The 62,180-nt window shown below is 45.0% G+C and overlaps 1 protein-coding gene across 1 annotated transcript; it reads right to left on the reverse strand.

The window, feature by feature from the left end:
* Positions 1-1,012: 1,012 nt before the first annotated feature.
* Positions 1,013-46,225, reverse strand: SLC15A1 (solute carrier family 15 member 1). Its single transcript, XM_047720277.1, has 23 exons — positions 46,086-46,225; positions 34,340-34,356; positions 33,840-33,921; positions 33,600-33,741; positions 32,569-32,688; positions 27,881-27,980; positions 27,566-27,656; positions 25,627-25,710; positions 24,527-24,609; positions 21,463-21,549; positions 20,821-20,910; positions 18,647-18,691; positions 18,461-18,493; positions 18,287-18,375; positions 17,749-17,830; positions 15,871-15,990; positions 14,735-14,881; positions 13,652-13,701; positions 5,082-5,189; positions 4,849-4,960; positions 4,051-4,194; positions 2,843-2,950; positions 1,013-1,937 (listed from the first exon to the last, which is right to left on the reverse strand). The coding sequence occupies exons 1-23, from the start codon at positions 46,204-46,206 to the stop codon at positions 1,749-1,751; spliced, it is 2,244 nt and encodes a 747-aa protein (XP_047576233.1). The 5' UTR covers positions 46,207-46,225; the 3' UTR covers positions 1,013-1,748.
* Between the last annotated feature and the right edge of the window lie 15,955 nt (positions 46,226-62,180).

Raw genomic sequence — 62,180 nt, forward strand, 5'->3', positions numbered from 1 at the left:
CAAGACTCGCCCCGTGTCATGCAGCCGCTGCGCGGACACGTAGGATGAGAATATCTCTAGAGGATCCAGGATCCGTTCTCTTGCAGTGACAGGCAAGAGCAGACACGGCCAGCGAGAGCTCCGCACTGGAGCCCTGGTCTGCCTTCAGCTCAGGTCATGATCCCAGCGTCCTGGGATCGAGCCCCGCATCGGGCTCCCTGCTCAGCAAGAAGCCTGCTTTTCCATCTCCCACTCCCCGCTTGTGTTCTCTCTCTCTCGCTGTGTCTCTGTCAAATAAATAAATAAATAAATAAATAAATAAATAAATAAATAAAGTCTTGTAAGCCTCAGTGAAGGAAGGAGGGCTTGATCCGAAGGGTAGGAAAGGCCTTCAGCAGGGTTTGACTCACATCGTGTTTCTCACTCTGGGTTTGGAGCCTCCCCTTCAGTCCACGTCCACAGTGCAATGAAGAGTTTGTGCATGAAGCATCTTGGAAGTCCACCACGGGCCCTTCCTCTGGATGGATCACATGAGCAAGTTCCGGTGTTCAGAGCTGTGCGAAAGTTTGAGAACCGCTGCTTGTTTTTGTCAGAGGGACAAAGTAGAACTACTCTGGGTCTGATACCTGAAAGAAGTACTGATAGGACGAATCAAGCATGAATAATTTACACTATTTTATAAGAATTTTTGTTTGATGGGTGCCCGGGTGGCTCAGTTGGTTAAATATCCGACTCTTAATTTCAGCTCAGGTCATGATCTCAGGGTCATGGGATCGATCCCTGCATCAGGCTCTGCACTCAGCACAGAATCTGCTTGAGATTCTCTCTCTCTGCCGCTCCACGTGAGCCCCCCCCACAAAAGAAATAAATGTTTTTTTAAAAAGGAATTTTTTTTGAGCAGAAAAAATGGTTGTATTGAGAAAAACACTTCAAGGTGGGACAAACATATGCACATACACAATTCTAAGTAATTGAAGAGAATCTTGGGTATCTATTTCCCCAGGGAAAAAAGAGGACCAGGAAGAAACAAACCTTGATATTTCACGTTCCTGGAATTTATTGTATGTGGACATTGCTTTTGTTCATACTGTTTTCCAACTTCTGATGCCATTTTATCGAGTGCACACAACTTTTAGAATCGGGACACAGATTTCTTATCCTACCCCCAAAACTTACAGACTCCTATTCGTAAGAACAGGAATGTATTTCATCTTTGAAACTCCAAAAAATCATTACTGGCCATTACTTGAGTGGTCTTTTGAGTCACACAAAATTTAAGAAGAGGTAGGGCATGGGAAAAAAAAACAAAAAAACAAAAGGTAACGTTATCCATTAATACTAGCTGGTGCTTATCACATGCCATTCTAAAGCATGTAAATTCACTTTTCACACCGGCTCCTGCCTCACTTAACAGTGTTTCCAAAGAGAGTTAGAATGCAAACAATATACAACTTTGCCACTCTTTCAGAAAATGACTAGTTAGTCCAAAACAACTTCATTTATGTGGTAGAAAAGGAGTTAAAGGCAGGGTATGGATTCACCATCGTAGAAATGAGTGTGTATGTGTGTGTGCGTACATGCTTTAAATGTGACTTTTCTTAAAAGAAAAAGACTTCTTCCCGAGGTTTAGGTTCATTGCTGGCTGCTTGGAAAAGAGCTTTCTTGGTTCACAATTCCAAAGTCTTCCCCATCAGAGTGTCCTGCCACCAGGGGACAGAAGTCAGGGCATGTTCTGGACCCCAGTCCATCCTCCACTTGCTTCCTGACATTCACATCTGTGTCTGTGAGACGGGAGGTATTGTGGAATATATATTCATCTTCACGTTCTTTTTCTCATCCTCATTATCAACCTGGGCTTCAATCTCCGCTGGATTGACGTAAGTATAGAACCGGGCCATGATGGCAAATATCACGCAGACCACCAGGAGCAACGCCGCGAATAGAACGTACTCAGCCCACTTGGAAGGAATTAGAGTTGGAGCAAGAAAAAAACAAAAACAACACAGGTTATGGTACAGTGTGCTTTGGAAGTACATTTTCTTGCTATGTCTAGGTAGGAGGTGCTCTGCAATTGAACTGTGATGGAGAATTGGTAGGTGACTACCATAGATACGGAATGGCCGGCTTTTCTTGAATGCCCAAGTACAAAGATAACATTTTTTTGGAACCGCATGGGAGGGCAGAAACCAAGACTCTGGGAGGATGAGAGAAAATTTCTGAAAAACCCATGTTAAGGGACAGAGCTGTCCTCTAGAAGGATGGGGACCAACAGAGCAGCACACAGTACTCTTGAGCAAAAAATAACATGCAGAGAAGTGTTCTAAGACCCCCACATTACGAGCTCACAGCAGGGGTGCGTGCTCTGATGGGACTTGGAGGGGGAAGTGAACAAACTGATAGGGTAAGGGACGACCCCCTTACAAAACAAATACTGAAATGCTAAAGGAGAGGGTTTCAGTTTCAGAGACGCTCTCATTTTATACTAGCTGGAAAAATTACAACTACCCTCAGAAGGGTTCTAACTTTAGGTAACATGAAACTTTCTGGAAAACATGTCTGGCTTGGGGCCATTATGCAACATTCACAGAAGCTAGGAAAGATCTTTCCTTTGATAGTAAACCATATAAGGTTATAGGTATGTTAAGGCAAATCTTGGTATTTTGTCTGTCACTATCTAACTATACACAACTAAGTAGAAATACAAAGAATTGGCACACATTTGGCCAAAAACGCATTTGGCCATCACCCTCTCTGGCTGGTTTTATTCAACCATTAGCTTAGATGACCATGTGTATACAGAGGTGGTGAGGGAGAGTCGTCATGATGACCACAGACACACACAGTCTCTTTCCCCACCCCGTACCTGTTCGCTGAACTGGCCTGCTCCTGCTACGATAAGCACAATTATGTTGCCCACAGCCACTGTCAACAGCCATCCTGCTTGAAGCACTGACTTCATGTTGGAGGGGGCCTGGGGAAACAACACATAGTCAGTCTCTAAATGGCAACGGCACAGCTGGAGAATACAACTTACCGATGCATTCAGTTGGGCAGTCCGCCCTAAAAATGCGCATCAAAAGTGGGTTTCGCATTAATATGTGGGCTCACATATAAAAAGGCTTATCACTTGGATAACAAGACACCCCAAACACTCATGTACGAAATACAAGAATTCCTTGTTTCCCACTCTCCACATCCTCACAACGTTGTTGTCCTGAGTTAAATGGGCAAATCTATAGATGAATCAATTCTATGTCTACAGAAGAGTTTCCAAGCAGAGCCATCCATCCCATTCTCTTTCCCCTAAATGGAGGCTACTCTCTGGGCCAGGAGCTTGCTCTGCTGTGAGCTTCCCTGTCACGTCATGACACCCCTCTTGTCACCTATGATATGTCATTTTACTCGATTGTGAGGTCATCACAGAAAGGGACTGTCCAACTCATATTTATGATCTTTACCGCAAGACTTAAAGGTGCTAGGCGTTGTAGGGTCACAATGACCTTAACTGTATTTTGATGAAATTGTTGAGAAACTAGCTTCTGATCAGCAGAATTTACCTCATGAGTCTCATCTTGAACAGTTGAAAGCAACATCTTTTAACTTTTAAAAGCTAGTCTTTAACCAGCATGTTTACTGGTAGCTATGAAGAAATCTCACCTGAGCCTTAACGATTATGAGGACACAACGCAGAAATGAACACCATAATGAACAGCTGATATCATTTAGTTGTTTCAGAACATAGACTCTGCTTCCTATCGTGGCCCTGGTCACGATCATTAATACAGCTTTCCCCTCTCAGGGCTGTAAATCTCCGGTATAGGATGTGGGAATGCAGAGTCATATGATACATGCACCCAAGAAGTTAAACAGAGTCATATTATTACTTGATAAAAACATGACTTGGGGGATCTCAAACACCTTGTTTGATGGAAGATACCATAATGCTTTCTAGCATTATGCTTCCCTCCTCCCCCCAGAATCTTTTAAACTGTAAATATATTGCTTATTGAAGTTAGGTCCCAACAGGGGTGGGGGGTAGGGGAAGGGTGGTAGAAACAATGACCAAGAGACCTGAGAATATGAGAACTCCAGTCCCGTGACAGAGAAAACCACCTCGCCGCAGGTGAGGAGGAAATACTGTGGGATCTGCAGAGCCATGTTAACTGTGTTGGGTGAAATATCTTCAAAGATGTGCAGTTCAGGGCAGCCGGTATCCTAAACCAATAAGGCAGAAGAGAGAAGATATTAAAATGGAGAATTGCTTCTAGAATAAAAACTGCTCAAACAGGCAAATGGAGCTTGGACTTCTAGAACCATGTCATACGATTTGTCAAATAAATACACTTTTAATTTACTTATCTATTTATTTATTTAACCTCTTAATTTTATCTTTTTCAGTTTTCCAACATTCACTCTTTATGCACCACACCCAGCGTTCTATGCAATACGAGCCCTTATACCCTTTTTAATTACGCAACAGTGCCTTTTGTCCACATGATGAAATGGCCTTGGTTTTGAAAATCTGTTCACTAGCGTTTTTCTCTTAAATCAGAGAGTAGAGTGGAAGTCAGGGTTTGTTTAAAACATTGCCATCTCTTTGAACTCAAAGTTTGTAAGTCCATGTAAATAGTCTAGGAAGAGGCATCAGATGCTGGTCAACGTGGGCTTTTAGTCAGCCTCAGTTGTCTGTTTATTTTTATTCTAAAAATAACAGCACACTGAAGTCAATAGTAAGTTAAAGAACTAGTGGCCAACTGAATGAATTCGAAGCCCGTTTAAAACACAGATGCTAATGTTCCTCCATTTCAGTCATGACCAGGTCCTAAATGTTTGAGTAGAACTTCTGATTTAACAGAATGACTCACTGACCGTCCTTCCAATGACATAGGTGAACGCACTACCAAATTCAAGGTTGGATGATTGGAAATTTCTTTTACACTGTTGCGGAATCTGTTGGGTTGAGCTTATTGTGAAGTGTTTTCTGTGGGAAGAAAGAATGATATAGGTTAACTTTCCTGGTATTAACAGCTTCAATGTAGTGTTTAAGGAAAAATACTTGAAATCCTTGAACTTGGGAGCACAGTGTCCAGGGAGGTACTTACACGCCCGAAGGAAAAAACTGATACTCGCTGGCATTGTGACTGGTGACATTCACATAAACCTTGTCGCCCATGGTGATGTTGAAGCTCTCATCAAAACTGTTTATAAATCTGAAACAGAAAACCATCCGTCTTGTGACTGGACCAAGGGGTACTTTATTTAGGTCACAGTATATGCCCCTGAACTTGGACTGTGATCTCTTTTGGAAGGGACTTAAGATGTTTATGGAAGAATTCTAGACTTATAAAGGCAGAAGGAAGCCACCCCAGGTTTGTCATTGTTCACACACTCATGAGAACACACCCACAAGAGCTGACCACAGTCTTCTGCTGGACCTATTCTGAGCGCCTGGTAACTAGGAGCTAGTTCAATGGTGTGTTGGGATATTAGCCTGGATGGAAACAGGAACTGGTTCCCCCTTTAAGAAGGCAACGCTTTGTGTCCCTTGCTCAGAAGCTTTAGAACTAAAGGATCGAAGTAGAAGTTGCTTAGTACCCGAACAGTCTCCGTCCGGGCTTCTTTCTGGGGGTTGGGGATGGAAGGCCATTTTCTGTCCTTTACCTCTAGGAGCCTGAGCAGGGAAGGACCCCAAAGAGTGGAGAGGAACAAAAGGGTCGGTCTGGCAACCAGAAACACTTTTGGGGAGCTCACCTCCAAGAGGGAGTTCTGTGTCTGCAGGACCTGGAGCGATGGTGACCGGCGCTCTTCTAGAGCTCAGATGGGAGTGTAGCACCCACAGCCTTGGTGCCAGGTCTCAAGGCTTCCAGGGGCTGCAAAGTCCTCTATGCCTAAGTGGCTTGCCTTCAAAGGACCATAAAGATGGCGACAGTGTGGACAGAAGATTGGATCCCTTCCTTTAGTGTTCCAGGCTCTAGGAGACCCTGACGCTCTTACGGCACACCAGCCAGAAGGGTGCTGCCCCCAATGCGACTAGTGGATTTTTCCTGGACAGCTGAGGGAAAGCTTTCAGCAGATTATCCAATTTAAAGGATGGGCAGTCATAAGACTGTACACCCAAGGACTGCAGACAACAATTTAACCCGTACATTCCTAAAACATGTGGCCACATTTCATCGGCTTTGTGGCGACAAGTAATATTGGTCAAATTCTAGGTACTGGGACAACATTTCTCCGAATTAAGCTCAGGCCCTAAAGTCCCTGGGCGTTTGACCTGGTGTAGTGTGACAGGTGCCTCACGGAGAATGGACTCCTGACCCAGGCCAGCAGGAGCTGCATAGTTGGGTGGACATCTCCAAGTGAAATGGCTGGCTCGTAGGGTACCTCTCTGTTTAACATTTTGAGGAACAGTTTTTCAAATTGTCTGCATCATTTTATCATTCTATATTCCCACCAGCAGTGTAGAAGTCTTCTGATTTGCCCACATCCCCACCACACTTGAAATCCTTGAACTTAGGTTTCAAGTTATTACCGGTTTTTTGGTTGCTTTTGTTTTGGTTTTTGGTTAGAGCCTGGTGAGTGTGAAGTGGTACCTCAGTGTGGTTTTGATTCTCATTTCCCCAATAATTAATGATGTTGCGCATCTTTCCTAGACTTTTTGACTTTTTCTGTGTTTTCTTTGGAGACATCTCTCTCTTTCTCTCTCTCTCTCTCTTTTTTTTTTTTTTTTTTTTTTTTTTTACAGATTTCATTCATTTATTTGACACAGAGAGAGAGCACAAGAAGGGGGGAGCAGGAAATGGAAAAGCAGACTCCCTGCCGATGCGGGGCTCGATCCCAGGACCCTGAGATCATGACCTGAGCTGAAGGCAGATGTTTAACACACTGAGCCACCCAGGCGCCTGAGAAATGTCTCTTTGTTTCTTTGCTTTGCCCATTTAAAATATTGGGTTATTTGTCTTTTTACTTTTGAGCAGGAAGAGTTCTTTCTGTATTCAGAATCTCTTATCAATTATATGATTGCAAATATTTTCTCTCATTCTGTGAGCTGTCTTTTCATTGTCATGATGGTATCACTTGTAGCACGAAAGCTCTCCATGTGACAAAGTCCAAGTGACTATTTTTTTTTGGGTTCGTATCCAAGAAACTGCTGTCTAACCCCAGGTCACAAAGATTTATTGTTATTTTTCCTTTATAAATTTTATTGTTTTAGCTATATTGGGTTTATGATCCACTGCGTACTTTTTTGTGTGTGGTCTCAGGTAGGGTCTGACATCAGTCTTCTGCATGTGGGTATCTGGTTGTCTCAGTACCAAAATGATTTTAATAAACCCACAACTACCTTTAAATGAAGATTTCTCTTTAATCTACTTATGACCATACTCCCTCCTTGAAGGATCTTTTTCAGTATGACAGTCATGGAAACCAAGGCTTGAAATGAACCGAACTTAAAACTAAGCCTATGCCTAGATTTTTCTAAATCTGAAATTGAGCTTTTTAGAAATTAATGAAGCATATATAATCACGTCATCTACATTAATGATTTTTGTACCACCAGTGAATAAAAATACTTGTAAAATTTTAAAATTTTTTCTCATTCTCTTAATATATTTTTAAATTACTTATAATGCTCAAATTAATTTGGTATAATAATTATATGTAATTTTTAACAGATACCATGTTCATGCATTATAGGTGTATGCTTAAATATTTTTTTGGATGTGGTAAAAGCTTTATAAAGATTTTTTAGTTTATTTATTTGAGAGAGAGAAAGTGAGAGAGAGCATGAGGGGGAGAAGGTCCGAGGGAGAAGCAGACTCCTCGTGGAACTGGGAGCCTAATGCGGGACTCGAGCCCGGGACTCTGAGATCATGATCTGAGCCGAAAGCAATTGTTCAACTAACTGAGCCACCCAGGCACCCCATGATAAAAGCTTTAAAGGCCACCTCTCTAGAGAAACTTTGTACATGGGGACAAAAAAAAAAATATATATATATATGTATATATATATATATGAATGGGAATTGGAGTACTGTTTGGAAAAATGGAAGCAACCTAAATTTCCTTGAACAATGGGTAAATAAATTGTGGTATGTACATGCAATGGAATATTATATAGTGGTTTGTGTGAGTGGATAAGGGATACTTATAGAAATATGGATAAGTATTAAAATATTTTATACTATACTTTATAATATATAATATTGCAGAACACACACAGGACCATAATATATTAAGTTTAAAAACATGCTCAAGAACATTGTTTGTAAATATAATCATATATAGCAATATGTAATGTTAAAAAATTCATGAGAAAGATCAATATCAAATTCTCAACCAATTTTGACGCCAGTATTGTCATTTTTTTTTTTTTTGAGAGAGAGAGAGTGAGCAAGCATGTGTAATTGGAGGGAGGGGCAAATGGAGAGTGGGGAGAGAGAAACTTTAGTAGGTTCCATGCTCAACATGGAGCACAGTGCAGGCCTTGATCTTATGTCTCTGATATCATGACCTGAGCTGAAATCAAGAGTCTGATACTTAACCAACTGAGCCACCCAGATGCCCCTGTCGCTTTACTTAAAGGACCCTGTTGAAGGTAGTCCACAGAAGTCTTGCAACTTAGATACCACATAATTAAAATGATTCCACTTTGTTTAACATTCTCTCTACTCTTTCTTTAATTCATATATTATTCCAAAATCCAACCTCCTGACTTTCTCAAAGTTGTTCTATTTATCAGTTAGTTTCTGACATTGGTTTTTCAGAACTTCCCTATTTTATGGATTGTCTCTTGGACATTGCTGAAATAATCAATCTTTGATCCACGGAAGATATGATGATGCCAATTAAAAGAAAAAAGTTTCTGGCTTATCTTTTACTACATGAGTGGGTTGGTGGGGTAAAATGTTGCTGATTTGATGTGTCCTTTCCCAAGATCTCAACAAAGAAAATTTTAAAGAAGAATGAAGCTTTAGCATAGCACGAGAACAAGAAAGGGTACCACAATTTAGACTGTTCGAAGTTTCCAAAGTTTTGGAGACATTTCTGAAGAAATCAAAACGATGGTTCTGAGCCACGGAGGACATCCCAGAGGTACTTCCAGCTCAGAGACTCAGATGCAAAGATTAGGAAAGGGCCAGATGACCAGCATCAGAGGATTTCCTTCCAGGTCTGCTAGGACAGCTGTACGTATATGCATGTGTGCAGGACAGAAGAACAATCCAGAAGACACAAAGAAGATGTCATGGGCTGAATTGTATCTCCACCCCTCCCCCAATTCATATGTTGAAATTCTAACCCTTAGGACCTCAGAATGTGACTCTATTTGGAGGTAGGGTCTTTATTCTTTTTTCAAAATTTTATTTATTTGAGAGAGAGAATGTGTGTGCATGCGTGTGTGAGACAGGGGAGGGGTAGAGGGAGAGGGAAAAGCAGACTTTGCACTGAGCACAGAGCCTGACGTGGGGCTTGATGTCAGGATCCCAAGATCATGACCTGAGCCAAAGGCAGATGCTTAACTGACTGAGCCACCCAGGAGCCCCTGGAGGCAGGGCCTTTCAAGAGGTAATATGAAGTCATGAGGGATCCAAGATCACTTGTGTTCTTAGAAGAAGAGATGATCAGGACACAGACACACAGAAGAAAGACCATGTAAAGACAGAGAAGGCAACTCTCTCTAAGGCAAGCGGAGAGGCCTCAGACAAAACTAATCTAGCCACTGCCTTGTTGTTGGACTTCAAGCCTCCAGAATCATGAGGAAATAATTTTCTGTTGTTTAAGCCTTCCAGCCTGTGGTACCTTGTGATGGCAGCCTTAGCAAACTCATACAGAAGAGAACAAAGAAAATGAGAAGGAACCAAAAATCAAAAGAACATACACAGTGCTGGCTACTATTCACATGTAGTTTTACTACAGAGATATGTGAGAACATCAAGGAGAAAGAAGATCCCCAAAGCTTGGTGAGGGGGAAATTAAATCAACTACAGAGAGTGGCAGATGGTGTGTGTGTGTGTGTGTGTGTGTGTGTGTGTGTGTGTGTGTGTGTTTGAGCACAATTGGGTTTTGGATGCCAATAGAGACAAGCCTCCAGGACTCTGGGAAGAAAATGGCGGCCAACCTATGACTAAGCAGGAGAACAGAAAGGCATTTTTGGGCAAGCAAGGACTTGCAAATTGCCTCACAGATTTTCTCGGTCAGATATCTGAGCACAAATTTGCAGCCAAACAAGAAAGGTGACCCAGAATTCATGAAAGAAAGACACTAACCTGGACAAATGGTAAAAATTCTGTGAGGACAGTGGCATCACAGGACTACAGAGCAAAATACCCTCGTTACATCAAAGGGCATGCTGAAGAGTTGGTTCTCAAAGAGGAAGGTGAATTCCCTGGGTCCATTCTCTGGATCACCCAGGAGGTAAAGGCTCATATGCTTTTGTCAACAAGAGGCCAAGTGAGTCACAGGAAAACCCAAAAGCTGTGCAAGAAAACCTTGGTTTAAAGATGTAGAACTATGGAACAATTCAGGGTATGTAATAGGCTATTCCAATTAACCTTGACATTCAGAACATTTCCATTTAAGGATATATTTTCAAGGATATAAAGTTACATTTCCTTCCCTTTCAGGCTTTTAGTGCATTGTGACTAATATTTTGATATTCAACTTGTAAGTCCTGTCTATTAATCATTTGTAGAATTGACCTAGCACATGGAGAACACACGAAGATAAACATTACAAATGTTAACAATGTGAAACGAGCCAGAGGTAAAGAGAGATGAAAAGTTAATTCCATTTCTTCACAATTTCCATTAGTAAGTTAATATTCATCCTCCTAATCATACACTTTCCCTCCACTAGTTCATGTTTCACCGGTAACTGGTAAAAGCTGAAATCTGAAATTGTTAATGAGTGTCACAGGGAAACAGAGATTGGCTGTAAGAGTTGAGGCCAATAGGAGCCCTATCCTCGTTTCTCCCCCAATTTATTCAGATTTTCTAATCTTACTTAAAAAGTGTATTTTCAGGTTTGCCTGAGTGGTTCAGTTGGTGAAGTATCTGCCTTCAGCTCAAGTCCTGATCCCAGAGTCCCAAGATTGGGACCGAGCCCTGCATCGGGCTTCCTGCTCAGCAGGGAGTCTATTTCTCCCTCTAACCCTACCCCCCTCATGCTCTCTCTCACATAAATAAATAAAATCTTTGTTAAAAAGCATATTTACAGTAAATTGGCTTTTTGGTGTACAGTTCTATGAATTTGAACACATGTCTGGATTCAGAGAAGCACCATCACTGCCAAGATATGGACCAGTTCCATCAGCCCCTGCGTCTCCCTCATGCAGACCCACAGCCAAACCTCTCCTCCACTCCTAACCCAAGGCAACCACTGATCTGTTCCCACATTCTTATCTTTTGTTGGTGGGGGGGCATTTCCAGAATGTCACATAAATGGAATTACACAGTAGCTATGTAAGTTTTGAGACAGGCTTCTTTCATGGCAAATACGTTTGAAATTAATTTATATTGCCTGTATCACTAGTTCCTTTTTCCTAAGGACTGTTCTGTTGTATGGATGTAGTATAGTCTATAGTCAATTGTCTGTTGATCCATCACCCACTCAAGGTCATTGGGTGACTTCCAATCTTTGGCAATTACGAATAGAATTTCTATGAACATTTATGTTTAGGTTCTTATGTTGACATAAGTTTGCATTTCTCTAGGATAAATACCTGAGAACTGGATAGCTGGGTTGTGTGGTAAATATACCCTTAACTTTATAAGAAACTGCCTCACTGTTTTTCAGAATGGCTGTACCATTTTGCACTCCCGTTAGCTAGAGCATGGGAGTTCTGGTTGCCCTGTCTCCTCCCCAGTATTTGGTATTGTCAGTTTAAAAAAATGATTAAATCCATCTAATAAGTATGTCATGCAACTCACTGTGGTTTTAATTTATATTTTTTAATGGCCAATGATGTCAAGCCTGTTTTCATGTGCTTCTTTGCCATCTGTATATCTTTGGTGAAATGTCTAAATCTTTTGCTCTTTTTAAACTCGGTTATTTCCTTACTATTATGTTTCGAGAGTATTTTATATATTCTGGATGCAGATACTTAGTCAGATATGTGATTTGTAAATATTTTATACCAGCATGTAGCTTACCTTTTTCATTCTCTTAACAGTGAGATTTGCAGAATAAATGTTTTCAGTTTGAATGAAATCGAATTCACCTACATCTACATATCTATATGTATATATTAAAATGACACATTACTCAGCCACTAAAAAGAAGGCAAACTTGCCATTGTGACAACATAGATGAACCTAGAAACAGTAAGTGAAAACGAGCCGGACAAAGACAAATAGTGCATGGTATCGCGTACATATGGATTCTAAAAAACAGTTGGATTCATAGAAAAAGAGTAGACTGGTGATTGCCAGGACCCGTGGGGTGGGAAGCAGGGAAACGTTGTGTGAAAGGTACAAATTTAGTTCCATGATGAGTAAGTTCTAATGTACAATGTGGTGATTGTACGTCATACTACATTGTATACTTCAAATGTGCTAAGCAGTTAGATCTTAAGCATTCTTTTTTTTTTTTTTTAGGTCTTAAGCATTCTTATCACACACACATACACACACATACACAGTTCACTATAAGGTGATTGTGTTAGTTTGACTCTGGTAAATATTTCACAGTGGATACATACATTGAATCATAATGTCCACTTCAAATATAATTGATTTTGTCATTTATACCTCAGTAAAACTGGAAAAAATCATGGAAAAATAACACTATGATTTTGAAAATAATTGCACTAACCCTATGGGTCCATCTGGGGAGAACTGACATTGTCACTGTATTAAGCCTTCTAATCAACGAAGCCAGCATATCTCTCCATTGATTTCACTCGTCATTAATTTCTTCCATAAGCCTTTTGTAGTTTTAGTTCTCAAATCTCATATATGTTTTTATTAGCTTTGTACCTAGTAGTTTGTCTTTTTTGGGAGCTATTGTATAGTTTTAATTTTTTAGTTTCCAAACATTCATTGCTGGCATATAGAAATATGATTTTTGTTGTTGATCTTATATTTTGTAACATTTCTACACTCATATCTAAACTCACTTATTGAGTCTATGAACTTTTTTGGTAGAGTCTTTGGGACCTCCTGTGCAGGTCCTTATGTCATCTGTAAGTAGGAATAGTTTTTATTTCTTTCCTTCCAGTTAAGATGCTTTACTTCTTTTTCCAGTCTCATTGCACTGGTGCCCAGAAGGATGTTGAAAAGGAGTGGAGGGTGTGGACAATCTTATGGGAAGAGCATTGAGACTTTCTTCATTCATTATAATGGTAGCTTGGGTTTTTTAGACATCCTTTTTCAGAGTCAGGAAGTTCCCTTCAATTACTAGTTTGCTGAGGGCTCTTTTTAAATCATGAATGGACACTGAATTTTATCAAATGCTTTTCCTGCATCTATGGATATGATGATACGGATTTGTCTCTTTAATTTATTAAGATGATAGATGATATCGATTGATATTTTTAAGAACGTTGAACCGCCTTACATTGTTGGGGTAAATTCCTATACTCTCATTTTACAGCCTTGTCACAGTCGGACTTTATTATGGGAAGGTATTACTTCCATAAGAAGCTGATAAGACTTGAGTTTTAAAGAAAAGTACATACCTGATGCCATTTTCTCCTTTTTCTGGCTTCTGGTTAAGGCCATCCTTTACCTGAGAAAGAAAGCATTTTCAAATCTAATCCATTAGAATAAATTTAGATGACCATTTCAGCACTTGAGAAGGAGAGCGATGTTGACATTTATCCTAGGAGCTATGGGCGTATGATAACATTTGCAGAGCTCCGTCCTTCAGTCCCCATTCTCCTGGAGATGAAATGAGTCTCTACAATTTTTGATGTTTGCTTTCTAGTGCTTCCACAGAACATGACTATCCAAGAATTGAGAACAAATTACTCAAGAGCTCCCTAATAAAATACACGACCAAGAAGTCAATTCCATACGGCAGTTTTCTAGAAGGTCACAGAAGGTCACCTCACAGAACACCTCCCACTCCTCCACTCAGTTCCACTCTACTTCCACAGTTTCCTAATATGCTCCATGGCCCATCTAGATGCTGATATTTTGTCATGAAACATCTCATACGTATTTTTATTGCTTTTGCCTGATATTTTCACTATATTCTTTTCAGAGACTGTTTTAATTTTCCAATTACCCAGTGTGATTTTTTTAACGAATACAATTTAAGATGTATGTAAAATTTTATCTCAAGAAGTTGCTAAGAATGCACCTATGTACTCTGTGTGACTTGCATGTTCTCACACACACCCTCCACCGTGCCCCCAGATTCTTTTTTTTGGAGGGAGGGTGTGGGGGCCAGGCATAGGAAGAATCTTAAGCAGGCTCCACACCCAGCACGGAGTCCGATGCAGGGCTCGATCTCACAACCCTGAGATCACGACCTGAGCTGGAATCAAGAGTCAGACACTTTAATTGACTGAGCCACCCAGGCACCTCCCCTACAAAAGTTCTTTTTAAATTTTTAAATTAATTTTCAAATGAATATTAACCCTTCCCATCCACCAATATTTTCTTCTAAGTCAAATGACTTGTATCTTCAAAGAAGGAAGAACTTGAGGACTAACTCTCACAATACTACCTGGGCTAAAGCAATGCACACAACTGAAAGGCTCTGTCGCCGACATCACACACAGTAAAGAATCAGCTGTAGGTGTCCAATGACTTACCACTTGGGAATTATTGGGGGCCCACACTAGAAGGGTGTGCCGATGGCCCTGCTCAAAGTTATAAGTCACCGCATAGACTGATGAACCAGGAGAAGAAATGTTTATACTTGTCAGTTTGTCTCCAGCAAAAGTCATGAAATCATTTGTCTGCATTGGGAGAGAAGAAGTCACAGTTAATACCATAGAGTCTGGCTCTGCCTCGGTTCACGTTCACACGCATCAAAAAATGCCTTGTGGGAGCTGGTGTCGGTTTGTCTCAGCACCGTCCCTCCCCCACCACGGACTCCATCATGACGTTGTCTCATGTTACGCAAGAATTAGGCTTTTTGCACAGCACTTTACTTTTTGTTTCTTTTTCTGAAAATACATGTTCTGGAAATCATCTCTACCATGGGGCAGAGAATAGCATCAGGGATAAAGGAATAACCCGGGAGGAAATCAGTCCCGAGCTGCTCCAGGCACCAGAAGTCAACTTTTCTTTTTTCTATAAGATCGTCAGTTTCATAAACTCCAAGGGAGCAGCTCTCCACTGTGGCTGAATAGGAAGGAGACCAGGTAAATCCAAACCTCTGGGCTATTGGAATTTTCAGAGCTCTTCAGGTGATTCTAACGTGGAGTTCAGGTTAAAAACCTCTAATTCAGACCACTGACCATCCAGATGAGGGCTTTCCGGCCTGGGCTGGGCTGACATTTGGGACCAGATAAGTCTAGGTTGTGGAACTGTGCGTCAGCCTCCCTGGTTTCCTCCTTCTGAAATGCCAATAGCAGCAGGCTCTCCACTGTGACACTGAAAACTGTCTCCAGAAATTGCCAGATGTCCCTGAGGCGGCCAAATGGTAGAGAACCACAGACAGAGCCTTGCTATTTAAAGTGTGGTTCCACGCACCAACCACGGCACCCCTCCCCTGAGAGCATGTTAAAAATGCAAAATTTTACAAATTCCCCAGGCGATTCACATGCCCATTAAAGTCTGAGGCACACTGGTCTAGTGCGAAGCCCAAAGAGACCGAGATACTAAGGCAGTTCACTTCCATACTTGTAGGAATTACATAAAGATCAAGAAGATCAGTGTCTCCCAAGCCTATTATAACTCAGGTCAGAAGAGAAAAGAGAAAGTTGCATTTCTTTCTACTTACTTGACTCATCTGGGGAAGTGTTACTTCCATTCCAGGAAAAGATGCCGTCATGTTACTGTTCCCTATATTCAACACTTTAACTTGGACTTCATTTGACTTGGGGAAGACTGGAAGAGTTCTCTGAGCAAAATAAGAGAAAGCTGGCAGTGATGTCTTCCGTGCTGACTGAAGATCAGCCTGGCCCTGTCACCAGCACCCCCACCCTCCAGCCGTGGAAAGCTGTCCCGGCCAAGAGATCAAACACCCCCTCAAGGTCTCCCATCACTCGTCTCACAGCACCCAGAGGAAGATGTTTATACAGAACAGGGAAGTGATCACAGAGAGCCTGCCCTTGGTCCTAACATCTCCAGGCTGAAGGATGCCAGGAAATGAAGCCTCCTATCTGAGGGTCAGAGCAAACACAACCCAAATGAGTGTGTATCTTGCTATAGCATGGGAGATCTACTCTCCTGGGAGGCCAGTGTTGCCCCCTCTAACTCTGGAAGCCACGGCCATGGCCTGACCGTGCCCTAAACTTCCTTTCACAAGTGATCTATGCCTCCCGCCTCCATACATTTGTTCAGGGCTCCTGCCTTTTCCCCACAGCGCTCTCTCTCTCCAATCCCAGGGTCCCTAAAGCAACCTATTCTATTCTAAAGTCTATCCTAGTTTCACAATGCATTTTGCACAAAGCTAGCCAAGTTTAGGAGCAAACGAGTACACCCACATGAGCAGGAGCCCTATACACGGTAGCTAACACGTGAAAACAACTCAAATGCCCATCAACAGACAGACCAACAAAACGCTGTCCATCCAACAGTAGACTATGATTCCACTGTAAAAAAAAAAAAAAAAAGAAAGGAGGAGATTTTGACACCTGCTGTGACATGGATGAACCTCGAGGAAATCAGGCTCCGTGAAATCAGCCAATCACAAGGGACAGGCACTCTACAAATCCACTTACAGAAAGTACCAGCAGCAGACAAACTCATGCAGACAGAAGGTAGAATGGTGAGTGCCGGGCTGGTGGGGGGCGGGGAGGGGAAGTGGGGCGTTGTTTTTCAATGGGCACAGAGTTTTTGTTTGGCAAGATGAAAAGTTTTCTGGAGATGAGTCACACAATAACGTGAACACATTTAACACTACTGAATGTACACTGAGACATGGGTAAGATGGTAAATTTTTGTTCCCTCTATGTTATCACACCTAAAAATTTAAAAAGAAAAATTAGAGAGAAGGAAGGAAGGAGAGAGACAGAAACAGAGAGAGACACACACAGAGACTGAGGGTAGGAGACAGAGAAAGGAGAAGGGGGAGAAGCAGGAGGAGAGCGTTTACCTCCTGTCTCACACACTACACAACACCCGCTTCTAGCCTGCTCTGACACCAAGGACACCAGGAGTCTGGTTTGGTGCCACCGCGGATCTGGCAGACTGAAGACCGCGGCGTGTGAACGAACAAATATCACTAGAAACACGAGAACACAAAAGGCATCTTCCCGAAGACAGCTGAAACATTTAAAAAGGCTGCCAGTTTGACAGGGATGACCCTCTCCCCAGACTTCCTAGGCGTTCAGATTGTGAAAGAAGTCCTACGAACTCCAACTCCCATTACAAAAACCGAGTCCACAGAAACTCCCCGTGTTACTGCCATCCCCCTGCCCCTGCCAAAGCACACCCGTCCCACCCTCCTCCCGGCTGCCCTGTCACAGTGCGGAACACCCACGGTGCACGCTGCCTGGAGGGACCGTTTTGCCCCTGTGGCGTCTCCACATGGTCCCTAGCTCCAGGACCTCCCTGCCTTAGCCCCGGGCCTCCCTGCGGTCCCGGAGAAAGATGCCTTCTGAATGCCCCACCCGACCTGCAGGAAAGGCCCCTGGGGCATCAGAGGGCAACTTACATCAATTTCCACCTGCACGATTGCCGCCACTACAAAAGCCATGGAAGCCAGGAACATTCCAACTGTCATCTTCTTCAAGGAGCTGGGAGACACAGGGAAGAATGACTCTCTGCCAGCCTCATACCAGCGAGCGAACGATCACACTCCTTTCCCACCACCCACCCGAACAAAACTAGCTTCCCTAGGAAACACCAAATGAAATTATCTCATGCTCTCTTATTTATGATCAAGACTAAGAGGGGTAAAGGTAATATAGCCTTTAATTTGCATTTTTACATTTAATTTCTAGAAACTGTAGCTCAGGGGATACTTGGGATGAACATTAACATGTCCATTGTCTACATATATGAAACACTTTAATTAGAGGATTTTCTGGCTGCCGTTAATAGAACTTTCAGTTTAAGGGCAAATTTCCAGAAACATCAGCACAGCAGCCTCTAATTCAAGTATAATTCTTTAAAAACCCCATCATCTAGGTGGTGTGGTGGAAGGGGACACATTCTTTCCTCACCCCACCCCAAACCTGCCAGTCACCTACGTAAAATTGAGGCCACATTTTGCAATCAGAGGATAGACCACGGCATCCATGATGGGGACCATGATGACAATCAAGATGGCGTTCACGGTCTGCGGGGGGAGCGGACATGAACCGTTAGCCGTGGTCTCAAAGGTGACTTGAACTCAGAAGGCAACTTAAGTGTTTTCTTCCTACCTGCATCTGATCCGGCTGAATTTCAATAGCTCCCTAAAGAGAGGGGGGACAAGTCTTACTGAGAGGTTCCCACAGAGGATCAGCTGGGAGGGATGAAGAACGTCATGACGGGGAAAGGGGGCGAAGGGATTGGAGCAAAGGAGCAATGACCAGGGGAGGTAGAGAAGCTTGATACCCCGGACTTACAATTTTCCCATTCATGGCTGTTGCTTGCAGTGTCCACCTGGAGCCCTGAAAAACAAATACGTTCAATGCATCATTTGGGGACGGGGGTTTAAACATTTTACAAGCCAAGGTTGAGTCTTTTCCAGATCCAGAACGAAGTCTGGAGTGTTATGGGATTTAAATGTTTTTTCCAACATCAAGTTTATCTTCCAGCTGCACTGGAACACTGGGTAAAACCAAACCCCTTGTGTTTCTGCTGCAGAAAGTAACATGACATCTAGTTGTCCCCCCCCACCCTCCACACACCGCCCCCAATGAAGAACCTACAAAGCGCTACTCTGAGATGCAGCTATCCTTAGGAAACACAAAGATGTCCATCTGAGACCTGTTGGAAAGCATGACGTCACCTGCAAGGTGGAAGAGGCGTCCGTTCACTGGCATCACAGCTTCAAGAACATCATTATTGCCTAAGGGCCATTTCTGACAGTCTAGGCTGTCCTCAGTGGAAATCCGTCCAGAGGGCGATGGATTTCAACCTGGGCAGCCTAGTTACGTTCAACCTATTTTGTATAAAGGAGACTCAGGACTGTTCACATACACATGATTATTTCCATGGAGGACTGAACACATATGAGTTTCAACATAATCTGTCAACTCCATTTAAAAGGCATCGTGGAAAGTCAGGAAATAGGCCACTGCTTGAATTCTTTTTTTTTTTTTTAAGTAATCTCTACACCCAACGTGGGGCTTGAACTCGGGACACTGAGATCAAGAATTGCGTGCTCTACCCACTGAGCCCCCCAGGCGCCCCATACTTGAGTTCTTAACAGATGCCAGCCATGGATCGCTTTATCCACAGTCTCTCATTTGATCACCACAGCCTTGTCACAGGTGATTAACTTTCCAGGAGGGTTATGGACTCCCCCTCGGCACACCACTAAAAGGCGATGAGTGTATTTCTAGTGCAGGTCTGATTCCAAGAGCTGGTTTTTACTCGACATGCAAATTTGCCTCCCTGTGAGTAAGATGCTGGTCTAAATCCCATACTTGCAATAAGGAGATTGGTGTGTTTGTTCAAATTTTTTCCAAGAGATGTTTTGCCCTTATAATAATCCTTCCTGGGGGCACCTGGGTGGCTCAGTTGATTAAGCGACTGCCTTCAGCTCAGGGCCGGAGATGGAGCCCTGTGTCTGACCCCCTGCTCAGTGGGAAGCCTGCTTCCCCCTCTCTCTCTGCCCCTCTCCCTGCTCATGCACGTTCTCTCTCTCTCTCATAAATAAATAATCTTTAAAAAATAATCCTTCCTGCACAATAAAACCTTATAAATTTTTTTGAAGCTCCAGTTTCTAGAAGAAACAATATCTTGTAACTTTGGTTACTGAGTACCATGCATTGAGTTGTTTAACCCAAATCTGAGAAATTTCTACATCTGCTGGAGTAAGAGCAGGGCGACAAGGTGGTGAGCTGGGTTCCAGTTCCTTGCTCTGGTCAGAATGCCTTGGGCAATCATCTCCAGTCCTGGAAAGCACTGCTATCTTATGCGTTCTGTTTTAGCACGAGAGGTACCAAGCCCCTCTCAGCTTAAATATTCTATGGATCCCATAAAAGGCAATATTGTACATCCTCTGAGCATACTGTTTCAGAAAAACTAATTCTTTATTCTTAGTTTGATGGGTAAGAGTTGTACATACCTTGATCAAATCTTTCCCAGGTCTCCTTTACACACCTAATTTTCTTCATTGTTTTGCAACAGAAATGTGGAAAGAACCATCTAGAATTTTTTGTTTTGTTTTGTTTTAAGGAAATTCAGTGTGGGGTGCCTGGGGAGCTCAGCTGGTTGAGCATCTGACTTATGATTTTGGCTCAGGGCATGATCTCATGAGTCGAGGGACTGAGCCCCAGGTTGGGCTCCATGCCCAGCAGGTAGTCTGCTTGGAGCTCTCTCTCGCCCTCTAACCCTCCCCTAACTTGCACGGGCACACGTGCGCACACGCACATACACACTCTGTCTCTCTCAAATAAATCTTAAAAAAAAAAAGAAACTCAGTGTGATCTAAAAATAAATGAAGCATAAAAAAGAAACCAGAAGAGAACGTCTCTAGGAGGTAAATACTAGCTACTACCCAATCCGTGGTAGCACCCACTGGACCTCTGCTAAATACAGACATTTGTACCGAAACATCATGTCACACTACCTGCTGGTCGAACAGGGCCCAGAACATTGGGAGCGGAATGTACAGGAACATCACCCTGGTGACCATCTTAATTTGAGAGATGAGCCGCTCCTGTTGATGAAGTGGGGAAAGGACAAATCAGCCATGACCTGCGTCGCTCACGGTGATCAGCGACGTTGACTTAGGCTGGACCTACTTGCAACCAGAGCCAAGCTGGGAGGTGACTAATTGTTCCAAGGAATCCTACCCCAGATTTTTTTTTTTTTGAGAAACCCCCAAACTCTTCAGTTATTTAAAAATGCTTAGAAGGCATTTTACTAGAAGTTAAATGTACTTCCAAGAAATGAAAACCCCACCCTCCACCGACTCTTCTGTTTTCAAACTAGTTGTGTGATCACAGTCACATATAATTAATGACAGATTATGCCAAATGAAAAACTATGAAAAGATAACATGGTTTCCAGAGAAATTCTACCCGTTGTTTATCAAGCTCTGCTCCAAATTAAAAAACATTCTTGCGTAGTCTTATTTAAAACCCTAATCGAGTTTACAAGGCTACCGCTGAATATTTTGTGCATGTGGCCTGAGTCACAGGAATCTCGCCCAGGCTGCTGGCCTCCTGGAGGGGGACCCTGGGCCACCACGGCAGGACTGACCACTTACATCGTATTTCTCTCGAGCCCAGTCCAGCCAGTGCTCCCTCTTGGGAAACTCCTTACTCCGGTGCCTAAACCTATTTTTGAGGGCAAACTGAAAGAAGGAAGAGAAATCAAATTTCAAAACAGAACCAACTTCTTTACCAGGAAAATGCATTTCAATGAAACTGCCTTTCAGGGAAAACTGTGTTCCCGAGAAAAGACGGATATAAAATTGTATACGTTAGTGTAACGATGACACAAAAAGGCATAACCTGCATTTATTTCTAATCTCTTCCTAACTATAAGACTCTGAGTGGGGTAAACAAAGTCACACTGTTACCACTTTACTCTCCACGCCCTCTGGAGAGGAGCATTCAATGGAAATATCATGTGTGCCATTTGTGATTTTAGTTTTCTGGTAGCTGTATTAAAAATATACACAGATACACCTGAAACTGATATACTACAGTGCCTCAACCATACGAGAAATAGGGACACCTGGGTGGCTCAGTCGGTTAAGCATCTGCCTTTGGCTCAGGTCATGATCTCAGGGTTCTAAGATCGCTCTCAAATAAGTAAGTAAGTAAATAAATAAATAAAATCTCTGATTCTCACTCTCTTAAATAAATAAAATCTTAAAAAAAACCTGTACCAGAATTAAAATAATTAAAATAAAAAAATATATAAGTGTAAAAAAGTAACAGGGAAACAGGTTGAAATTAATTTTAAATATGTTCGGTTATTTAACCCAATAAACCCCAAATATGATCTTAATAGGTAATAAATTAACAGTAATGGTAAATCAATCATAAAATAATTATGGAAACAATTATTAATCCTACCAAATATTAAAATTAATGAGAAATTCTACATTTTTTTTTTCATTTCAAGTCTTCAAAATCCAAGGTATATCTTACACTTTTGGAACATCTCAATGTGGATGCTCAATTTTTATCAGAAATGTTAGATTTGGGTTTACTTTTCATAAAATTTATATCTTGAAATGTCAATTTATATACCTAAATTGTTCCAAAGATACTTAATTCCACTCACTGAGTGGAGCAACGGTTTTAAAATTTAAGACTGAGAACCCACTATCCAGAAATAAATTTATATGAAGTTACATAATTTAGATTAATTTGAATGAAATGCAACTTAAAACTCAGTTTCGGGTTGCACTTGCCACATTTCAAACATGGGACAGCCACTCGTGGCTGGTGGCTACCAGGCTGAGGACGCAGGTCCACCATACAGGCAGCAAGAGAAAGCGATGCCCCAGGTGGCTGGGGACACACGTGTGACCACCGGGCAGGGACTCAAAGCCACAAGCTGATTCGAGAATACCGGGAAGTACGATTCTTGCGACTCTAAATAGCTTCTTCTTGTTCTTTCGTTGTTTAAGTTGTCAAGTCCTTGTTAAGGAAGGACTTGGAGAGAGAATTGGTAAGATCTGCTTTTAGCGTAGAAAAAAACATCTGGGGGCGCCTGGGTGGCTCAGCGGGTTAAGCCGCTGCCTTCAGTTCAGGTCATGATCTCAGGGTCCAGGGATCGAGCCCCTTATCGGGCTCTCTGCTCAGCAGGGAGCCTGCTTCCTCCTCTCTCTCTGCCTGCCTCTCTGCCTGTTGTGATCTCTCTCTGTCAAAAAAAAAAAAAAAAGAAAAGAAAAAAACATCTGTAGTGGGAATTGATCTCATGTGAGGGGAAAGTACAGGAGGAACAGCGACAAGAGGAGAGAGGTTTTCTGACCTTGATAGGACACATTTATTTCACGACGTAACGTACACATGTATAATTTAATGCAATAAAGCCAAGTAAAGGGCAAATAAAGGGCTAAAATTATTTTAAGGCTGTCTTTTCACCCAAGACTATCCACACATGTGGGTTTTTTTTTTTTTAATAGATAAGTGATACATTTCCCCCGATTCCACAATGGTCTGTATATTTAAAAAATGGATACTATAGCTGCACCTGGGTGGCTCAGTCGTTAAGTGTCTGCCTTTGGCTCAGGTTATGAGTCCCAAGGTCTCGGCTCAGGTTATGATTCCCAGGGTCCTGGGATCGAGCCCCGCATCGGGCTCTCTGCTCAGTGGGAAGCCTGCTTCCCCCTCTCCCATTCCCCCTGCTTGTGTTCCCTCTCTCACTGTGTCTCTCTCTGTTGAATAAATAAAATCTTTAAAAAAAAAATGGAGACTATATAGGGAGGAGAGTTATTTGACTCCTTTTTAGAAAGATTCCCTACACTCAACATTTATTTTCTGCCTTTAAGTATACCCGTATGGACATATATACCACATAGATGCATACAGAAGAAACCATATCTTGCATGTTCCTGTCACCAAACAGTCTGAAAACAAGGCTTCCGATGGCTATGTAAGATGGACAGATGCACTATGAGTTCAGCACTGTTCTTCTGTTTCCAGCAATTTGGTGTTATGAATTTTTGCTGTTATAAATATTAGAGTGAAAATCTTTATATGTGTATCTGTTCATTTTTAAAAGATTTTATTGATTTATTTGCCAGAGAGAGAGAGAGCATATCAGGGGAGAGGGAAAAGCAGACTCCCCACTGAGCAGGGAGCCCCATGTTGGACTTGATTCCAGGACCCTGGGTTCATGACCTGAGCCAAAGGCAGATGCTTAAACAACTGAGCCCTCCAGGTGCCCCCATTTAGTGTGTTCATTTAAAAACTTATTTTCTTTGCCTTAATTCCTGAGACTTTACATACTTCAGATCCATGACACACAGCATGAAACCATGACTCCCACCTTCGGCTTCATGCCTTCCTGACCGACATCAGCCAGGGACTGCCTGTTTGATCGCTGAGAGTCGCTCTGCTTTGCCTTTCTTTGACCACCCATCTAACTGAACAGTTCAAAATCCCTTTCTATCCCTCCCTGTTTGAGTTCCATTTGTGTCCTTTTCCGTTTGGCGAGTTTTATAAGAAACTTCAGTTTATCGCAACAGCTAAGAGCAATAATAAAATGTTTAAAGAACAGTCAATGCTCCATTGCATTTTACTTTAAAGGCAGTAGAAGGTTTTGGGGTGACTAAATGTCTTCGAGAGAGAGAGAACTACCGAAATACTTACACCAATGCACTTGACAACCTTAGCCATGACATTACCCTGGGGTTGAAACTTCTTGTACATTCCACTGCCAATGACAAACACAACTGGGAAGGAAAAGAAGACATGTTAACAAGGCATTGGACAGAACTACCTGGGACCTAGAAGATGTGCTTTTATTTGAGTTATAACCTTGTTTTGGATATACTGAGATTACTCACAGAACGGGCTTGCCTGCCTATCTCCCTGATTAGAAAGTGCTTTGGGTCCTAACATTCGCTGGAGTTTCCGAGCGATGCTGTATTTGTGTTCTCATACACAGACACTGAAGCTTATTACTACTAGAACATACTCTTTGATATTAGAATGACTCAGACGGATTAAATGAAAATTTACCTAATGCCAACTGAATACAGTGTTTGGCCTAGAACAGTAGTTTTTGAAATCCTCTCTATCTCCTTACGCAGCATCAGAGAGGAGAAGGTATATATGAGCCTTTTAGGGGAGGGGGGCACTGTTTGGAATTATGGAAGAAAATAGGCACAGGAAAGGGGGAAATATTGAGCTCTGGCACAGGTGCATGGATAAAGAGAGATGGCTACAAGCTGGGCAAACAGGGTTAAAGTGGGCACACTCAGCGCTCTTCAAAACTAAAAAATATCAGAGAAAACTACAACCCAACCGACTGAGCCACTCAGGCGTCCCCTCTGGTGGAAATACTTTGAGACGATATTTTATGGAAATCTAGACACTCGCTGGAAGTATTTAAGCAGGAATTGGACCAGGTTGCCTGGTCTCGGGCAAGCTGGAGATGAGCACACGTGGATGAGAACAAATGCTTTCAGCCCCGGGGTCGTCGAGTCTAACGGAGCCCATCACTTCTACCTTAGTCTGCCTAAATAGTATCAAAACTTTCAGTGCCCAGCTCAAGCGATCCCGATTCCTGTAGACCCTTTCCTCACCTTGTTCCCTCTGAAACAATACGCTAGCTCTACTTTGATTCTCAGAGCCCGGGAATTCTTAGTACGATTTGTCCCATGACCTTCCACAAATTGGTTGCAATAATTAATGGGAGGGTCTGACCTGATCATAGGATTGTATTAATTCAACTAATTTCTACTTACTCAGAGACACGGCCATGAGAGCCGCAGGAACCCCAAAGGCCAGTGGGTAACATGCTTGTTTACTGTGAATTCCACACTGTTGAACTGAGGAGAAATTACAAGATTAAAATCCATGATGGCATTGGCAATGCTCATATGATTACCTTTTCAAAAATCCCTACCTGGTTATTACATATTGTTTTCACTTAATGTTCTAGACACATCCATCTGCCTCATTGATTTCATTGCCCACTGAGCCAAACAGCTTTGGAGTAAAAAGAGTAGGAGCTGAACACAGCTTCTAATCTTAGACCTGAAATAGATGCTGGTATTAGACAAGCCAAAATCAGTGGGAACCCTTAAGTGGATTTGCTTAGTGGGGGAGATAGAAGTGACCTGGATACAGTAACTTACGAAAGGGGACTCGGTAAATAAAACCAAAAGTACCCTGGGAAATCAAGATTGTGTGTTCCTGAATTCATGCTAATTAGAAAGCAATTAGATGGCCCAGGGTGGGGGTCAATAAACTTTTCTGTGACGAGCCAGGTAGTAAATATTTTAGACTTTGTGGATGATTTAGTCTTTGTTTCAACTACCCAACCCTGACTTTGTAGAATGAAAGCAGCCATAGACAATAGACAAATGGATGGTCTTGTCCAGATTTCCAGATCTGGGCCCTCGGCCATAGTTTGCTAACCCCTGACTGCAGATTTATTTTAGCTCTGAGATCCTAGGGCTGGTAGGAGGAAAATACAGACTTCGGAAGGAGCAACAGAGATTATTGGGAATTCCCTCCATGGAACGAAGCCTCCAGGAATAATCTGATCCAAAAGGGGGTTTGACTCTGTCTTTGACTAGCTGTTTCACAGTTCCGGAGAGAAAGAAGTTAACTCGTAGAAAATCAAGAGTCACGCAAATGTTTCTTGTTCATAGCTGTACAAATGATTCCAGTTCGTGGCAATGCAAAAGGGTTAAGAGTATCAGTCTCCGTCCAGCAAATGCTTATTTGGGTTGACTGTGGCAGTATTCCAGTTTCCTCCTTAATTAATAAGCCATATAAAATCTCAGCACTTGCTTTCACATTTGTATGAGAGCCACGACTTTACCTTTTCAATGATCCTTCCACACATTCTGCAATTCAGACATGCATAGTACGTATTCTAGTGGAAAGTGGAGGCAGGGGAGGAGAGGGGAGGGGAGCGAACGTAATGCAAGAATTCAAGCTAGTAAATGTTTATACACCACAAGTTGGAATGGGGTTTAAGTGTTATCGTCAAATTACTACTCCATGCAGGAATACACAAATCCCCATAAAATGTTTTCTTTCATCGTTTAATCTGTTTTGCATGGTGTCTACCAGGAGGTCGTTTGAGTCCAGTCTCTCCCTGAATATTCCCTCCTTCCATGTAGGAAATTCACAAACTCTCGGTGGCGTGTCAGCCAGCGCAAAAATGTGCGGGCTGTTGATAGCTGCTGTCTCATTCTCTTTCCTGGGCAGTTTTTTTTAGAAATAGCTGAGATGAGAGGAACACAAAGAATAAAATTTTGCCCATTAAATTCTTCCTAGCTCGCTGAACGTCACCAGGAGCAAAGCTTGAAAAGCAAAAATGTCAACAATGACCCATCCAGGTGAGGTTTCCAAACTGCACCTCTTGTCTCATTCTTGACCGTGAACAAAGACTTTGCATTAATAATCATTTAGAAAAATTGATTGCTATCCTTGGGATGTTTTAGTTTCTTCAGTGGTCCTTGGGATCAGGGGGTCAATAAAGATCAGAAAAGACAAGAAGCTCATCTTCTGAATTTCCAAAGTGAACAGCGTGTATCCCATAGCAGAAGTGTAACGGGAGAAGAGGGACAAAATGAACACACGGAAAAAGGACTTAAGCTTTCCACCTGACTTTCTCTCCATAATTAAAAAGAGAAAAACAGAAGTCCTCTTCAGATATATATTTTTTACCTCTGAGGATGGGAGTGATGATAGTAGAAAGCAAGCTTCCAGCATTAATGGCCAAATAAAAGATGGAAAAGAATCTGTTTCTTTGTTTTTCCTGTAATAAGAAGGAAAAAAGTTACAATACGACTCTGGTTATCTATCAATGGATAAAATGTAATTGATGATCTGTCTTCACTTCTAACTTAGTTTTGGTCAGTATCCTACTTTCAAATGTCCTTGAAAAGAATCAAATGGAGAACAGACTTTGTGTCAGGGGAATGTGATTCCTGGACGTTTGTAACTCATTTATGTAGTTTCTATGAAGGCACGTGATCTTACCTGGCCCTCTTCAAACTGATCTCCACCAAATGCAGACACACAGGGCTTTATTCCTCCCGTTCCCAGAGCTATCAGGGCCAGGCCAATCATGGACAGTGCCCTAGGGGAAGGAGAGGGATTATTGCAGAAATGTAAGATTCTTTTTTTTTTTTTTTAAGGTAGGCTCCATACCCAGTGTGGAACCCAACGTGGGACTCGAACTCACAACCCTGAGAGCAAGACCCTGAGCTGAGATCCAGAGTCAGATGCTTAACTGACTGAGACGTCCAGGTGCCCCAGAAATATGAGATTCTTTTTTTTAAAAAAGATTTTATTTATTTATTACACAGAGAGAGATCACAAGTAGGCAGAGAGGCAGAGAGAGAGAGAGATAGAGGAGGAAGCAGGTTCTCCGCTGAGCAGAGAGCCCAATGCGGAACTCGATCCCAGGACCCTGAGATCATGACCTGAGCCGAAGGCAGAGGCTCAACCCACTGAGCCACCCAGGCACCCCAAAATATGAGATTCTTAAAAGCAAGAGCCTCTCTCTCCTTTAATGTCCCTCAGAAGACCAGGCACAGTGGCTTTTGGGTTCTTGGCCCCGATTTCCAATGTAGGGAGGGAGTTCCCCACACCACCAGCAAGCACTTCTCAGACACCAGCTGGGTGTCCTACAATTCAACTCCATTCTGACACTATCTACCCAGAGATGGAATCAGGCTCCGCAGGTGAAGGGCTCTGTCCTGTAAGACTGTCCTCCCCACCCTCTGGGCGCCTGGGTGGCTCAGTGGGTTGGGGCCTCTGCCTTCGGCTCAGGTCATGATCCCAGGTCCTGGGATCGGGCCCAGAGTCGGGCTCTCTGCTCGGCGGGGAGCCTGCATCCTCCTCTCTCTCTCTGCCTGCCTCTCTGCCTACTTGTGATCTCTGTCTGTCAAATAAATAAATAAAATCTTAAAAAAAAAAAAAGACTGCCCCCCCACAATAAGCCCCATCAGGTACCAGGTGCAAACCTAGGTGGTCACCTGGGCTTCTGACTAATGGATAAGGGTTGGAGGTTCCAAAGACCCTCTCCTTGAACTTCAGATGCCACTCACAAGTCCAGGTTGTTACTTGTACTTCTCACCTACTGGCTACAAATCGGTGATTCACACGACCTCCTCCTAGGGTCCAAGGAATTTGTTGGAGCTGCTCACAGAGCTCAGGAAATACTTAGATCACTGGTTTATTATGAAAGGATAGAACTTGGGAGCACCCAACTGGAAGAGATGGACAGGGCAGGGTAGGTGGGAAGGGGGACAGGGCTGCCATGCCCCCTCCAGGGCGCTCCTGCCCTCTACCTGAACTTGCTCACCGTGAAAGCTCTCCCTACCTAGTCCTATGGTTTTTATGGAGGCTTCATTACACAGACATGATTGATTAAATCACTGGCCACTGGATATTAATTCAATGTCCAGCCCCTCTTCTCCTCCATGGAGGTTGGGGAGTGGTGTGTGTGTGAATGAAAGCTCCAATCCCCTAATCATATAATTGGTTCTTTATTTTTTCTAGAATGTAATGCTTTTATTTTATTTTATTATTTTTTAAGTGTTCCAAAATTCATTGTTTATACACCACACCCAGCACTCCATGCAATACGTGCCTTCCATAATACCCACCACCAGTTGGGTGAGCCTGGTGGTAGGCACATAATTGGTTCTTTAAAAAGAAAAAACATTTATTTATTTATTTGAGAGAGAGAGTGCGAGGAGGGATAGAGAGATAGAGAGTATCTCAAGCAGACTCCACACTGAGCCCAGAACCAACACAAGGATCAATCCCAGGACCCTGAGATCATGACCTGAATGGAAACCAAGAGCCAGCCTCTTGGGGTGCTTGGGTGGCTCAGCTGGTTAAGCAGCTGCCTTTGGCTCAGGTCATGATCTCAGGGTCCTGGGATTGAGCCCCGCATCGGGCTCTCTGCTCAGCAGGGAGCCTGCTTCTCCCTCTCCCTCTGCCTGCTACTCTGCCTGCTTATGCTCTCTCTCTCTCTGTCAAATAAATAAATAAAATCTTAAAAAAAAAAAAGAGCCAGCCTCTTAACTGACTGAGCCACCCAGGCACCCCTCATGTGATTGGTTCTTTGGGCAGCCAGCCCCCATCCTTAGGTGGGGACCAAAAGTTACCTCATCAACATAACAAGAGACACTTCGTCCCTCTCCTCACTTAGTGAATTCCAAGGGATTTATTTATTTATTTATTTATTTTTAAAGATTTTATTTATTTAAATTGACACAAAGAGAGAGAGATCACAAGTAGGCAGAGAGGCAGGCAAAGGGAGAGGGAGAAGCAGGCTCTCCGCTGAGCAGAGAGCCCGATGCGGGGCTCGATCCCAGGACCCTGAGATCATGACCTGAGCCAAAGGCAAAGACTTATCCCACTGAGCCACCCAGGTGCCCTGCCAAGGGTCTTAGGAGGTCTGTGCCCCAAGCAGGGAAGACCAAATATATACTTTTTATGATAAATCACACTCTCACAGTAGTTAAACAGAAAAGGGGCTCAACCTGTTTGAGAAGATGATTCACAGGATTGTAGTCTTGACAGGTGAATGAAAGTTGAATTCATGGGCCTTCATGTTAATACCATTACCTACTATTTCGGAAATGCAGAGCAGTAGCTTGAATACTGAGCAAGGATTTATGTATGGGATTCTTCTGTAGCCTTATCATTCTTACTAAAAGAACGGGTAAGTGAAATATTTAAGCACTGTCTCCGGTACAGTCATAATAGACTCATAATAGTCATTAGAAGACATTGGAAAACACGACTTAATTACAAAGCAGAATATCAGGTACTATAGATGAGCTTAATCTGTTTACAGAGTACAGCAGACAGGAAAGAAGTAGAGCATAAGATTTATGACTATAATTTTTACAATAATAAAAGGGATTATTTATAGTAACAGAAGAGATTAAGGGTTAGTTACTTTTTTTTAAAGATTTTATTTACTTACTTGAGAGACAGAGTCAAGCAGGTGGAGTAGCAGAAGGAGAGTGAGAATCAGACTCCCTGTTGAGCAGGGAGCCCGACGTGGGGCTCGATCGCAGGACCCTGGGATCATGACCTGAGTCGAAGCCAGACACTTAACCAACTGAACCACTCAGGCACCCCAAGCCTTAGTTACTTTAATTTGTTATTTTCTAAGCTATCTGTAAGTATCTTACCTCCTGAATTGAAAAGGAAAAAAATCATTCATAGAATTTACCAACCCTCATTTGATCATTTTTGTTGGATTTACAGTACGTGCTACAAATTACAGGTTTTGTAAGTATTTATTCCATACCTTCCTGTTTGCAAATATGGCTTTTAAATGCTAAAAAATATTTCATGGAACAGAGAAAGTCAAGAAAGATACTGCACATAGAAAGGACCCTTGAAAGTACCATGCTTGTCTACTTGAATTAATTGAAGGATTTCTTTCCTTTGCCTTTTAATAGAATTTCTGCTCCATGCTGTCACTCCAAGCATTCTTTTTTATTTCGTGTTTTTCTTCTTTTTTGTTTTCTTCACTTCAAGCACTTTAAATGACAACCAAAAACAACCAATTGGATATGATACTCCCTGCACTCTTGTAGGCATGCCGTAATTCTAACTCCACGAAATACACCCAGTAGCTAAGCTTTCTTGAGCACTTCTCACTTGCCAGGCCACGTGTAGGCACTCACCTGGACTACAAGAGTCCCACACGAGGTAGGCAGCAGTAAAACGAAAAGACCTGAGCACAGAGGTTAAGAAATTTGCTCAAGGTCACACAGCTAGTAAAAGGCACAGTCAGCATTTGAACCCACTTAGCCTGGCTCCAAAGTCTCTGTTGTTAATTGATATTATAGAAGAGACAGCAGAGGCACGAGGAAGATGGGCTGCCCGGAACTTTCGGCTCCTCCGTGGGTAGCTGGGCATCAGATGTTGGAAGTCTGAGCTGCCCACCTGGGCATGAAGCCACTCCCTTCCACCAACACAGTGCACTGTGGGCACCACGGGTGTTGCCACGAGGGACTTGGTCTAAACAGTAATATGATTGACTAACAACAGACCAGAAGCATAGGAATTACAGAGACTAATTTGAATTTCAGTGACTACTTTCTCAACCCATAAGATGGTTTAGTCATAGATCAAGGAACTGAGGCACAAGAACCAGAAGCAAAATAAATCCTTATAAGTTATCTACTGGGCCAGACTACAGTAATGGGAAATTAATCTCCCAGAGGAACATTTGTCAATAGCCCTTTCTATCAAGAACTCAGAACAACAGGGCTGGATCAAATACTTACAAAAGCAAATTGCTGAAAAATAAGCAGAAGTTTGGTACGAGAAGACAACCAAAGGTACAGAGTCTTGAGGAAACCTGGCACAATTAGGGATCCAGGTTCATGGGAGTTATGTCCCTCTAGGGAAGATCAAGATTAACCCAAGTATTCCGTACGCTGACCAGGTCTCGTGTTGAGATGGACCCGAGACAGCAAGCCATCAAGCGAGCCATGATCCCGGACAACTTTGAGGATGGTGACATTGGAATACCCAACTCTTAGTCAACTAAACAGCTGTCTCTCTGCTCATGAGGGAGGAAAGACCTTACACTTATGGTGAAGTTCAAGGAAAAAGACCAAACATTTGAGCACCAAGGAAGCCACCAGTGGCCGGGTGGGGTAGGGCAACAAGTAACGTCAACTCACACATGCACAGAAAGGTTGTCGGGGATTCCATCATGGTTGAAGTCCGTGAGGTCATTAATTGAGCTCACTGCGGTGACTGCCTGTCCAATGGTGTAGACAATGGAGAGCGACACAATTGTCCTGTGTTGAAACGGGTTAAGAGAATCCAAGTTAGTTGTGCAAGACCCGTCCACTTCCTCTTCTCCCACAGAAAGTCCTCCTGCTTCAAAATGCAAGAGCCCAGTCATGCGTATGCTCGTTGCTCAAACCTGAGTCAGGCTGGTAACTCTCGGAAAGGCAGGCTGCTGGACAATCTGTCGCTCGGCTGGCAAGAGTCCAGCAACATTGGTTGGAGCCAGGGGAAGGGGGAAAGGTCTGTTTCATCTTTGAACTACTTGAAAAACACAATGTTTTCTTCTACCTGACTACTGAAGTGAGAACATCTATGATTAAACAGTAAGAGAGACTTACCTTGTGCCTGGTAATAATATTTGGCCTGGAGTGGACCATGGGTTATTTTTGTATTGTATTGAATTCTTTTGAGATAGTCTGTGAATTTGGCCCACAAGAGCCTCCACTGACTCGCTCATTAAGTCCTAGAGACTTCTCGGTAACTATCTATTGGGTACACTCTTGGAGCTGTTCCTCCAGATCTGGGTGAGCGCCCCATGTCCTCTCTGCCCAGTGAGCCATGTGAGCCTTCCAGTAGCAAGCATATATATCGGGGAACTTCCGTGTTCTCTAGACCTTAATTCCGTGCCTCACACATGATTAATGATGGATAGTATCCCTGTTACTATTTCAAGTGGAGACAAAGATATTATTGTTCGGAGGAGGGAAAAAACTCACCAGCGTTACCTGCATTCTCACTGCTCAATGCCAGGCACTGTACTAGACTCTGGGGATAGGATCTGAGCCAAAACACTGCCTAGCAGGTGCTCCTAAGAGTTTGATGTGCCTTGATTCTTTGTTCCCACCATCCATCATTCCAAACCACAAAGCTTATCATTCCTTTGGGCTTATTTCTTCACAAGGAAGCTATAAACACTCACTTGAACTTTCCCAGCCAGGAGTCAGCGATCAATGCGCCCAGAATCGGCGTCAGGTAGCACAGAGCCACAAACGTGTGGTAGATGGCCGTGGACAGATTATCATCCCATCCGATGAACCGTCTGAAGTATAGAATCAGGAGGGCTTTTGGCAGAGGGCAAGGGGAGTGGGAGGGGAGACAAAGTTAGGAACTGTGGTAACTCAGGCTCTTTGCTCAAGGGGAGAAGGGTGAAAATCATTACCTCGCATTCCATAGTAGGAAAATCTTTCACAGAACTCATTGACCACGATGAAGAAGATGCTTAAGGGATAACCAAAGCAACTCTGACAAAGGAAAAGAAAAGGAAACGGTGTAAGATTGAACATGCTCCTCACTGGGCCATGGTCACAGACAAAGCTAACGGCACGAAAAGTAGTTGATGCGTATTTAGTAACTTGGCACTGACTGACTAACCAGAAGTGGATCTAGAATTCAGAAATTTTTATGCCCTCACACACCACACAGATACAATAGTGAGATAAAGCATCTAGTTTTTTCGTTCATTCGAGAAGGACTAGACATTAGCATTTCCTCAAGAGAAGAAATGTCACACAGAAACTCAGGACTGTTCCCGCACTGATTCACGTGGATGATAGACATCTGGTAAGTGGAGGGAGCACAGCTGTGAACTTAAACGAGCAGAATGGACTGGAATTTGCCAAATGAAGCTATGCAGAGAAGAAAAAAAAAAAGGATACTCACCCGAGACTTCGACATCCCTGAAAGAAAACCAAAACATCACTATTAGGTAATTAAAATATTTTTGCTAAGGCCGCGCTCGGACTCTCTGACTTCTCAGGCAGACAGACGTGCTGTCCAGACCCTTCCAGCTTTCTCTGGCGAGTGGGGCCTGGCATCGGATTTTCTTTTAATTAGCTCTGCTGGCCATTCTCATTGTGGTCAGACTTGAAAGTCAGAGGCTTCGAGAATGGTGCCAAAGCCATTTCCTCCTTGAAACACTTCAAGGGCTGCTCATTGGCCACAGGATGAAATCCAAACCTTTTTGCATGCCTTTCATGATCTCATGCTGTCAGTGGGGTTTGGTGGGGATACAGTGAGGGAAATATGAAATGCCACAGGGGGCCTAACACAGCGAGGATTCGACCAGCTTTCCCCTTACCTGTGATGGCCTTCCTTCCAGCCCCTTCAGCACCCAGACAGGCCTCCTGCCCTTGCCAGCTCTCAGTTTGCTGAGCACGCGGGGCGCCCACCCAGAGTCCTTAATGCACAAGACCGTACGTAACTCCTAAGTCAGCCCCTGCCCCTTCCTACACCTGTCATCCACCTGGCCATAGAGGACCTTCACAGAGCCCTGTCTGCCTCCCTGTGCTCCCAGAGCTCAGTGGTTTACATCTTTGGCTTCCCTCTAGGGGTGTCCATCTCCCCACCCCCGACATCGTTTCCAGTGCCGACCACAGAGCAGGGCCTTATTGTCCGAAGAGGGAATTGGAAGAGCAGGAAGGAAAAAAACGTGAGCTTCCAAGTGAGTCAGTGCAAACCCAGCGTTGTTGACTCGACCTTCTAGATCCTAGGCGTACCCATCATGCCCACCGGCCCAGCCCCTGCTCTAGTCTCCCCTGAAATTTGACGACAGCTGACCCATACCTTGTCTCAAGGCATTTCCCTGCCCCAGAGCAAGGTCCTGTAGCTACCCGTGCCTGTCACAGAGCCCCTCCCCGGATCCTAGAATCCTTTGTTTTGGGGAACCCTTGAGCGCTCCCTGCCTCTGTTACGCATCAGTGACCCCATGGAATGGTCCTCAAACTTCAGTGGGCCCCAGAATCACCAGGGGGGCCTGTGAGAGCAGGTTGCCGAACCCCACACTCTCAGCGGCTGACTCTGGGGTGGGGGGACGGCCCCCGGAGTCTGCATGTGTCACAAGTCCCACAGGTGATGTCCCCGCTGGTTCAGAGACACCCCCCACGCCGGAGAACCACCCACAGGCCGCGATGTTGCTTGACTGATCCGCAGAAGTCGGCTTTATTACCTCCCCCGCCCCAAGCCCCGCAGAGACACCCTGTCCCTGCCGCCCGGAGCAGAAAGCCAATACAGAAGCTGGCCTGTCGCCTCGCATTCTCGTTATGGGCCCGCCCTGAGCCCCAGCCCACATGAAACAAAACCCTGTGCTTGGCCCAGACCCTGGCGGTGGTCCAGGCCCCCAGCCACCCCCCTTGTGGGCCGGGGCCTGGTTCCTGATTCTGGTCGTGCTGCGCTGTGGGCACCGGACTTCCCCAGCTCTGCGTGGCCCCAGGCCTCACGCCACAAGGTCTTGCTTTTGCCGTCTCGAGAGCAGTGGTGCTCCTTCAGTCCTCGTCCTAAGGCTGGGAAGAACTTGTCCTGGGCACCCGGGGCCCCAGGCCCCACTCCTGCCATCTATAAAGTTCTGGAAGGAGATTCTTCGACACGGATAGTCTGGTTGTCTCCCCAGTCAGACTTCCTTGTGGGCAGGAGCTGCTTGGAGAGGCGGCAGGTGAAGTGTGTGGGCTTGGGGAGAGGACGTGTGGCTGAATCACACTTGTGTGGCTTTCCAGCTGTGACCGGGGACGAGCCCAGCTTCCCTCCAGAGAGCCCGCCTGTCAGAGGCAGGCTTGGCCTTCACAGGACCGGTGTAACAGTTCCAAGTGCGAAGCCCCCAGCCCAGGCCTGGTGCCTCACTCAGGAAGATGCTGCTACCTCGGAGTCCTCAGCGCTCCACAGGGTGGAAATCGAGAGTTTGTTGAATGAGTAAGTATTCCAGAGGATCAGTCATATCCATCATGGCGTCCCACGTTCGGATCCTGGCCCCAGCCTCCTTCTGCCTGCGAGGCCGCCCCACGTGCATGTCGTCCCTGCGATGCCCACAGGGTTTGGCCAGTGGGGAGCCCTGGAGGGTGAGCAGAGGGGTCCCTGCCTCCTCCCCAGAAATCACCTCAGACAGCTACACCCTCAAGACACAGTCGCGGCTCCTCTGAAGTAGGCCTTCCTCACACAACCCTCTTTTCAGGCTCTGGTCACAGATTTGAACCACTTCCTGGGGGTGGTCACTGAGACCACTACTCCGGGCACCTGCACGGACATCGATGGCTCCCTGTACCCCTCCCCCAGCCTTTTCCAAAATGTGTGTGTGTGTGTGTGTGTGTGTGTGTGTGACTAATCCCTCCTATTCCGAGTGTGCCTTCTGTGTCCGGATGGGACCGTGACTGCGGCAGGCCACAAGCCAGCTTTCGTCGCCAGCCTGGGGACTGCCACTCGCCAGTGGAATAAAAGACCCGGTCAGGAGCACGCATTTCTGAACAAATGCCCACCGACAAGGCCGGCTTCACTGCGGCGGAGCCCCGTCTTCTAGAGGAAACCGCAGATGCGCTGCCTGGTTTTGCTCCCGATAACGTGCTCTCCCTACCATCTCCCCACACACCGGACGGAGCAAGCTGAGCACCCCTGCCCTGGGTTCAGACAGGTCTTTGCCCTAGGCCTTGACAGAAAAGCAGGAGGGAGGCCCAAAGACACAAACCCAACAGAGACAGCCTGGAGCTTTCCCGCAATTGTTCCTCCCCCGTGGTTTCTCAGGACACGGTAGCACCTATAATTTTTTTTCAAGATTTATCTATTTTAGAGAGAGTAAGAGATAGTGAGGGGAGGGGCAGAGGGAGAGAATCCTTACGCTGACTCCCCGTGGAACGTGGAGCCCGACGCGGGGCTCGATCCCACGACCCAGAGATCATGACATGAGCCAAAACCAAGTCAGGCGCTTAATCAACTGAACCACCCAGGTGCCCCACACCTATCATTTTTCGGGAAAAAAAATACTGTTTACCATTATTATTTGGCGAACAGTGGGCGCTAAAGGTTTTGTCTACTTCAAACATAACCGGTTATGGAAAAGAGAGCTTCGCTGTTGTTCCAGCAACCATCACACTCAGAACTACGAAATGGCAGGTGAAACCCCAAGCTCACCCCGGTGAACACCTGAGATTTCGTACCCAGCCATCGCCCAGGACGCTCGTTATTTTCTGAAAGGTGCGCATTCCAAAGAGCAACTCTGATTATTGGGGGTCAGAGGTTGCCAACCTCTTCTGTTGCGGAACTCAGGGCTCCTGGTGGATGGACAGTGCAGTCAGCATTTCTTATCTCACATCTGTGTCAACAGAGTCGCTCTCTGAGAAAGCTCAAGGGCGTGGACGGGGAGCCTTATCCGTCCGTATCCTGACAGTACATCTAATCAGCGAGTTTGAGTGGCCGGCGGTGCTGGCATCATCCGTGGGTCACTTGGGTGTGAGTGCTGATCGGAGTCAATAAAGCAGCTTAGAATCAGGTGTGCCAGGAGCGGGCACAGAGTCCGCTCTGGCTCCTATTTTTATTCAAGGCTTAGCAGTGCATTTGTCTTCCTTTTGGCTAAAGAATTTAACAAGATAAGTGTGCATTAGACGTTTCTGTGGTTACTGGCTTAGAGAGATAGGAGGCAAAACCAAGGAAGACGCTCTACTAGTAATTTCCCACTACCTAACGAAATCTCTTCATTTCATTTCTTACTATCTAACAAAGCACATTCCGTATTTTGGACCATTTAGGGATGGGAATTCTAACTGTAATGGCTCATGTTCAGAAATTAAGAATTCTCTCAGCAACATGATGGGCGTGAAGAGTGCATTTCTAGGACTTGGACTTGGGAGGTTGGAAGGAATGAAGAAGCTGCCCCTGTCTGAGCAGCTCTTACCTTTGGGCAGAGAGGAAACTCCTCTCCACCACCACCAAGAGCAAAATTGAGGGAGTAAGCTACGTATTGCATTCAGGAATGAAACTCCTGCATGGGTGGCCGGCAGAAACAGTGGTCCGCAAGATGTCCGTGTCCTGACCCTGGAGCTAGTGATGTGTTACCTTCCACGGCCAGGGGACTCTGCAGATTCGACTAAGTTAAAGACTGTGAGATGGGGAGTTTATCCTGGATTATCTGGTGGCCCCAGTGTAATCCCATGGGTCCTTAAAAGAGCCAAAAGAGGAGATGTGAAGAAGGAAACAGAGGTTGGAGCGATGGTGATTTCTAGAAGGCCAACATGAGCCAAGGAATGTGGCAGCTTCTAGAAGCTGGAAAAGACAAGGAACCAGATTCTCCCCCATAGCCTCCAGAAGAAACACAGCCCTACGGACACCTAGATTTTAGCTCAGTGAGACCCATGCAGACTTCTGACCTCCAGAACTGCGAGATAAGAAATCCGTGTTTTTAAGTCACTAACTTTGTGATAGTGTGTGACAACGGCTGATAGGAAATAAATAAGGATTTGCCGCAAGCTCTGTACATGGAGGTCTTTATCGCTCAATCCCTCACTGTTCACATAGAACTAAGACTCAAACCTCCAGCAAGCCTTATTTGCCTGCAAAGTGCTCTTTTTTTTTTTTTTAAAGATTTTATTTATTTATTTGACAGAGAGAGATCACAAGTAGATGGAGAGGCAGGCAGAGAGAGAGAGAGGGAAGCAGGATCTCCACTGAGCAGAGAACCCGATGCGGGACTCGATCCCAGGACCCCGAGATCATGACCTGAGCCGAAGGCAGCGGCTTAACCCACTGAGCCACCCAGGCGCCCCCAAAGTGCTCTTTTTTCAAATAATTCTTTCCCTTAGCTACATTTTCTGTCTGGGGGTTCAGGAGTCCTGTCCCATGCTTGTTCAATGGGATCTGGTAGCATCCTTCCTTGCTCTAAGATCTGCAGGTCTACTCTCCACGAGCTGGCCGTATAGACGATGCCGCCTTCCAGGGCCACTGCAAAGAAGGAGGCGGTCTGAAAATGGTTTCATAAACCAGGAGGATAATGAGTTAAGTTGATCAAGCCTGGATTCTTTTAGGTGGAAGGGCATGGGCCGTGGGGAGTGGGAGGGAAGCCTTTGCTTGGGGACACCCTTCCTAATCGTGTGGCTTTACGGATTCAAAGTGGTCAACCTCTGGCCCGCCATTCCTTCACCGAGAGATGAAGGCCGTCTTTGCAAGTTGGTTGGTAAGATCAGATCTGCCTCAATGAAATGAACTTTGCTCTTCACGGCATCCTGGAAAGACAGATGTGTGGCAGGGACTGATATAAGATGAAAATATGGGCAAGACCTTGCGATGGGGGACCCCGGCAGGGCTGAGAAGGGCCCTCAAAGAAAGAGGCAGTCCTTATGACACCGTCCTGGGAAACGAGGCCACGGGGATGAGCAGGTTGTGGACAGGGGAAAGCCAGTCTTCTTAAACACAAGCCACAGGAACAACCACTGATTTTTAATTAAGCTGCTTTTTTGAACAAGCGGCACTACGGTGTGCCACGTGGGTGTGGCTGTAGGGGTTTCGGGATGCTGTTTAATTCCCCGCTGCTGTGGTTCTAAAGTGTGATCTCTGGCCCAGCAGCAGCAGCTCCTGGGAACCCATCAGGAGTGCACACTCTCAGGTCCATCCCAGACCTACCCAATTCGAAAATCCCCGGGGAAGGCCCCACCATCTGTATAGGATCAGGCCCGCCGCGGTCTGGGAGCCCCTCATTGCTCCAGAGCGATGCTGGGGAGCAGGCGAGGAAGGGGTCCTGTGTGAAGGTATGTTGTGGTTCGGGGCCAGGCGATCGGCTCCTCTGATGTGATTCTGGCTGTGACGAGCAGATGCCTTGTCCCAACCTTCCCCGTCTCCCTTCACCCCAGCGGACCTGAGCGTCCTCAGACGGAGCGATTCAGGATGGCTCTCTGGTGCCTGTAAGGTCAGACCTGCCACTTGGCACAGCATACCAGCCCTCCAGCATCCGACTTCCAGCTTCCCCCACCCTGCCTGTCAGGCTGCACGACTTCCATTCTCTCTCCACACCAGGCTCCTTCAGAGCCTCTGTTGCCATTAGGGCAGTTAGCATCTCACCCCTCCCCTTGGCCTCCCAGATACTCTCTCTTCCTTTTAGATTTCTCTTTTCTTAAATAAAGATTTTATTTATTTATCTGAGAAAGAGAGAGAGAATGGAAGCACAAGTAAGAGGGAGGGGAAGAGGGAGAGGGAGAAGCAGAGCAGGGAGCCTGATGCAGGGCTCGATCCCAGGACCTGAGTCAAAGCCAGATGCTTAACCTACTGAGCCACCCAGGTACCCCCTTTTAGATTTCTTTAGTCTTTTTACAACTGCCCTGACAGAGCGCCATTGTTCTGACTTCTGAACCAACAGAAGTCATAGAGCCTTACATACCAGAGATCCCTCCCCACCTTTCCGGTGTGAAAATCAAGTGTGCACCTTCAAAAAGAGCCCAGCAGGGTGTAGGCTCAGGGTCACTGCGGTGGACCTGAGTTGAGGTGACAGGAGGCATGGGGGCTGGGGGCAGGCAGGAAGGGGCTGAGTGCCTTGTGTGGCACACTTGGTTTGTTTTTTTCCAAAAATCGATCAACTTTGATTAAGAAGCAGCACTCTTCTTTTCTGAAATGGGCTAGTCCCGGACCGTGGTCAGGTTAGCTTTAGGACAAGTGTTGTGCCTGTCGTCCAGGCCCTGGTTTCTGGAGTGATCCACCCTGAGGTTGTTTCTTGCCCGACTTGATCATTATTTTTCTTACTTGGCTCTGTCGCCTCATTCCCGCCCTGAGGGCCCCTGCTGCTGCATCTGGCATTTGTGTGCCTGTGAGAGGACCGTGATTATTTAAGCCGGAGACTGCCCCGGGGAGGCAAGGTTGGGCTGGAGGACTGTGGCTTGGGTCCAACAAGAAAAGGTGTCCCTGGGTGGAGCACGGGCTGCATTCCAGCCCCACGGGCCCTCACACAGGGTACCGCCTGCACGTCGATGGCCAGGTCCTGCCCATCTTCTATTCTGTTCTTGTTGTTGTTTTTAGTAGAAATACTCTTTTCCACAAATACGGTCTTCCCCACTAAAGGACAATCTATCTTTCCTCTGCTCCGTCAGCAAACGACTACACCACCAGGACACACGGATGTCGGTTTCCAGAATGCCAGTTCAACCAAGTTACCCCCGGGAAAAGCAAATGAGTTATTGCTCCTTTGAGAACTAGGAATGTCAACTAAACCCGAATTACATGAAGCTAAACACGGGGAAACCAGGCTGATGGGAGCATATAGGTCTCATTAAGTGACGCTGGCACGGTGCCGCTGAGGGGACCAGCTCAGTCTGGGGGCGCTGGTGTCCCTGTTTCCATACAGGCCACACGGGCCAGAGGCATGATGAGGCCAGCCGGTGAGAAGACAGGAGCAGAGTCGAGAACTGCTCAGCTCTATGTGGTTCACAGGTGTGTCGCCCCCTTGTTGTGGGAGCGGGACTGCTGGGACCGGGCTTCCCTGGAGGGTCGGCCTCGGATCTTTGATGATGAGCAGCCAAGCCTCACCCTTGTGTCGTCCTGGGCGGTCGCCTCTTATCCTTTCACTATCATCACGGAAGAATGTGGAATGTTCCTCAGAGTCCACCCTTGTTTTTATATCCTTCATCAGCTCACCTGGGACACCCACCCACATTCTCTGCTGCCAGGGATAGGATCGAGATGCCATTGGGTCAGAGAGCAGCTGCAGCACAGAGAGGTGTTAGCGGTGTGAGGGTGACCAGCTGAGTGACCAGTGCCCCACCCCCACCCTGGCCCCACCCTGATGTTAGTTCATGACTGGAAAAAATGCTTATGATCACAGGAAGTGTGAAGTTAGGCTACAAAGTGATCTACAGCACCTCCACTCCCCCACCCCCACCCAGTGATATTTAGGCTGTACATGGCTTCATCCCTATCATGAGAATATCTCTAAGAAATTTCTGGAATGGTAAAATATGGGCATTTTAAAGATTTATTCATTTATTAGAAAGAGAGAGAGATGAATGAGGGGAGAGGCAGAGGGAGAGAGAGAGAAGCAGACTCCCCACTGGGTGTGGAGCCCAATGATCTCAACCCTGAGATCATGGCCTGAGCTGAAATCAAGAGTCAGAAGCTTAAATGACTGAGCCACCCACATGCCCCAATAAATGGCTGTTTAGAACTGACTAGCGCTATACCCCCAAATCCACCTGTCTTGCTAGGAAAGATACTAATCATTACATGTAGCACCTTAGCTGAAGATGGAGACCACAGTGGCGTCCTTTTTATACACGAAGAATAATTCCTGCCTAAAGTCATATATAAGCCGCATACATCTTTCAGAACAATATTTTATTACCGCATGCACTGGGTTGAATAGTGTCCCCCAAAACTCATGTCCTTCCTCGAATCTCAGATTGTGACCTTCTTTGAAAACAGGAACTTTCCAGATGTAATGAGTTGGGATGAGGTCATGTTGGAAAAAGGTGGGTCCCTAACCCCACATGTTTGGTGTTCTTTTTTTTTTTTTTAAGATTTTTTTTTTTTTTTTTTTTTTTGACAGATAGAGATCACAGGTAGGCAGCGAGGCAGGCAGAGAGAGAGAGGAGGAAGTGGGCTCCCTGCCGAGCAGAGAGCCCGATGCGGGGCTCGATCCCAGGACCCTGGAATCATGACCTGAGCTGAAGGCAGAGGCTTTAACCCACTGAGCCACCCAGGCGCCCCATGTTTGGTGTTCTTAAGAGAAGACAGGCTTGTGAAGACAGAGCTTCACAGAGGGGAGGTGACGTGAAGACACGTGGGGGGAAAATGGCCACGTAATGATGAAGACAGACTGGAGTGACCCATCTCTAAGCCAAAGAACACCAAGAACCGTGGACAACACCAAAGCTACGTGAAAGGCATGGAGTAGATTTTTTTATAGCCTTCAGAGAGCACATGGCCTTGCAGACACTTTGAATTTGGATTTCCAGCCTCCAGAACTGTGAGACTACATTTCTGCTATTATTATTTTTAAAGATTTTATTTATTTATTTGACAGAGAGATAGAGAGTGCGCAAGTAAGCAGAGTGGCAGGCAGAAGGAGAGGGAGAAGCAGGCTTTCTGCCAAGCAGGGAGCCAGACACAAGGCTCGATCCCAGGACCCTGGGATCATGATCTGAGCCAAAGGCAACTGCTTAACTGACTGAGCCACCCAGACGCCCCACTTCTTCTGTTTCAAACAATCCAGTTTGTGATACTTTTGTTACAGCAGCCACAGGAAACTCGTACACCGTGTGAGCTGACATGTTTTGATGAACTGAGGAAAAAGGTTTGCTCTTCCAAGAACATCTCAAATGGACTTTCTGATATGTCCTGCTAGAGCTTACAATAAAATCTTGCCCCTTGAAGCAGAATGTAGAAGTTTCAAGAGCCTGGTCTGTGAGCTTTCAATGGGTCTTCTTATGTGAGTACATTCTATGAATTTTCTAGTCTTAAGACTGATTCTTGAACCAAGCTTTCCTTGGGGTATGTGCTCAGTTTCACATGTCCCCACACAACAACTGGATGGCTCTACACCCTCTCCAATGACAGGCTCCTTTCAGGAGGCCCATGGGAGGCCCTGGCTGGTGTCCAGGCTCAGAGGAACTAGGTCTTCCTCCTTCTCCAGAAAGTTTGTGGAAGATGCTATCTCTTCCCCTTGGGGCCACTTTCTAACTGCTGAGACTGTCCTTTAACTCTGCACCACCTACAGATGGTAGCCGTACTTGTTCTGAGGCTTGGCGGCGAGCAGAGGCATGGGGGTGAGCAGAGGCACAGCATGGTCTGTCTGACCCGGCCCCCTTCGCAGCAACCCCATGAGATGACCCACCATCCAGGTGATACATTCCTGGGCTCTGAAACCAAGAGACGACGTTACAAAACAGAGGTTCCCGGGTTCTTTATGTTGCAACCCAGGATTCTGAGTCAGTGGTTCTCACTCGTTTGCAGATAATGTGCAGACCCAGGGCTGCCTCCCTCTGACCGGACCGCGGGACCCCCAGGCTGAGGGACGAGGCGGTGGAGGCGACCAAGTGCTAAAGATCTATTCTCAAGAGGAGAGGTTACTGCTACCTTTTATTTAAAAATCCTTTAAAAAATCCTTTGTTCTACTTATTACCTAAACTTAGATATTGAAACTGTAGGACTTGAGTAAACATAAAACTGGTGTGTGGGTATAATGCTACTCACATGCTATGCTAATCTCAGTTGGAATAACAACAACAAAAAAAGCCACCACTGAAGGACCGATTTGCAAACTGGAAAGAATTCATTTAGGAGAACACTTCAGAAGCTAACAGTGTTCATTCACCAGTAACCAGGCTGCCCACAGCTAGCCTGATCAGAAGTATTTTAGGAAAGTCCAAACTTAGCACAGATGCTTCTCAGGTATTTGTATCTAAAAATCGAATAACTACTCAGAGCACCTCCTGGAGAAGTCACATGGAGTGACAAGCAAATGATGGGGGAGGTAAGGATCCAGAACTCCAGCCCAGGAGTTTATCAGCTGGTGAAGCACACACCACTGACAGCCTCTCCCTCCCCAAGGGCGGCTGTAGCATCTTTCTGGAAAAGGCACAGGTGGCCACCACTAGAAGCCCCGAGAGTGAACCGGGATGCAACTCGGTACAGTGAAACATTTGAGCTTGTCACAGTGGTGCACCCCCTGGTTCCACACTCGTACACAGCCTGATACGACCACGGAGGTTGCTACCAATACTTCTAGTGGCTGAGGAAGTCGAAGCCCGAAGAGTTTAATTTACTGACACCAAATCATAGAGGTAGCACATGGTAGACGGGAACAGAATTGCGAGCTGGTCAAAGCCGGACCTGGTTCTCTCAGCCATGCGGCCACATTGGACCTGCCTGGGCTCATCCGGGGCATGACTTTGGGGGAGTCCCTTGACCTGCTTTCTCCATCTTTAAGGGAGAAGAGGGCTGGGACGATGGGCTCTGCTCTCTGCTTCTGCATCCTGTCCCCGGGGTCTGCTCTGAAGCAGGCGGGATTAAGATCTTTCCTCCAGGTGCTGCGGCCGCTCCACGCCCGCGGGGACTAGCTACTCTCCTTGAGGGCCTTCTGCTGAAGCCTCAGGACAGTGGCAAGATGGTTAAGAAGGGCCAGCGAGGGCCCCCAGTTCCCCTGGGGCCAGGCAGGGAGCTGCGGGGTCGCCTGGCCAGCCACGGGCAAGGGAGGTGCCAAGGCAGCCACTAAGCGCCCGCCCGCTGGTTAGAGGGTCTGGGGTCCTGCCATCACGTGCGCGACCCCGTCCAGTTTCAAGCCCAATCCCAGCCACAGGCTGAGAACACGGGGACCGGGATTCCCAGCAGGAGGCCAGGTCAAGGTGACGGTATCGATTCCTCCCACCTCTGAGTCTGGGCGCCTCCGGCTCTCCCGGTTTCGCGCAGAGACCGAGATCCGGGCTGGCGACTTCCCCGCAGCCCGAGGGACCCGGTTCTCCCGACCCCTGGTCGCTTCCCACCCCCGCGGCGTGCACCCGTCCGCGGCTCCAGGCCTCCCGCGCACATCTGCCGGCCGCCGGCGACAGCGGGGACCAGTGTTGCAGCCGAGCCGAGCCCCGCGGCGCCCCCTGTGCATCGACCCCAGCGCGCAGCCCCCGCACCTCCCCCCCCCGCCCCGCTCCCCGGAGACCCCGCGCCTGGCCGCGCCACCTACCCATGGTGGCGGCTCCGAGGGCTCCGGCGACGACTGGCAAGCGGGCAGTCCAGGAGAGAGGACTTTTCTTTTTTTCTTTTAAGGTGTTGGTCTTATAACTTTGTTTCCAGGCCCTGCCCATCCACCTGTGCAGCTGGAGGTGTGCAGGCGGGGCGGCCAGGCTCCACCCTCGGAGGCGGGGGCCCACAGGGAGCAGAGGTGAGCGCCCCTTGAGCCCCAAGCGAGGGGACAGCCTACAGGGTCCAGCCCCGGGACTCCCCCGTCTCGCCCCAGGCCCTTGGGGGCGGGCACAGCGCCGGTGACAGGAGCGACGGCCAGAAACCCGGGCTAGAGACGCCCCAACGTGGGCGCCCAGCGGGCCCCCGCCAGGAGGGCTTGTGACAATGCAGGTTCCCCGGCCTCCCCGCCGATTGGCTGGCTCGGTAGGGCAAGGTGCGGCCTGAGAATCTGCATTTCTAACCAGTTCTAAGGGGATGCCCCTGCTGCTCCAGGGACCCCACGCTGGAAACCACTAGGCTGGGGAAACACCACTTCTGTGTGAGGAAGCAAAACTGGGTGCAACCCTGGTCCGTGGTCCCTGTGCACGCGCGCGCGTGTGGGGCTTTACCTGGGGCGTGAACCCGGCAAAGAGTTTCTGGAAGACTCTACCTCACCTTCCTTTAAGAATAACGAGAACAAAAATGATAATGATAATAGGGCCATGATCTCCTGATCATTTCTGTTTCCTGGTCTGACTCAAGGGAAAGCGGGGTTGTGCTTTGCAAATACTGAGAGGGAACATGACAAGGGGAAATGAAGGGAGTTTCTATTTTTTCGAATCATGGCAAAGTACACGGAAAACGTACATTGTCACTGCCAAGTGTATAGTGAGTGGCACCGGGTGCCTTCCCGTCGCCGTGCGGCCGCCACCACCACTCGTCCCCGGGGCTTTATCCTCGCTCCAGACGCAAACTCTGCCCACGGAACTCTTCCTCTCGGTCCTCCCTCCCGGCCCCGGCCACCAGCATTCTGCTCTCCCTCCCCACGAATCTGAGCGCTCCAAGCGCCTCCGATAGGTGCAATCACGCGGCGCTCCTTTCCCTCGTTCTAACGTCTGTGGGATCCATCCACGTCGGCGCAGATGTGGGACCGTCCTCCCCCTCGCGGGCGGATCCCCACCGGGCCGTGTGCGCACCGCATCTTGTTCGCCCATTCGTGTCTCTGGGGTCCTTGTCTCAGCAGTGTCCCCTCCGCACGCCGGCTGGAAGACTGGTGTGCGCGGAGAAGCCCCCTGGCCCCGCAGCGCTTCCCCAGCCGCGGCTGGACCCCACGCTTCTCGGGCTTTCTTCCGGGAGCTGGGGGAGGAGAAGTGTCTGCAGGTGAAGGCTTAATGGCACACGCGGGGCAGCCGGTGGTGTTACCTGGAGGCCTGGGGGCTGCAGGTAAAGCGACTGCATCAAGGAGAGCAAGGCCGCCTGCACTGAGGGGAGGACGCTGGCTGGAGCCAGAAGCCTGTTCCTAGTTGTTAGCCTGTCACCTGAGAAGCCACTGGTCAGGTGAAGTTGTGACAGCTGGTTTTGACCACAGTTTTCTCTGTCGGGTGGTACTTCCGTTGAGCTCCTAAAGCCTGAAATCCTGAGCCACAGGAAAGCCACGGCTGGTCCAGGCTAGTGGTTCTCAAAGTGGGGTTCCCGGACCAGCAGACTCCACATCAGCTGGGACTTGCGACAAATGCAAATTCTTGGGCCCCAACCCTGATCTACTGAATCAGGAACTCTGGGCATGGGGTGCAGGTGACTTTGTAGAAGCTGTGAGGCAAATGCTATTTCTTCCACCTGTCAACTGAATCCTTCATTTGGCCGCTGTTCATCACCACTAGGTACAATCTGCTGCGGTAGCCACTGGCACTGGGCGAATGGCCCCGCGCCCACAAAGCCCGAGTGCTTTCCCTTCTCGAAGGGTGTGAAGGGGCAAGTTACTCAAGACGGAGGAGCATGAATGAAGGACAAACACAGAGGAGGGACCAGAGACAAGCTCTACCGATCCTGAGTAGATCAGCAAATCCCAGTATCCACTAGAATTTCTGGGATGGGCTGGACTAGGAGGCCACGCGTTTCTCACCTGACAGTCGTTGGCATTTGTGTATTTAAGGGAGTCACTGCCTTGGAAGCCTCGTGGACAAGCCCCTCTGTACCTCTCCCTTCCCCTCAGTACCCTGGGGGCTGCTTTCCCAAGGTTGCCATAACACATTAGCACACATCTGGTATATAACAGAGTTATCCTCTCCCAATTCTGGAGGCAAAGGGGTCTGAAATCAAGGTGTGGACAGTGTGCTCGCTCCGAAGGCTCTCAGGGAGGATCTGTCCTCATTTCTTGCAGCTTCTGGTGGTTCCAGACGTTCCTTGGGTCGTGGAGGTATCGCTCCTGTCTCTGCCTCTGGCTTCACATGGGCCTGCTCCTGAGTCTCCTCTTTTCTTATTAGGGCACCTGTCCCTGGATTTAGGCCCACCCTAAAGTGAGATGATCTCATCTCAAGAGGTTTTATTCCATCTGCAAAGTTCTGTTTTCCAAGTAGGGTCCATTCATAGGTTCCAGGTGGATGAATGTTTGGGGGGAAGGGGGCACCATTGAACCCACGACATTCTCCAAAGGGCTCCACGTCTAAGAATATGCAGAATTGGCAAGCTGGTCCTAGAGAAACAGAACTGTGGTTTGGCCTCAGAGGACAGGCCTTATGAGAAACTTCTGGGGAGAAGTGAATGTTAGTAGTAATGATGAGATCAGCACAAGATGGCAGCAGGGACAGTCGTCCACACCTAGACCCTTCCTTATTTTCTATTTACCGAAGCACTTAAATGGTACGAAGTTCTGTAGTACTCTATTCTAGTAAGAATGCTGCCTTCAAATACTTCAAATAAAGTATCATTTTCTCCAGCTCTATCCCTCAGATTGCTTGGCTATAAAGACTTTTAAATTAATTCTGCCTCAGAGGAAAATTGAGTAGAAGTTTCCTTACCTATCAAGCATCTAGAGATGCTGATGGTTAAGGGGCAGACTCTAAGAAAAAACAAAAAACAAACAAACAAAAAAAAACCAGCAAAAACAACAACAACAAAAACCCAAAAATGGGTCCCACGGCCATCTATCTGAGAAGAGAGATTCTGAGAAATGGGAAGAGGCAGGGGAAGGAGGAATCTGAAATATGAACAGGTACGGAAAGCTATTCAGACCACAAGTGCCTGGAGAAGACAACGAGCAACTGGGCCAAATTCATTCCAAGGTGCTTGTCTGGAAACCCCGCCTGCATCACCGTCTGCTGGAAAGGAGCGCCCTACACCCGGCTCTGAGCACCTGTTCTGCTGCGATGCCCCTGCTGGGCAACATGGGGATACATACAAATCTAGGATGATTTCCTTTCCTTTAACATGCCTCTCTTTCAAATGCTCCAGAACAGCTTTAGCTGGACGTATTTAGATCTGGTCAAACTCTTTCCTAAAGTGAGGGAATGATGGACTCCCGATTCAGGGTGTGGGCGCCTTGGATGTGAGCGCACAGCCTGGAGATCCGGTGGAGAGGGCAATGCAACTCCAAGTTTTCGATGATGTCCTAGTGTGAGGTTGGGAGGGGGACTCGTGTTGTAGTTAGAAAGGCTTAGACGACAACATAGAATGTTCTCTGAGCATCTTCCGTGGGTCAGGGAGTGGTTCACTCCCAGGGTTTTAAGAGCCTCACAACTGATTTGAGAAAGTTGTTGGTTCAATGGCATCACCCACGTGACCTTGAGTGAGTTGCCTTCCCTTGCTGGGTTTTATTTTCCTCTCTTGTCACCCAGAGAGACTTCTCTAAAACTGGGTTCATTTTCTTCACGAAGGTTCTTCCAAAGTAGAGGCTGATTGTGGTATTGGGTTTATTGTGGGAAAGAGAGATTATTGTCACTGTTGGAAGGTAATTATTTATGATCTGAATCATTGTCAGAAATACTCATGCTGCCTTCTTGTCATCTGTGTCCCCCACTACAGGCGCTTAGTAAATTCTCAACAAATATCTGCCATGTGACCGACAGACTCATTCTTACAATGTTGTGGATCAACCTCTTTCCACATTAAAAAAATATATACGTGGATATTAAATATACAAGCGTGTAAAACAGAGCTACCCTATGACCCAACAATAGCATACTGGGTATTTATACCAAAGATACAAATGTAGTGACCCAAAGAGGCACCTGCACCCCATTGTTTAGAGCAGCAATGTTCACAATAGCCAAACTATGGAAAGAGCCCAGAAGTCCATCAACAGATGGATAAAGAAGATGTGGTACATATATACAATGGAATATTATGCAGCCATCAAAAATGAAATCTTGCCATTTGCAACGACATGGATGGAACAAGAGGGTAATATACCAGGAGAAATAAGTTAATCAGAGAGAATTATCATATGATCTCACTGATACACAGAGTTTAAGAAACAAGGCAGAGGATCATAGGGAAAGAGAGGAAAAAATGAAACAAGACAAAACCAGAGAGGGAGACAAACCATAAAAGACTCTTTTTTTTTTTTAAAGATTTTATTTATCCACCTGACAGAGAGAGAGAGAGATCACAAGTAGGCAGAGAGGCAGGCAGAGAGAGAGGGAGGAGCAGGCTCCCCGCCGAGCAGAGACCCCGATGCGGGGCTCAATCCCAGGACCCTGAGATCATGACCTGAGCCGAAGGCAGAGGCTTAACCCACTGAGCCACCCAGGCATCCCCCATAAAAGACTCTTAATCTTAGGAAACAAACTGAGGGTTGCTGGAGGGGAGTGGGGTGGGAGAATGGGGAGGCTGGGTAATGGACACTAGGGAGGGTATGTGTTGTGAGTGCTGTGTGTTGTTTAAGACTGATGAATCACAGACCTGTACCCCTGAAACAAATAATACATTATATGTTAATAAAAAGGGGGGATATATATGTATATTAAAAATATGTGTGTATATATGTATATATATAGTTTATAAGATGTATCAGCTGTAAATACAAACTTTTCTCTTTAATAAAAACCTTACAAGATGATCTTCAGCAACAGCCCTAACACCAGCGGTCCATGACGTTTGCACCTAAGGGTGGGGGTGGTCACAGGCCCCTGGGCAAGATGCCACCTGGATTTATGGGATTCCCTAGAATCTTGGGGTACCATGGGGGAGAAGGCGAGAGTGAGGGCCCAGCATCTCTGGGTTGACTGAGTTCCTGAGGGAATTAAAATGGTTTGCAAATTCCTCAACATGGTACATGGAAAGATTCTAGCCTCTGTGGTTATGTTACTCTCTCTCTTTCCTTTTTTGTAACAGTACCATTGAGATTTAAATCACATACCATATAGTTCACACACTTCAAGTGTTTAATTCAACAGCTTTTAGTATATTCACAAAGCTGGGCAGCCATCACCACACTACATTTTAGAATATTTTCATCATCCCTGAAAAGAATCCCAGTATGCCATGAACAGTCACCCTCCTCCCCGGTCCTAGACAACCGTTACTCTGCTTTCTCTTTCGACGGATTTGCCTGCTTTGGACATTTCATATAAATGGAATTATACAACATGTGGTCCTTTGTGTTTTGCTTCTTTCACTCGCATCTCGTCCTCAAGATTTGTCCACGTTGTAGCGTGTGCTGAATGTACGCCATAGTGTGGATAGACCACATTTTGTTTAACCCATCAAGGGATGCCTTGATGGGCATTTGGGTTCTTTTTTCTCTTTTTCTTTCCTTTCTTCCTCCATGCTTCCTTGTTTGCTTCCTTCCTTTCTTATTTTACATTTGGGTTCTTCCCACTTTTTTGCAATTATGAATTTTTTGCTACTATGAAAATATGTGTATGAATTTTTGTGTGGACATGTATTCTTATTTCTTTTTGGTACATACTTCAGAGTGGAATTGCTGGGTCATATGGGAGCTCTATATTCAATCATGTAAGGAACTGCCAGACTGTTTTCCAAAACAGCTGCACCATTTTATGACCCACCACCAGTATATTAGGGTTCGAATCTCTCCACATCCTCACCAACACCGGTGATCATCTGTCTTTTGGATTATAGCCATCCTAACGGGTATTGAAAGGATGTTACTTATTTTTAATAGTTTAAAATATCTTTACATATATTTTCATGTATTTACATAACAGTTTAAACATATTTAATATATTTTAATGTTAATGAAAGCATTTGAAAGATTTCTTCAACCTGTTTTCTTTAGAGCCAGGTGGGCTCCTCCATTTCCCCAAATTGTAATGCAAGTGTGGACATCTGTGTTAGCAGTTACTGGGTTATGTCCTTTCCTTGGGGGTAGCACGGGGGTTGGGGAATGTGAAAAAGCGGGAGAAAGTGGTCATGGGGGTAGAGAAGGCATCGTTCATATTTACAGATGATGAAGGATAAAGAATGAACAGATCATTCTATTTGAACAAAAGGTCCATTTTTGGATAATCTATGAAATGTTGAATCTCTAAGAACAGCTTGCTCTTTTTGTTTTCCTCCCACAAATGCCTCCTGTTCCTCAGCTGTTAGAGTCTTCATATTCTCCCTCTCCCTCAAAATCTACTCTCAGGAAGGGACCTGGAAACCTACCCACACTACGAAATAAATGCCTGATAAGCCTTAGTGTTAATTTTTCTCGGAATATCTGCATTTGAACAGAGTCGGGGGAAAGCCACCTATTTAAACAAAAAAAGGAAACTCTAACTGCGAAATCTAGAGAAGGGAAGAAGTCTTTAGAAGCTAGAGTTCCTTCCCTGCATGTAGGAGATGATAGCACAACAGCCACCTCATATGCACAAGATTTGCAGGCCCCATGACATTGGGTGGAGTGGCCAAGGTGTGGCTCAAGTCCTAGTTTCTCCTTGACTTCCTCTTTCATCTTCACTACACAGCCTGCTCTACCAGCTGCTGAGAGGAAAGTTAGAGCACCTAGGGACACCAGCATAGCCTGAGAAGGGAGGATGTACAATCCCAAACTGGTACACTCAGCCCAACAAAGAGAGAAAACGTGGGTACTTACCTAGGAATGCTGAACAGTCTTTGTCTTTGTCACAACCCAAGGAGTACACAACTGTCTTCCTTCAAATAAGAAGGAAATCAACAACAACAACAAAAAGATCAAATTATTTTTGATATAAAAACATATCACTTTTTGGGGAGGTGGAATAAAGGCCATCAAATGATTCTTCACCTCCATATGTGATGAGACCAAATGACATAATTAAATAACACATTTGTCATTCTCAAATAGTTTATCTTCCTTAGGCAGTTAAAAAAGAATGGAAAAGCATTCCTTGTACCCAGCAGTAGATGCTGGAAGCTTTTTTTTTTTTTTTTTAATTTTATTTATTTATTTGTCAGAGAGAGAGGGAGAGGGAGCGAGGGAGCACAGGCAGACAGAGTGGCAGGCAGAGGCAGAGGGAGAAGCAGGCTCTCCGCTGAGCAAGGAGCCCGATGTGGGACTCGATCCCAGGACGCTGGATCATGACCTGAGCCGAAGGCAGCCGCTTAACCAATTGAGCCACCCAGGAGTCCCTGGAAGCTTTTTATTATCTGGAATGTCTCTATTTCAGAAAGTGTTCAAAAGATGTATTCTGGAAAAATTTCTTCCAATGAATATAAAATCCCTGGGACATATCAAAATAAAAAGGGAAGCAGAGATACTCAATTCTTCACGTACTCTCTTCATTTTTTTTTAAAAGAAACTCATTAGTAGTTGCTTTCAGAAATTATCCCAAACTGCCAAGCCATAAGACTTGTAATGTCTTAAGCATTATTGGTTTATGTGCCAATAATATAACTTATTTATCGTCTGGTATCAGAAATATGGACACATCTACCCCATTTATCTACTTCAGGCTTAATTATACAAAACCAGAATTTGTCAAAGTGCCCCCTTTAGTGATCTGCTTTATTCAATTACTACACATTTGAAATACTATATATATAGATGGTGGAGTCTGGAAATTCCTTGTGAGTAAATACACACTCTTGACATGTGATTTACTCATATGTAATTATTCAAACTTCTTTTCTAGAATTCATAAAAACATATCATCCCTCCAAATGCCACGGATGGCACAGATTTTTAAAATTCAGGTATTTCTACAACACATCACTGAATTTATCTTTCAAACCTTATATCACTCAAAACTATACCACTAGCCAAAAAAGAGAGGACAGATCATTTTTTCTGTGACAGTGTATTAGTTTCTTATTGCTGCTGTGACAAATCACCACAACTTAGTGACTTAAAACAACACAAATTTAGGAGCGACTGGGTGGCTCAGTCGGTTAAGTGACTGACTCTTGATTTCAGCTCAGGTCATGATCTCAGGATTGTGAGATCCAGCCCCGTGTCAGGCTCTGTGCTCGGCAGGGAGTCTGCTTGAGATTCTCTCCCTCTCCTTCTGCAACCCCCTCTCTCAAATAAATAAATCTTCTAAAAAACCCCACAAATTTACTATAGTTCCAGAGGTCAGAAATCCAAAAAGGGTCATCATATGGGGCTAAATGCCAGGTGCTGGCAAAACTCAGTTCTTTCTGAGGCTCTAGAGTAGAATGTTTCCTTGCTCTTTCCCCGCTTCTAGGGGTTAACTGCATTCCTTGTTTTGGGGCCCCTCCTCTATCCTCAAAGCCAGCAGCATGGTACCTTCAACTCTTTTTCTCCTTCCCCTCTGCTTCTCTCATCATATGTCCTTCTCTGATTCTGAACCTCCTGCCTTTGTTTTATAAAGACCCTTGTGTTTACATTGGACCAACCTGGATAATCCAGAATAATCCCCCCATCTCAAGATCCTTAACTTAATCATGCCTGTAAAGTCCTTTCTGACATTCACTATAACATATTCCCTGAGATTCTGGGGATTTGGACATGGACATCTTTGTGCTGGTGGAGGGCATTTTGCTGTCCACCATGAGTAGTAAGAAGGCTAGAATATCGCCTTATACCATGGTGATTGAGAAGCCTGGATCATTTCTTAATACTAGTTAAATGGGGTAACACATTTATCTGAATCCTGCTAGCATGAGCTAATATTTTCTTAGAAGGAATCAGGATGGCAAACAAGATAAACATATTTGGATAGCATCAAATCCATTCTTCACGTTCATAATTAATGCATGAAACAAACAAATGGAAAGAGCAACGGAATATATTAAAAATCCTGAGCATTGACTGTCCTGTATTAGTTTCTTATTGCTGCTGTGACAAATCAGAAATATGGACACAAGTCCTAAGTGTATATAAGCCTTCAGAAGGGGAGAATCATAGCACTTCATTAACTTTCTTTGTGTGGTTAGAAAGAGTATGAAATCTCACTAGGAAAGAAGTAGGGGGAACCTGGAGAATATTTAAATACTATGATACAGATATTTATATATTATATCCTTTTTTATTTAGAGTCAATACCTAGCCACCCAACAAACTACTTGGGATGTTAAGAAATTAACAGCCCATAGGGATGAGCAATCAAAGGAAATTGCATCTAACCTTGAAACGTCTCCCCAAGATATTTATTACAAAGGGAAAAATAGTAGCTTCATAGTGGAGAAACCCAACAGATACCACCTTGATCAAGAGATCAAGGTCAAGATCACTAAGAATAAGACACATCAACATCATGTACCCCGGATACAATGCACTGAGAAGGGCACAACATCACTTCTGTAGGTTTCTTGCCGAATATACATAACTTTATCACGAGAAAACATCAGACAAACCCAAACTGAGCAAAACGCTACACAATAACTGATCTGAATGCTTGAAAAATGTGAAATTTGTGAAAAAACAAGGAAAATGGAGGGACTGTCACACATTGGAGGAGACTGAAGACATATGACAACTAAAGGCAATGTGGGATTCTGAAAAAGAAAAAAAAGGATATTAGTGGAAAAAAATCAGTGAAAATCAAATTAGATCAACCAAAGGTCTGTAAATAATTCTCTCTTATATAAAGAATAATTTTATAATGGATATATAAGTATACAAGCTTATACGGAATAATTTGTGTGCCATCAACATAAAATTTAACTTGGCATTTGTAAATGACTTCAACAGATGAAATGTATATCCAGATGGTTCATCTGTGAGACTGAAATTTATATTACAAATGTATAGAAAATATAACAGCAAATAATTGGTGAGACTATGATCTCACTGCTTGGTTTGCCATGTAGGATAGATAACCCCCAAGATATGTGAGCTTGTTAGCAACGTACTTCAAGATATGAAACCAGCACCCATAGTTGCTACAGACTCAAGAACAATAATTAAAATATTACAGGAGGTACTTGACAAAATTTATGTCCAACCTCTTTTGGTAATATTATTTGTTAGTTTTAATGAAAAATTAAGTTTTTAAAAAAGATTCTATTTATTTATTTGACAGAGAGAGCCAGTGAGAGAGGGAACACAAGTAGGGGGAGTGGTAGAGGGAGAAGCAGGCTCCCTGCAGAGGAGGGAACACCAATGCGGGGCTCAAACCCAGGACCCCGGGAGCATGACCTGAGCCAAATGCAGACACTTAATGACTGAGCTGCCCAGGCACCCCAAAAAATTAAGTTTTAGAGATTCTAAAAAGCAAAACCCACCCAACAGTACAGAACAGGTTACAAGGAGAAGACCAAGTCTGCTGCTTTAATTCCTGTCTAGTCCCCAGACTTTACTCCATTGTGTTACAAAAATACATAACAAAAAAATTTACCATCTTAATAAATTTTAAGTGTACAGTACAATAGTGTTAACTACATGCCCCTTGCGTCACAGACCTTCAGAACTTTTTCATCTCGTAAAACTGAAATGCTCCACTCATTGAACGGCTCTCCTTTTCCCCCTCCCCAGCCCCTGGTAACCCTCATTCTATTCTGTTACTGTTTCTATGGGTCTGATTATGCTAAGCGCTTCAAATAAGTAGATTCATACATTAGTTGTTTGTTTGTGACTTATTTCATTTAACATCATATCCTCAAGTTTCATCCATGTTTTAGCCTATGTCAGGACTCGATTCTTCTGAAGGCTGAACAATCCTCTGTTGCATGGATACACCACGTTTTCTTTCCCATTCGTCCGCCAGTGGACATTCACATTGCTTCCACCTCTCAGCTATCGCGAATCATGCTGGAATGAACACAGGTGCGCAAATACATGGTTTTCGATTCTTCTGGAACTATACCCAGAAGTGGGAATACTGGATTATATGGCAATTCTATTTTTAACTTTTTGAAGACCCTCCATACTGTTTTCCATGTATCCCAGACTTTTGTTTAATAACAGTTTTACTGAGATGTAATTTACATGTCATATAATGCTAAAGTGCGCACTTTGTTGGTTTTTAGCATATTCAGAGTTATGTGACTATCACCATAATCAGTCTTAGAACATTTTCATCAGCCCCAAAAGAAATCCTGCACATGCGAGCAGTCATTCTTTGAGTCTCCTATCCTCCCCTCAGTCCTGGGTGACTCCCAGACTGCTTTCTGTCGCTATGAATTTGCTTATTCTGGACACTGCGTCTAAATAGAATCATACAAGGTGTGGGCCTTTGTAACTGGCTCCTTTCACTGTCGTCATTTGTAACCATTTATGTTTTCGTGGTTTTTTTGGAAATTAACCTCCATAATTCTAAAGAAAATGATTATATGTCTGTTTCATGACGTATTAACTCTAAATTATAGACTCCCAACGTGAAAAATGAGAATTTAGCTCACTTATAATACCCCTCTTCTCATAGCTCCTTCCTCCTCCTCTCCTCAACTTCAGAATAGCTTTAAAAACTTTATTTTAGTTCTTTAATTGGTTACCTCAACATCTTTAAGTAAATCTGTAATTAGTTATTTGTCTTAGATAGTATTTCCTTACTTATAGGATAGGATATTAGACCTTTGTACTCCTTTCTCTCTTTAAAAAAAAAAAAAAAAGATTTTATTTATTTATTTGAGAGAGAGAGCTAGCTTGACCCGAGGGGCAGGGTGGGAGGGAGGACAAGAAGGGGAGGGAGGAACAGACTCCCCTCTAAGCATGGAGCCCCACACAGGCCTCCATCCCAGGACCCTGAGATCATGACCTGAGCCCAAACCAAGAGACAATTGGATGCTTTACTGACTGAGCCACCCGGGAGCACTTCCTTTCTTTTTTTTAAATTAATTGATTAATTAATTTTATTATGTTCACTTAGCCACTGTATAGCACATCATTTGTTTTTGATGTGGTGTTCAATGATTCATTAGTTACGTATAACACGCAGTACTCTAATAGCCATTTGTATATCTTCTTTGGGGAAATGTCTATTCCAATCTGCCCATTTTTAAATTGGATGTTGGTCTTGTTGTTGAGTTGTAAAGATTCCTTATATATTCTGAACACAAGTCCTTTATTAGAAATATGATTTGCTGGCGGGGGGGCTTGGGTGAGCCTGGTGGTGGGTATTATGGAAGGCACATATTGCATGGAGCACTGGGTTTGGTGCATAAACAGTGAATGCTGGAACACTGAAAATAAATAAAATAAAATAAAATGAAAAAAAAAAAGAAATATGATTTACAAATATCCCTCCCCAGTATGTTGTTTGTCTTTTAATTCTCTTAATGGTGAAAAGTGAAAGTTTTAAGTTTTGATAAAATTAATTTATCAATTTTTTATGGATCATACTTTTGTTGTCATAGCTATTCGTAGTTATTCTTATCCTTTCCCAAGATCACAAAATTTGTTATCGTGTTTTCTTCTAAAAGTTTTATGTAGCTCTTATATTTAAGCCCATGATCCACATTTTGCTTAATTTAGTGTATGGCGTGAGGCAAAGGTCAAAGTTTATTTTTTGCATGTGGATATTCAGTTGTCCCATCCACATATGTTGAAAAGAGTATTCTTTCCTCCACTGAACTGCCTCGGAGCCTTTGTCAAAAAGTGATTTCTCATAAGTATAAGGGATTATTTCTGAACTTTCTCTTCAGTCCCACTGACCTATATTTCTATTCTTTTTTAAAAAATATTTTATTTATTTATTTTTGAGAAAGAGAGAACGAGAGTACAAGTGGTAGGGGAGGGGCAGAGGGAGAAGCAGACTCTCCACTGAGCAGGGAGCCTGATGTGGGGCTCCATCCCAAGACTCTGGGATCATGACCTGAGCTGAAGGCAGACGCTTAAAGACTGAGCCACCCAGGGCCCCCTATATTTCTATTCTTAATGCTAATGCCACACTCTCTTGATTACTGTAGCTTTACAATAAATTTTGAAATCTGGTAGTGCAAGTCCTCCAACTTTGTTCTTCATTTCTAAGATTGTTTGGGCTATCCTAGGTCTTCCGTATTTACATATAAATTTTAGGGTCAGCCAAAACAGAGAGGGGAGAGGGTTAGGGAAGGGAACTAACTGGCAAGCATATCATTATAAATACTAGACACAAATTTTTTACATATCAGATTATCTTAAGACCATATGGTTTTCTGTATTCTTTTCTGTTTTCTGTTTTAAGTGATATAACATTGATTATCCATATTAAGTTCTATAACTGGTTTCTGGTCCAAGATGGCAACATAGGAAGCTCCTGAACTCACCCTTCCACTGATGTATCATCTCTGAAGAAGAACCGAGGGCTCACACATTCAATTCTACACATATCCATAAAAACCTACTATACTCGGTATTGTGCTCTAATACCTGCTCCAGACTATACTGTATAAATTTATTTCTTGAAAAAGGAAAACACAGGCTGAATGCTATGAACCTAACAAGCCTACGAAGCAGTCACAATTGCAGGATGAACCAGCTTCCCTAAGGTGTCTCTGTACCAGGCAGGGAGAAATCAGCATATGCTTGGAAGGAAACAGGTTGAGCAGAAGTAAGGTCGTAAATGAGTAATGTGATAGGAAGTGTTATTTTGTTACAAGGTTCATGATACACGTTTCTTTCTACTGAGTATATAAGCCACAGAATTAAATGTGTGATTACATAATCACAAAATTATATATGAAACACATTTATGGAACTGTTTCAGTTCTCATGTTCTGCTACATGTGGTGCATGGGCTTTGTGGACAGGAAGGGAGGAGACAAAGCCATCGTGAACTGGATTTTTCAGTCTCCTTCAGGCCTTTTAATTTCCTTTAACTTTTCTATATGTGAGAAACTGCTGGGAGAGTCTGAATTTTCTACCTTTAAGAGAGAGGTTTTGTTTTTCTCTGTTTTTGTTTTGAAGGAGTAAGTTAATGATTGCAAACTTGGTGACTCAAAACAATAAAAATGTAACTTCTAGCAGATCTGGAGACCAGGAGTCTGAGGTCAAAGTGTCAGCAGATTCCTCCCTCCTGGAGGCTCAAGGCAGGATCCTCCCTTTTCTCTTCTAGCCCTGGCGGCTGCCAGGGCTCCTTGGCTTGTGAGCACAGCACTCCAACCCCTGCCTCTGTCTTCACAGAGCCTTCTCTTTTTCTACAGGTCCTAACTCTCCTTCTGCCTCCCTTTTACAAGGATACGTGTGATTGCACTGAGGACTTATCCTGGTAAACCAGGTCCATCTTAACTCAATCATGTCTCCCAGGACCTTGTTTCCATACAATCAGCGTTTATAAACTTTAGGGATTAGGACCTACCTTTGGAGAAGCTATTACTCTACCTACCACACCTACACTACATATCCCTTTTTTTTTTTTTAAACTCTTACTGGTCAACCCCTAATTCCCACACTTTCTTGGAGGCAAAGTCATTGGTGGAACATACAGCAACTGAGCTGTCACCCCAGTGAAGGTGACAGGGGTTGCCACATTTGTCATGGTAGAGGTGGTCTCAGACTCCATCAGTGGCAAGGAAACGTCATGCTAGGTGCATGATTGTGTGACCGTGGACTTGAGCTGAGCTGATGAGGACTGGGGGGCTGGTGTTTCTCTGAAGTTGGAGAAGAGACTGAAATTTCCAGACCTCAAAATATTTATACGGCAAATGCATGAGAGAGCCGTTCCTCAGAAAACGTATCTACACGTCTGTGCGTGTGTATGGGTGTGTGTCTATTATACTCAGGCTGACCACATAGTCTGCAGGGCTTGGTGCAAAATAAAAAGACACTGTCCCTTGTTCAAAAAGCAGGACTGAAGCGCTATGGAAGGTCCTGAGCCATACTGCCTTTTCCTTCTTCCACAGGGTCTCTCTCTCTCTCTCTTTTTAAAAGATTTTATTTATTTATTTATTTGACACAGAGAGAGAGAGAGAGATCACAAGTAGGCAGAGAGGCAGGCAGAGGGGGCGGGGGAGGGGGAAACAGGTTCCTCGCTGAGCAGAGAGCCCGATGCGGGACTCGATCCCAGGATCCCGAGATCACGACCTGAGTCGAAGGCAGAGGCCCAACCCACTGAGCCACCCAGGCGCCCCCCAGAGTCTCTCTTGACTCCTCATACTGTTCATTTGCTATTTAATGTGATTACAAGTAAAGAAAAAAAGAGTAATTATTAGCCTGAATTTTATTGTTCACCTTTATATTATGTGACGTCAGCAAATGCAAGCACATTTAACTGACAGGCCGAGTCATGAAAATCACATAATTTGTATTTCATAGCTGATGTTTATCTGTTTTATTCTCACCAGAGCAGTGGAAACACTAGGTGACATTAACACAACTGTTTTCACTTCACTTCCTGACATGCTCATTCTGCCAACGCTCTCAGCTTTGGCTTTCGGGTGAGGAAGGAGGTCTGGAAGGATGAGGAACTGTGGGGAGCTCTATGTGCCGTGTAAGCCACTGGCTAACACAGGGAAGGAGCACGTGTCTAAGGAAGGATGCAGTAGGTTCTTAGAACACCATTGCCTTCTTTCTGCATTGGAAGTACCTTCTGCTTGGGTGGGAAGTGTGGCTTCTTGGGGCTCTCAGCAGCCCTGCTTACCTAGTTCAAGGCCTTAACTCCTTACCTTGTGCTCACTGTGGGCCTCAGTGGACTCCCACACATCGCGGGTCGGCTGCAATTCTGTCCCCTGGGGCCTCGTGAACGCTCTGAGCCAAAAAGCAGCAAGGAATGTTGGCAGATGGTGGCAGACGGTGGGCATGGGTGTATCTCCACGCTCGTGCACGTGCTCCAGCGTCCCGGTGAACTTCACTTAGAAAACACAAGTGCAAAGA

Source organism: Lutra lutra, chromosome 3 (genome assembly GCF_902655055.1).
Source record: "Lutra lutra chromosome 3, mLutLut1.2, whole genome shotgun sequence".
Classification (NCBI taxonomy): Eukaryota; Metazoa; Chordata; class Mammalia; order Carnivora; family Mustelidae; genus Lutra; species Lutra lutra.

Bases quoted from the DNA above. Each gene is read 5' to 3' on its own strand.
- SLC15A1 (XM_047720277.1), bottom strand. From the start codon at position 46,206: ATGGGCAGGGCCTGGAAACAAAGTTATAAGACCAACACCTTAAAAGAA. The intron at 32,689-33,599 runs GTGAGTGTTTAT...GTTTCAACACAG, and splicing joins TCCTGGCTGGGAAAGTTCAA to GACAATTGTGTCGCTCTCCA. The intron at 27,981-32,568 runs GTGAGTTGACGT...TCCTTCCCCTAG, and splicing joins GACAACCTTTCTGTGCATGT to GGCACTGTCCATGATTGGCC.